At 38.8% G+C, this 72089-nt stretch overlaps 1 protein-coding gene across 1 annotated transcript; it reads right to left on the bottom strand.

Annotated features, from left to right (window-relative positions):
* Positions 1-30278: 30278 nt before the first annotated feature.
* On the bottom strand, positions 30279-31155 carry LOC139740758 (uncharacterized). Its single transcript, XM_071651332.1, has one exon. The coding sequence runs from the start codon at positions 31120-31122 to the stop codon at positions 30346-30348; it is 777 nt and encodes a 258-aa protein (XP_071507433.1). The 5' UTR covers positions 31123-31155; the 3' UTR covers positions 30279-30345.
* Between the last annotated feature and the right edge of the window lie 40934 nt (positions 31156-72089).

The raw sequence follows: 72089 nt of genomic DNA, 5'->3' as shown, positions 1-72089 counted from the left end.
GATTGGCTCCTCAGAATTTTCCACAAGGATTTGGGTTGGAACTAATTGAGAGGTGTTAGTAGACACCTTTATGAACACACTGGTGAAGAAAGCTATTGGTAAGCATTTTTTTTTTTCACAGATGGTCCTGAGATTTTCTAAAATGCCCTAACTATAAGGCATAACTGGCAACAATTCCAGAAATCCTGCGTCCATAACCTCTACAGGATTCCTACAAAGATTATGTTTAAAAGTTTAGGAAAATAGCGTGCGAAATTGCCAGGTCAATATCATACATTCAAGAAGGACAAGGAGGACATACTTCGCTTTTCACGAGATCCATATGTTTCTCAAGTGGTGATGGGTAAGCGGGAGGGGGGGAAGATGGGGTCAATGAACAAACAATAGGCCTAATGTAGAAGCATCAGATGTTATTTTGGACACTGACAGCTCTAGAATTCTACCGCACTTTGCGCATAGGCGAGTAAATAAGTGATACACGTATCAACCGCTGTAAAAAAAAAAGAGTAGGAAAATTACCAGTGAAAAGAAGATAACGTTCATAATAAAGACTATGGGAAAATGGATGTCAGTGCCGTTGCACTTAGTAGACGAAGTGAAATATTTGTCTGACATGTTGTTTGACAAGGTATGATTAGAAAGACGACATTCTGTAAGGTATAACTAAATAGTGGAAAAAATAATATGAATATTTCCGGGAAATTTTTATGGTAGGGAATTTATAAACCAGAATCTTCAATTTCTCTGCTTGCTTGCATTATAAGTATGTGCGCTTCCGAATGAGAAATGTTAACTTGCAAAAAATTGTTTCCAGGGAACATTAAATGATAAAGCACAACGTAGATCTTAAAGTCAATAGCCACTCCTGAACAAGTCTCCAACAGACATGTCCATTTCAAAATTAGACACGCCCACATCATACGGTAGCAGCTGCTGCTCAATTATGTGTCACTGAGATTCAGCTTGATGGGCAGAAATTTCATAGCATTATTTGTAAAATGATTTTATGAAAAAAATATTTAATAATTCTCTCTTTCTCTATCGCAAATGTGTTTTTTTTTTCAAATTGTTAATTCTACTCCATATACCATATCGACACTGTTCGTAAAACATCACTTAAGTGAAAAACCAAGGAAAAGTTAAGGAAGAAAAGTGTAAGAGATACTAAAAATGGCCATCTTTGAAGGTACACGACACGAGATTCAGCGCTATTACATGGCTTGATGAGGATTTGGGCGTGTCAGAGCATGTGTCTTACTTGCTGGATGCGTTCTGCTTAAATTCTACTTGCGGGTGTACTGTGTGACCTGTGTACCAGTCGCGTGGGTGCTGACAACTCAGTGAAGGAATTCCTCTGAAGGAATGGCAGAAGTCCCACAGAATGTCATTATCTTGGCTGCATACGGGGACTGCGAGGTACCTGCATGGGAGTTGCCTGCGAGGTGCTGCCGCTAAGGGACTCCTACTGACGTTCTGCGATGACCTCTCCGGGCGTCCCCGCGACTCACCCGGAAAAAGTTTTGGTCATGCTCAAAACTTGGCTGCGGTTAAATGGGACTCTCGTGAGCACCTCCGGGCAACTACAGGCGAGATACGCGCTAGGTACTGTCAGGTGCGGACTAACTGTGGAGAGCTCCGGGCAGCAAATTTGTTTCCCCGCGAGTCAAGTTGCAAAACTTCCCCAGATACGGTATGACAAGGCCTTGAGCATGCTCAAAACTTGTTCCGAGTGAGTCGTGGGGATTCGCTCGCAGAGGTACACGCAGAACACCAGTAGGAGACCCTTACCGGCAGCACCTCTCAGGTAACTCCAACGCAGGTACTTCGCAGTACCTGTAAGTCGCTCGTAACAGAAAACAGATCGGTTTCAAAGCCCTCAGGCAGGTCACACGGAATACACGCAAGTAGAGGATAATAAAATAGCACGCGTCTAGTAGGTAAGAAATAAGTGCAAAACTCGCAAACATTCTTGTCCGCCCGGGGAAATTCTCCTGCGTGCTGGAAAATCCCTCCTCTCAACAAGCCCGAGAAGCTTGCCCGGAAAGGTGTGACACGGCCTTTAAGTTTTTATTTAGGTTGCACGTAACGAGTTCGACACCCACGAATCATACAGCCTACGAGTCATACAGCCCATGAGTTATAACAGCCAACGGGACACACAGCCGATCAAATTATACTAATAGTATATTTAAAGGGAACCCAAACCCAAAAAACAATGTGGATTGAGTGAAAGCAGCAACATTAGTAGAACACATCAGTGAAAGTTTGAGGAAAAACAATCGATGCAAAAGTTATGAATTTTTAAAGCTTTTATGTTGGAACCTCTGGATGAGGAGACTACTAGAGGTTATGACGTATGAGTGGACAACAGTATAAAGAAAATGTAAAGAGAATTTCACAAAAATTCATTTTTCATGAAAATTGCACATTCCATCAACTAGATACTGACATATGTTAAGGGTAGTAATTATTCCCCCTGCTTTCTGAAAGCGGTTAGTCAAGTGCTCTTTCATTATGGTAGAAAAAATTTTTTTTTGTTGGTCCGTGTAAGCGCCGTGTAGATGCAGTGTGTTCCGGCCTTATCCGTGTAGCTGCAGTGTTGATACCGTGTGTACAGTCATCAACGCTCGTCGACGCTCCATCGAGGGCGAAGCTATCCCGGAACTCCAAGGATCATCGTGTAGATCCTTGAGGATCAGTGTTTATATGTGACTAGGGCTTTGGCAAATCGTGTCTGAATTCCTACTATATAATATATATATTTTTTTTTTCTGCTCAGTGATCAATAAAGGAGAATTTCCCTATCATACTTTTGCTGTGTTGCATTTTTGTTGTATTTCTTTTTGTTTTTAGCATTCTTACACTCCATAATGGGACAGTGGTGTCTCTCTCTTTGTTGGAATGATGAGATGGCTTTGATGCGTGTCCAATATAAAATCTTTGTCACTGAACATCCATATTCAAATATCTGTCTGTCTAGGTAGGCCTATGTGTATACTCTGCATGCGTATAAAAAAGGTAATGAAACTACATGTACTATTCCATTACTGTTAACAATAGAGCGCCCATTGATAGTCGTGACAAAAGGGAACTCTTTCTCTTTCCATTGGTACCTAATTGTGTTGTCAAATCTCATACATGACTGAACAAACTAACTTTAAAAAGCAACAAAGACATTATGTCAACACAAATAAGTACTAATGGAAGAAAAGTTCTCCTTTCCTCAGGACCATCATGGGATCTCTATAGTTAACAATTATGGACTAGGGGTGGTATTCTGAACTCTTTCCTAGGAAGAAATTTCTTCCTAATTCAGGATTTTTTCCTAAGTGGTATTCTGAAAATCTTCCAAAGTTTCTTCTTAAGTCTGTTCCTAAGTTGTTGCTTTTTTTTTTGCCTAAACCTAGGAAGAAACTTGCAAATGAAAGTGAGATATCCAAATTTCTGACTTAGGAAGAAGTTGGTATTCTAGAATGCACTTTAATAGGAAAGAATCTTAGGAAGATATTTAGGAAAGCTCCACCCCTGTCCTATATATATATATATATTGCGAACCCCTCCCCTCTAAGCCCACCCCACCCAACCCCACCACAGATCCACAGTACGCCTACAGACATCAGCTCGTCAACGCCTGGTTTCTACCAATGCAAGTAAAAAAAAATGCATCCTGGGCCAGCACATGCGAGACACACACACATTCACAAGCTCATAAAAAAAAAAAAAAAAACCTACTTCATCACAGACCATATAAACTGCAAATCATCTTGGGTAATATACCTCATCACATGCTGTCAATTTGGCCTACAGTATGTTGGTAAAACTCACACGTCTCTGAACACACGCTCTGAGATTATCAACCACTACACCTGCAGCCGCAATATCCTTCCCTACACCTTACATTTTCACCTACCAAATCATTCAGTTCAGGATGTACAAATCACAGGCATCGAACTCATCAAAAAGAAGGAAAGCCATATCATACTCAAACGAGAATCGTACTGGATATCCAAATTACACACCTTACGCCCACATGGAATCAATGCCGATCCTTAATTTTTCATTCGCTCCCCCCCCCCCCATTTCATAGGCCCTGTTTTTATCTAGCACCCAGAAAGCATGAAAAGTGATGATGATTATTGAGTATTCACTTATGTTTACAATGTCAAGAATGAAAGGGTAGAATGAAATGATAGGAATAATGTTCATGTTTCGGAGTAAGGATTGTATATATTATGTGTCTAGGATTGGATACATTATTATATATTCATGTATGGATATCTGCTTCTGTATTAAAAGCATATTTATGTATTTATCCACATGTGTGTTTTTAGTAATACATGTGTATGATTTGAAAGCGCGTGGATAATATTGATTATAATTATGTATGCAAGTACACGAGAGTGTATGCACTTGTGTGTACATACTTACGTATGTACACATCCACTCATTACATTGCTTATAAAGTTTGTGTGTATTTTACTGCATGCACACATTCACTGCATGATCATGAGCAAAATGTAAGAAAGAGGTTGAGTATAATGATTCAATCTGATTCAAGTTCTTTGCGCTATCAACGTCCCAAATACTCCAAGCCACATCCTCACACTTCACTACCCCCACATTACGTTTGCGAACCCCTCACACTCATCCCTCTGACACCACACCACACACAGCAAGCATGTGTTCTAACCTATGTTGATCTATGTATTTCCGATGATTTCATTGCAATCGTGAACGCTGCTATTGCTTATACTATACTGCTACTACTGTTCCATTATTCTCACTGTCAGTGTATGTGATAATATTGCCTTTCCGTTGTAGTATATGTGATGTTGCTGTCTACATATGTTTGATTTCTTTTATTTTCTTTTGCCTTGTTTTTGCCTTATTGTGTTCAAATGTATGCAAATTGGTGTGAATGTCATGTTGCTGTACAATTTTTATTTTGCCTTATTCTGTTCAAATGCATGCATATTGGTTGCTTTTCTGCTTTTGTGTTTACGTCCCATCAAGCCCTTGAAAAAGACTGGTAACTCAGTCGAAAGCTTGGGAGAATAAAAGGCCATATTGAACATAACTGAAACGTCTGCGAGTCATTCATCCGTCACACACACACACACACACACACACACACACACACACACACACACATATATATGTATATAAAAAATATATATATATATATATACATACGTGTTTGTGTGCGTGCATGCGTGTATGTATGTGGGTGTGGGTGTGTGTCTCGCTACATTTATGAGTAATTTATCGAATTCCTTCTTTTGTAGTCGTATCCGTATCCCGGATCAGTTTATATTATGCTCATACTCAGACGGTGGGTTTGTCAGGCTATATATTTACATCTGGGGTACGTACGTCAGAATTCATTAACTCATGCAAATGGTGTAGATTTGCTGCATTTTTTGACATCCAATTCATTTGAATGTTATCACTTCGTGTTAGTTCCCGTAAAGAACTTAATTCCTCCTCCATTTCTCTCACATATTATAATAATCTCGCACAAATTGGTCAGGTTTTTCTGCCTTGAAATAAACGAATAAACGATAGCTGAGATTTTCGTGAAGCTCCTACATCCGTTGAAATCTTCTCCTCGACAAGATCCTAAGCACAAGGAATACCTTTGCATGTTTGATTTGCCATGTTTTAAAATATGAGGAAAATCATGGACAACATACAAATGGAGAGGATAATGCGGATTATTAATTGTCCTTGAATAATGCAAGAAGCATCGTCAAATTTATTTTTTGGACTTTCGAATGAGATTTCACCTTAGCCAGACCCATGTACTTACAGTTTGGTCAATTAGCATTCCAAACATTTGAATTTTAGGTATATATGCAAACACTCTTTTTAACTGGACAAGTATCATTTCACGGGAGTCTACTGTAGATTTCCCTGCGTCGTGCACTAGGAAACAGAGACCTACTGAAAGTAAGCGCCAGTTGTTTGTTCTTTATTTAAGACAACTTGAAAATATAACGTTTTCATTAACGTTAGGACTGTTCGTCTTGGAAACAACTCTTGTCGTTATTGGAAAGGTTTGTGCATTTGTCACTTTTTCTTCTTTTCGTTTGAAATCTTGTCGAGGATTTCACCCACCTTTGGTAGGATATCAGTCCTTTATCGTTAAAAAAATCCCGTGGTGGGTTTAATTTTACTATGACTGTTACAAACGATAACTGCGACTTTTTTTTTAAAGGGGGGGGGGGAGGGGCGTGTATAAGCATATAGGAGGTCACCATTCTCTCAATCGTGCACGGTTGTCTAAACAGGTGACAGTTCGTTATTTCGAAGGTTCTTTTATCTGAAATGAAATGAGTTTCGTTAGTTCCAAAGGGCTGATTTCAAGGAGCGTGCGAAGGATTTGCGAAGGACTCGAATGTCGAATAAGAAAATCGCAAAGTCCAACATTCGGAAATGTTTTTTCTCCGAATATGTTCCGACAATGAAACAGAAATCGATTCTTGCGAAGCTTTTGCGAAGTTCTAAAAAACGTACGTGCGAATGTTGTGTGTACTATTGCTAAGTACACGCAGTTACGTTCTTGAAGAACACACGACGGAAATGCAAACAACGCAAATTTTCGATAATCATAGGAGAAATGTTTCCAAGAAGAGTTGATAGCCGTCTTGAGTTGAAGTTTTTCTCTTTCCTGTATATCTCCTTTCTTTTTCTTTCATTGAGGTCTCTGTTGTGTGTGTGTGCTGATAGCTTTTCTGAGGACCTATCCCACAAACATTTTATTTCTTGCAGGTTCCCCTACATATCATTTTTAGTTTCAATACAAATTTAAGCGTACTTTTGAGTTATTGGAAGTGTATTCTGTGATGTTTTTATATCAAACATTTTATTTCTTGCAGGTTCCCCTACATATCATTTTTAGTTTCAATACAAATTTAAGCGTACTTTAGAGTTATTGTAAGTGTATTCTGTGATGTTTTTATATCAAACATTTTGTTCTCTTTGCTGTTTCTAGTTTTTCTTGCCTCTGTACAGTACTTTGATGTGTGGATGCATGCTACCATGTTGATTTGTAGAAAACGTAGAGCTTTAAAGAGGTCATACCTCAAGGGTGCTGGTTTGCCCCAAATATACGCCAAACGTTCGTGAGAATGTCTCAAAGGGTATGCGAAAAGGTTACAGTTATGTCGTAAAATGATTGGAAGAACTACGCGGATTTCGAAAAAAACATACGCGAGACATTGTCCGAAGTTTTGGGGTCTGTTTGGGGTTTCACGAGCATTTTGCGAACATGGCGCACGTCTTGCGAAAGTCTTGCGCATGTCACGAAGCTTTAAGGCCGTGTCACACCTTTCCGGGCAAGCTACGGCGGGCTTGTTGCGAGGAGGGATTTTCCAGCACGCAGGATTTTCCGCGGGCGGACAAGAATGTTTGCGAGTTTCGCACTTGTATCTTGCCTACTAGACGTGTGCTATTTACCTTCTACTTGCGTGCATTCCTGTGTGACCGTTTTCTGTTACGAGAGACTTACGGGTGTTGAGGAGTACCTGGGTTGGAGTTGCCTGCGAGGTGCTGCCGGTAAGAGTCTCGTACTGGTGTTCTGCGTATACCTCTGCGAGCAAAACCCCACGACTCACTCGGGACAGGTATTGAGCATGCTCAAGGCATTGTCATACCGTACCTGGGGAAGTTTTGCGGCTTGACTTGCGGGGAAACAAATTGTGTCCGGAGCTCTCCGCAGTTGGTCCGCACCTGACAGTACCTAGCGCGTATCTCGCCTGTAGTTCCCCGGAGGTGCGCATGCAAGTCCGATTTAACCGCAGCAAAGTTTTGAGCATGACCAAAACTTTTTCCGGGTGAGTAGCGGGGATGCCCGGAGAGGTCCACACAGAACGCCAGTAGGAGTCCCTTAACGGCAGCACCTCGCAGGCAACTCCCACGCAAGTACTTCGCAGTCCCCATATGCAGCCAAGTAATGACATTCTGTGGGACTTCTGCCATTCCTTCAGAGGAATTCCTTCACTGAGTTGTCAGCTCCCACGCGACTGGTACACAGGTCACACAGTTTACCCGCAAGTAGAATTTAAGTAGAACGCGTCCGGCAAGTAAGACACATGCACTGACTCGCCCGAATCCTTGTCCGCCCTCAGAAATTTTCCGGTATGTTGGAAAATCCTTACACGCTACAAGCCAGCGGCGTAGCTTGCCCGGAAAGTGTGACAGGGCCTAAACATGGATACCGGTCGACTACGGGTGAGATACGTTCTAGGTACTGTCATGAGCGGTTCATCTGCGGAGACCTATGGGTAGTAAAAATTGTTCTTCCCAAGTCGCACGCAAGGCTTGCCCGGAAAGGTGTTACACTGCCTTTAAAGACATTTTCCAGAAGAAATCACGAGCAAATCACTACCCAATGTGCAGAAGAGGTTTCCCATTTCTTTTTTAATCCAGCCGAAGTATAAACGACATCCGGGGACAATTGACAACGCTTCCGAACGAATGTTGGATTTTTCCATTCGCGTTCAAATCATTCGCGTACTCCGCAAAACATTGCCAAGAACCGAGACCCATAAGCTCTAAACCGTCGTCAACTTTTCAGGGGTGTCGCTTTTCGTTCGGCAGTAATTAAAGAAAAAAGCAAGGGAAAAAAGAGAAATATCTTCCGAACGTGTCCTTCACACTGGGTCGCGATTGCCAGTGATTTGTTACTGAAAAAAAAATGTCTTGAAAGCTTCGTCATGATGTGCACAACCTATGCAAGACGTCAATGATGTTCGCAAAAGGTTCCGACAGTTTGGAGAATGTCTCGCTTATGTTTCGCGAAATCTGCGAAGTTCTTCCGATCATTTCAGACATCTCTCACGAACGTTTGGTGCATGTTTAGGGTAAATCTGCATACTGTGACGTACGTCTGACCTATTATACAAGAAGCATATATGTCCAAGGTGTCTGACTTTCATTGCATTTCATTTAATTTCCATTCGTTTCATTTCTTATTTTTTTAAACAATTTAAAATCGCAAAATACATCTACACATGTGACATAAATTAATAAAAATGTTAAAAACTCGCATACAGAATGAAAATTTTTAACAGTCACAGAATTCGTTCAAAATCATATATGAAAGTCAAGATAATGTTTAGGGAAACCTTAAAAGAAATATGACTTTTGTGGGGGAGGGGGGTAACTCCTCAGAGGAGATATTGACACTCACGCAGCAACCGTGTGTGCACAAACCAACAACCAACAGAGAGGAATGAAAGGGAAAGAATGAAAAGGAAAAAGAAAAGAGCGAGTTTGGCTTCCACTGAATGCATATTCTCGACATTCGCACAGACGTAGGAAGTACACACTGCGCAAGAAGTGTGTTTGACTTCTCTTCTAAAAAATGCAACAAAAGCTTCGTTTTACGCAGAAGACTTAATACTGAAGATCTGCGACTTATTCACGTACTTCTTGAGACATTCTCACCTATGTTTTTTTGTATGTCTGGTGGCCAAATCCGCACCATTTGACGTCTGAAATCGGTAATCGAACTCATGACCGAGGCGCCAGAGTTCATACTGACTGCATTCCATCTCACTTTATTTATCAGGTTTTCTACAAATCATCGCAGTTTGAATCAAGTACCAACAATTTCGAAAACCCGTAGAGAGAATGAGAAATACATAATTATTAAAGACAAAATACCCATAAATTAGTCTAGAGTCTGCCATATATATATTACGATGTTAAGATGTGCGTGGGAATCTACAGAAAAGCAGATACTTGTGGGGTTAGGTCCTTAGAGGAGACGTCAGCACACATAAAAAAGCGTGTCTTCGCAATCCACAAGCAACATAGAGAAATGGATGAGACAGAGAGAAAAAAAAAACCCAAACAAACGATAGAGAAAATAACAAATTTGACTTCAACTCAAGACATCAGTAACTCAGTTATTGTGCTGTTCGTATTTTTCCTAGGTCGCGTGTTCTTTGTGTGTGTCACTGGCTATAGTTCAGGAGTGGTACACACGATAATCGCAATATACATCTTGAGAAGAAAGTCACAAAGAGCGCAAAAATGGTTAAAGGTTCAATTGTCGGGATACATTCGAAGAAAGCCTTCACCGAATGTTTGGGCATATATTCGACATTCGCGTCCTTCGCAAAATGTTTGCTTCCTCAGCAAAACAAGCTCTTTAATCCGAAAGGGTAAAAGATACGTTTTTTTGAAGGTCCTTAATCACAAAATGTAACACAGTCCCTTATCTCTAACGTTCGTCAGTATGCACCTTCGTTACGCACCTTCTTTTCTTTTTTCTTTTTGGGAAAAACAAAACTTGTTTGATTTTGGGATTACCGAACCCTTGAAGTAACGGACCTACAGTAATTCTCAACATCACCTCTCAAACTTGAGGAGCTGGCGTCACAATAAGGATATGTAATTTAACGATATATTTCAAATGAATACATGTACACGCAAAACTCAGCATTCTCTTGTCAAAATCTATTTATTTGCATTCCTTTATCCTACTTTCATATTTTCTAACCTATTGTGATATCATATTTGCTTTTTGTTGACCTTTCAAGGAGTGCAAATGCTGATACACTGTGAGAAGAGAATGGAGACATGGTTCTACGCTCCAAGTTTTCTTCTGACTCTGTTGATTCTATCTGGTCTTGCGCCATCGGTACCTGCGCACCAGAGCATCTGTGACATATGCACATGTTTTTCCGGGATACGAAGTGTGTCGTGCGTAAATGTATTCAATGTTCCGAAGTGCTCTTCTTGTCTTGAAGGTAACACTTCTGGCGAATTAGTTGATATCGAGGATATACCAGAAACGCTTTCTACATGCCTATTTAAAGAATTAACAACTACAAATGTGCTCGTGCTCGACGGAAATTCTCTGAGAAATGTTCCGACAGATATGTTTATTATTATGAGAGAGCTCCAAAGCTTATCGCTTGCCAAAAACCTGTTGACAGGGATTCCTGTGTTCAGTAACCATACCTCGCTAAGAACTCTCGTATTGTTGAGTAATGCTATTTCGGATGTTGGAAAACACCTAAGAGAAGATGTCCCAAAACTTGAGAAACTTTCCCTTTCATTTAACAGGATCAAGCGCTTTACGGCAGATCAGTTTCCAATCAATATTCGATCTATAGATTTAATTGCAAATATAATTAAAAAGGTTAACGAGTTCTCTTTTGCTGGTCTGCTCCAACTGCAGAGGATTGACATGTGCGAGAACCGACTTAAAGGCATAGTCTCTGGAACGTTTTCGCTCCCGTACCTGCGCGTGGTGCGTTTAGATGATAACCGCATCTCCTGGATTTCCTCTGATGCCTTCTCCAGCAGCATTACATATCTATCTCTCTTGGGAAATAGACTGACTGAACTGTACTCTGTCGATGGATTTCCTAACTTAAAATCATTATATCTACCAAGCATTCGCTTCATCTCACCTGGCCTTGAAAGGCTCAAATTTCTTTTTGTTCACAGGGCAAACAAAGATTTCAAAATTGTGTCAACTCTGGAAAACGTTAACACTCTTGAAACGTTTATGGTTGCAGGTAGTGCAGAAAAATTCATTTCATTTACCAACCAGTCCTTTCTAACTTCACTGTTCGTGCATTCATCGCAGGTGGAAAGACTACACAATGTCACAAGGTTATCATCATTGTCAGGTCTTCTGGTACTAGATAGCAAACTTACCACTGTACCTGTTGTCGCTGGACTAAAAATGCTTAGAATTATCGATTTGGCAGGCAATGAAATTACATCAGTGCAAGCCTCGATGTTTGACACCCTCCCAAGCCTGAAATATCTAAGCCTGGAGGAAAACAGCATATCATCTCTTAGTGGGCACTTTCAGACTCCAAATTTGAAAACCATCAACTTACATCACAACATAATATCGTACAGCGACGTAGACATAATTTTCCCTGTTGGCTTGGAAATTCTGTATTTGTCCCGAAATCATTTACGGCGTTTTTTTCCTTTTACAAATACATGGCACCTCGAGACACTGCATGTTTTTGAAAATGAACTGACATTTGTCGATCGGGACACTTTTGGTGAAGTGTATAGCCTAGAAGAATTGTTTTTGGCGTATAACCGCATTGCAGCTGTGTATAGATTTCCCATCTCACTTCGACTAGCACGTTTAGACCTCAGCAACAACCCACTTATTTTTATCGATTCTTTGGCACTTTCGACTACCCCAAAAATTACTGAACTGTATCTTAAGAACACCCGTATTTCCGTATTTGAAAATAGCCTTCCTGTTTTGACGACACTGGATCTGAGCGGTAGCTGGCTCCTAGAGATCCCGCACAATTTTGCCCAACTTGTTCCAGAAGTATTTATTTTAGATTTATGCGATAACCCCTTGTTAAGAGTTGATTTAGCTGCCATAGAAGCACTACCATTAAAACGTGTGTGTTTTGGAAGCAGCGAGGGGAAGCCAATCTCTCCTAAAAGTTTTCATCTCCTCGAACAGGCAGAGTCAGTAGATCTGTTACTGACATCATCTGTTGAGATCACCTGCAGTGATTTAGTTGCCCTGGCGACAAAATTGTACCTCGGCATTACTCGAGGGACTGTAGGAGAATTCAACGAGACTCACTGTGTAATACCTCTATTCAAGCATCTTTCCTTGAGGGAAGTAAACGTCGCCGACAGCTTTTTTATCCAACTACTGGCCAGCGGAGGTGTGAAATACCTCACCTTTGAAAAACTTGGGTTGAAGTCAAAACTTCCCTTTCCAGGTGTGAGCCAATATTTACACGCACCGAACCTCAAACAACTGAAGTACACATTTAGCTATTTATTGAATATACCCCCGATTTTTGCACCGATTGCTATTTCTCTTAACCTTAGCAGAAATATGGTGAAGTTTCTTGACTGTGACCGAATCTTTTACTTATACAGTCAGCTTCGTTACCTAGACTTATCCTACAATTGCATTTCTTTTCTGTCGAAATCTTCTAGGATGGACATTATACATCCACTTGAAACTCTAATCTTAAAGGGTAATGAGATTAGTTTACTGGGAGTTAAGAATGGAAATGCACACCTCAGCATATTTCCGCGCCTCACAAATTTGGACTTAACAAGTAATAATCTACGTTATCTGAGTGAGGGTATTGTCCCTACAAGTCTTTGGAACATGCCGTTGTTTTATCTTACGCTGAATGCAGACGATAACCCACTCCTCTGTGATTGTAACCAACGATGGCTTCTCAGCCTTGATGATCATTTAACTATTCAAAATGGCGTCTGCGTTGCTCCAGCGGTAAACAAAGGTCGCCTTCTTAGAAACATAATTCAAGAATCTTTTCCTTGCCCACCATTTGTTACGACTGGGCAGGTGTGTGCTTTTATTAATGACAGTTTAATTGTGTCTGTGACGTGCCCGGTGATATCACATCCGCAACCTAACATTACGTGGTTCTCTTCAAGCCCCCTACTTGGTGATTCACTCTCCACTTATCACGGTGAATCCGTTGAGAAAGATCATAATTTTTATAGAAATCGATCTATATACTTTTGTCAACCAAAAAATTATCTTGTCATGTGGCGCAGAAAGCATCTACCATTCCATAGTAATAGACATTGCTTTATCAGTAGAATTTTCATCCGAAACCGTGGGGAGACATAATTTTCTGAACGCATCGTTAACTTGTGAAGCTTGGCAACGATTAGATGATGTTACAAAGCTCAATGGTCCTACCGCTCCCCCCTTAAGCACCCAGATAAGTGGTACAGGAAGCTCTGAATTCAACAAAATTTATTTCGTTGCTGCTGTGTCTTTGTTATTGTCAAATTTACTTACTAAGTAACAGTTGCCAACGCATACTGATGTTAATGACCGCATTAACATGTCACTTAAAGCCACTGTGCGGACCTCTAGACATACTTTACCGGAATCATTTCCCATCCTGCAAGAAATTTGCCCCGTTACAATATATGACTTGTCTGACAGTTTCCGTACTTGTAACTTGCCTTCCTTGTAGCTGCACTCACATTACCGTGTTTGGAAATCAAATAGAAGGAAATTAGAAAGATAAAGTCTTAGCTTTTTTTTTTTCAAAACTGTATAGCTTTTCCAAATTGATGAAACTTATACTACAGTGTACACGGCGTAGATGTTTATAATCTTCTTTGTTTTGATGAAAATACTAATAAACAGATATAACCTCTCTGATGAATTGTTTCGAAATTAATTATTTCATCCGTGTTTTAATATTACTTTCTGAATTGTTTTATTATTATATATGACTTTGGAGTGAAACTTTTCCATAATGGCAGCATTTTTAGGCAACGCCTTCGATGATAATATGCTGGTCAACTGTGGACATCTCTGCTGTCGTTGTTGTGCGTTCTTAAGAAATGGCTCATAATGTTTAACATCAATTATATGATTTTGATATGGTCAGTATAATTTCAAACACGATGTAACTCCATGAAAAAGCAAACATGAAGTTATAGAAACAAACTGTCCAACAATTTCAGAGAAAAAGCTAGAAGTGTTTTAAAGTTTTTTTCAATTATCCAAACTACAGAAATATGTGTAGAAGTTAGTGTGTATTGATATTTTTGAATATAAAAACATTGTCAGCACTTGAAAATTTGTCGTCTATCAACGCAAAGTTGAGCCATCGCCGAAACCCTGTACTTTGTCACCGCCGACAGGGGTATCTGCACGCGAGCTACCGCCACAACCCCGTACATGTTCCCCACCGGCAGGGATGTCTGCCTGAACAAACCCCCGACAATACATGGCAAGTACTCCGCTGGTGCCCGGGTACCCGGGGCTGGAGGAACGATTGTCAGGCACGTAACCTCTTGAACCCGACGGTTCTGTTTTTCATAGTCCACCTTCTGACGATGAAATTTTGTATACCGAATCTATCGTGTCCTACCTCTTAACGGCGGTCCTCGCTCCGCGCGGTCGCAGAACAATTGTACAGGGCGTATGGCAAGCCACTTTGCTTTTTAAAAAGATTTTCTGATATCACGAATTCCATTTCGTGATATCATAAATTCGAATTTCTGATATCACAAATTCAATTTGTGATATCACAAATACCCATTGGTTTATCACGTAGAACCAATTGTTGATATCACGAAATCGAATTAGTGATATCACAAATTCAATTCATAATATCACAAATTCAATTCGAGATATCACGAATTCACATTCTTGATATCAAGAAATACATATTGTGATATCACTAATTCCAATTTGTGATATCACTAATTTACATGGAATTTCAGCACTTATCTTGCGCAAGAAAATCATTTGATTTCGAGCATCAGTTTTGCGCAGAAAACCACTGTAAATTCGAGCGTTAGTTGAGCGCAGAAATACACAGGGAATTCGAGTATTAGTTTTGCGCTGAAATTCAACAGTGAATTCGAGCGTTAGTTGAGCGCAGAAATACTAGAGGAATTCGAGCGTTAGTTTTGTGCTGAACAGCAACTGTGATTTCGAGCGTTAGTTGAGCGCAGAAATACGCAGGGAATTCGAACGTTAGTTCAGTGCAGAAAGCCACTGTGAATTCGAGCGTTAGTTGAGCGCAGAAATACAGAGGGTATTCGAGCGTTAGTTCAGTGCTGAAAATTGCTGTGAATTCGAGCGTCAGTTGAGCGCAGAAATACACAGGGAATTCGAGCGTTAGTTCAGTGCAGAAAATCGCTGTGAATTCGAGCATTAGTTACGTGCAGAAATACACAGGGAATTCGAGCGTTAGTTCAGCGCTTAAAATCGCTGTGAATTCGAGCGTTAGTTGAGCGCAGAAATACACATATAATTCGAGCGTTAGTTCAGTGCAGAAAATCGCTGTGAATTCGAACATTAATTAAGCGCAGAAATACACAGGGAATTCGAGCATTAGTTTTGCGCTGAAATTCAACTGTGAATTCGAGCGTTAGTTGAGCGCAGAAATACTCAGGGAATTCGAGCATTAGGTTTGCGCTAAAATTTAACTGTGAATTCGAGCGTTAGTTTAGCGCAGAAATACTCAGGGAATTCGAGCATTAGTTTTGCGCTGAAATTCAACAGTGAATTCGAGCGTTAGTTGAGCGCAGAAATACAAAGGGAATTCGAGCGTTGGTTTTAATTGCGCTGAAATTCAACTGTGAATTCGAGCGTTAGTTTAGCGCAGAAATTCCGATGGAATTTCAGGTGTTATCTTTACATAGTTTATAACGATAGTTACAGGAAAAAAAAAACTTAATGAAGAGTTTTGGCAACTCGTCTTTCATTTAAAGTGATTTTTATTTTTAGAAGAATCAATAAAAATAAATCGTTTAGCAAAATTATCTAAAATACTATTATTTATATGTTGTCAATTACTTCAAAGTCACATATTATTATATTCTTATTTTTTTCTCCATTTCTCGCCACTGATTTGGCAGAGACTGGTTAACCTACAACTTTTGTTTGCGTTTCTCTTAATTTTGTGAAAGATACTCTCTCCCGACCTCCCCCTGTAACTCCTCCAAGTAAATAAGAGACATTTCTCATTGCGCAGATTAACAGAATTGAAGTCCTTTGTACCACTGCTTTCATCTTACTACCGATTCTAACTGTTTGTTTGCCATGCACACTGCTGCACCAACCTCCTCAGAGGATCTGGATATCTTTACTCTTCTCGCTCTGGTCTGAAGACTACTTGTGCATTCCAGTTTTGTTCTCCCCGGTTTTGGTTCTTGAATAAACTTGCCTATAACAGATTACACATTGAATTATTTTACAAAATCATAAACATATTGGAGCAGGCAAACTGTATACCCAACACTATTGATCTCAATGGATACACCCATTTTTGTTCTGGAGTGATTTTCCAGGAGTGACAAAATGTCTATATAAATATAAGGGAAACACGTTGCGTTATCTGACCACCAGCCGACACCAGTGGTGGACATTATAGTTTGGCAGGTCACCCTCTTCTATTTGTTGTCTCCGCACCCTGCATGAGTCAGCTGCTGACATACACAGACCAGAGGGGTGATTGCCCTCGATCGGTCCTCCGCATTACAAACACGTGGTATGCTTTATAAAACACATACACGGACATACAACCACACATTATCATCGATTTGGTGTAAGAGTCTTACTGTAAGGGGACTACCACATGCAAAATGTCGCATTATTAACAATAACGTAGTAATAGACAACAATTTGAGGACCAGAACGATGAATTAAATGTAGGCCCTAAGTGAGCATAGTATCATTGAATTCATGATAATGTTGCAAAACATTGATTTGTATCAATAATTCATCACATATCTTACCTTGATGATCATTTAGGGAATGATGGATGTGTAAGTCTCTTATGTAATACACGTATTTGTATTTTGAACATTCTTCTATAAAAGTTAGCAGTAGTAAACATTCCATCTGAATATCAGCTCAAAACTAATGTTCCAATTCCCTGTGTATTTTTGCGCTAAACAAACGCTCGAATTCACAGTTCAATTCCAGCGCAAAACTAGATAACACTCGAATTCCCTGAGTATTTCTGCGCTAAACTAATGCTTTGATTCACAGTTTAATTCTAGCGCAAAACTAACGCTCGATGTACCTTTGTATTTCTGCGCTAAACTAACGCTCGAATTCACAGTGATTTTCTGCACTGAACTGACGCTCGAATTCCCTGTGTATTTCTGCGCTAAACTAACGCTCGAATTCACAGTTAAATTCCAGCGCAAAACTAACGCTCGAATTTCCTGTGTATTTCTGCGCTAAGCTAATGCTTTAATTCACAGTTAAATTCTAGCGCAAAACTAACGCTCGAATTCCCTTTGTATTTCTGCGCTAAACTAATGCTCAAATTCACAGCGATTTTCTGCACTGAACTGACGCTCGAACTCCCTGTGTATTTCAGCGCTCAACTATAACGCTCGAATTCACAGTTGAATTTCAGCGCAAAACTAACGCTCGAATTCACTTTGTATTTCTGCGCTAGACTAATGCTCGAATTCACAGCGATTTTCTGCACTGAACTGACGCTCGAACTCCCTGTGTATTTCAGCGCTCAACTAACGCTCAAATTCACAGTTGAATTTCAGCACAAAACTAGCGCTCGAATTCACTTCGCGTTTTTGCGCTAAACTAACGCTCGAATTCACAGCGATTTTCTGCACTGAACTAAAGCTCGAAATCCCTGTGTATATCTGCGCTCAACTAACGCTCGAATTCACAGCGATTTTCCGAACTGAACTAACGCTCGAAATCCCTGTGTATATCTGCGCTCAACTAACGCTCGAATTCACAGCGATTTTCCGCACTGAACTAACGCTGGAATTCCCTGTGTATTTCTGCGCTCAACTAACGCTCGAATTCACAGTTAAATTTCAGCGCAAAACTAACGCTCGAATTCCCTGTGAATTACTGATATCACATATTCGAATTTGTGATATCAATAATTCAATTTGTGATATCACAAAATGGAATTTGTGATATTAGAATTTCGCATTTTTGATATCACAAATTCAAAATAGTGATATCACAAATTCATTTTGTGATATCACGAATTACCATTGGTTTTTCACGTGAAACCTATTTTTGATATCAAGAATTCGAATTTCTGATATCACAGATTCATTCAGTGATATCACAAATTGAATTTTTGATATCAGGAATTCGAATTTGTGATATCAAGAATGGATTTTGTGATATCACAAATTCGATTTTTTGATATCACAAATTGAATTCTTGATATCAGAAATTAGATTTTTTGATATCACAAAATGGAATTCGTGATATCAGAAATTAACTTTTATAATGTAAGAAAGGCTTGTCATAAGGGCGAATGTCGAGCTAACACTGTGGTAATTTAATGGGCTGGTCGTTTACGGAGTAAGGATCTAAGCGCTATCTACATACCTTCCGAGCTGTCTTACTCATTTCCTCTCTACATTCTTGAAGGTGTTTGATTCAATTCATTTATGTTATTATTATTCATTATTACGTAAATCCTTGCTCAGCTGCATGCAGCACCAACTCTATGAAGCACATTCTCTACCATCCTCTGTTCCATTTCCCTTGTTCAGCGTGTAGGTATTCTCTCATTCTCTCTTTTTTTCTTTCTTTCCTTCCATACTTTTCGTCTATTCTGGCAAGTTGTGTCATGTTGTTGTGTTTCTTCTGTTTTGTCCCGTCCTGTCGTATATTATATTCGTCACAAGTGTTTGTAAATAAGTAATTCATAGGTTTTATGAGTGGTTCACAATCTACAAGCTTTGCTTTTTAGTGGACCTCTCTATTCTTTCTTCCTTTTTTTTCAACTGAAGCATGACTTTGTATTATTTTTTTTTTGCCAGTATGCGCTCCTATGTTTATTGATACCATTTATTAATTAAGACAAATGTTCTTTGTTTATGATGTAAAACTTGATTTAACTTGTGTTATGTTTTTGTTGAAAAAGAAAAAAGAAGAAGAATGAAAATAAATGAATTGAATTGAATTGAATTGAATTGAATGTTGTATTGTCATCGAACAAGATTAATGCATGATACAAAGTATACATTACACAATATTAAATGGGTTAGTCAAATACCGGTTAGTGATTGGCTAAACATAGTCACGTGATGGAGGCACATTGGTTATGTTCGCCCATGGGCAGAACATTTTTTGTAATGTTCTCCCATGGGAAAACATTTTCACGTAACAAATGACAAAAGATATCAAACGATTGAACGATCATATTTTTCACGCAATCGATAGGATAAATTTGCCTATTCCATACAATGTGAAAAAGCAGATGACCGATTATTGTAATGTGTACGAAAGTTTGATTTGAAGGACCCGCGCACAGTGAATTTGGCTCTGCGCGAGCGATCGAGTGCGTTGTGCTGGTGATTTGACTAACCCATATAATGTAACAGATGATGACTTTTGTTGTCGGGAACATGTACCAAACGTTCCACCCTCAGGGTTTGAAATGCTATTTTGGGAGGCTATAAGTCCCACGACTTAGAACCGCCCTCAACACCATTTCAAACCCTTTGGGTGGAACATTCGGTATGTTCCCTTGCTCGCCAGTCATCATCTATAAATGTTGCGCAATGTTAAAAAAAGAAGGTATATTTCATAAAGTGTGTACGCATAATTGCATAACGAGAAAACAATGCACAACATGCAATGGTGACAAGAGTAAATACTATCCTATCTCTCCGATGAGTGTCTGCCTGCTCGGTAAATATCTGTGTGTAGGTAGGGTAAAAGTGCCAGCCTCCTGGAAAGGCCAAAACTTCATAAGTGTCGGCGGGAGGGTCTCGACCCTCTTGTTGACGTGAATTCTGTACTGCGGTAGAGGAACAGGCAAGTGAACTTAACTCCATTCTCCTATCCTGTTTACTCCCCTGTTAAAGATGGTGTAGGTACGGAGTGTAGGAGACTCTGGATAGAGGGAGTACGTTTATTGCTCGGCTGTTACAATCTATTTGTTAGATTGAAGTACAGGTAATCACCCATCTCCTACCATCTCTCGCGAGTTGGCTCCATGAACGAGACACCGCTTCAGTAGGCGCCCCAACCTCGTAAGGGTTGATGTTAACATCGGATCACTGGGCGAATGAGCTGCCAGACAGCCACCGGAGCCCTAGATGGATTCAACAACCGAGTGTTCAACTCCATTGCCCATAACTTTCTATCTGTGGAGAGCGGTCGTGGATCACCAGCCGTGGAGCAAGGGAGGCAGGCCTCTTTTGTCCCGTCAAGAAACTGGCATACCAGGACACTCCGATATAAGACATACGACTAAGGATATCGCTGCCATGTCCCAGCTTATACTTAGCCACTGCACACGGACCGTGGGTGTACAAGGTGTGACCAGTACTCTACCCCACGTATAAGGCCCTTCGCGCAGGCCCGAGGACTACATCCATGCAGGCGGTTCAGGTCTGCTTGATGCTGACAAAAGAAGACGGGCATCACTCGGCAGCACCTTGGATGACCAGACAGCCGTGTTTAGGAAGAATATCACTACTATCTTGCGGACGGAGAGGGGCCTAGAAATGGTGGACTATTTAAACCCAACGCTCGTCTCCTAATACCCTGTACTTTAATGGAATAGTTTGGCTTACCAACGGGCATCTTCCAACCTCTTCCAAAACAAGGTTGTCAGCTATCGACCTGAACGACGGTCCGTCCTCATTGCTCATGGCACCAAAAATCGCATCATATAAATAATCTTTCCGAATCTTTCCTAATTGCAAATGCGTTAAGAAAGGCTGCGTCCTCGTATCAACCATCTTCACTATCTTCTTTAGCGTGATGCTTAAACAAAATAAGAAGCCCTCAACGACGGAAATGCCGGTTACATCCGGTACCACACAGATGGCAGTCTATTCAAGCCAAGCATCAGCGTCGACGTAGGTAATACGAGGCCCTCATATGGAAAGTCACAGGTGATCGTGGTCATGTATTGCTTCATTGCCGTAATCGTGTGAGGCCTGTTGCATTGTGATTTGTTTTCATTGATGTTCTTGGGAATCTCACGACTAGTATCTGTGTATCGTGATTGATGTAAGTGATTTTGTCAGAAGTATTCGATGGTCATCATCAATGGGTTTTGTTGTTCTTGTTGTTGTTGTTGTTCAAGGATGAATCGCGAATCATGAATGTACGCATACGTCGTAACCATGCGGCCAATGTGCAGACGAAATACATCTGCCCTGCGCTTCTGACACTGATGAATTCGCCAAATGGGCTGTTCTGGGCACAGTTCATACTAGACATGAGACGAACAGCAGATTGTCATCAACATAACAACTCGTCATTTCCGCCAAGCTTCGCGACGACGCGTCGTCGTGAAAGTAAACCACACATCAGTAATCACATGGTGCATTCCTCCAGTTATATTATTTGTCATGTGCAACAAACATGCGTGTTTTTTTTTTGTGGATGATTCGTAGACTGGACTCTCCTTCTATCTTCTCCTTTCTTCAGTGTCTCTTATAATTGCTTCGATTCCTTGTCAACACCAGTGGAGCTTGCATATACACGGTTTCTTTTCTATACCAGCCAAGCTTGTTTAAAGTGTGCTTGAATAATTGTTTTTCATGTATGATATCACTTACGTTGTGTTCAGTGTTAAACTGTTAACAATAATTTGTTTCCGTGAGAGTCACCCTGAGTGAAGCGATTCCTTTTTCGCGAGAAGGGAATTGTGTTACGGATTTCTCATTTCCTGTACGCATTTCAGTGTGTTGCATTCGATATTTTCGCACTCTTTGTGTAGGCATGTAAGCAACCTTGCACTCTGCTCCAAACGAAAAGGACATCCCATTATTACTGCCAAGGGGACAATTGTGCTACTTCAGGTACGTAGCCAGATTTTTTATTTTTCATGAGCTGCGTAGGTCAAGAGAATAGACCTTTGATAACTGCGGCCCATTGGGGATGGGGGTGTGTCAAGGGTCAATGGTAACCACCACTTTTGATGGTATAGTTAAAAATAAATCATCGTTCAAAAAGAGGGTATGAAAATCAACATTAAGTGACAATGTGAATGGCTAAATCGTGTTAGCTGTCTCATCTTGATTTGCGTATGAGTCTTAAATGTGTACTAACGCTTATGGAGCGTCACCAAACGGGGACGTTGTTGGAAGGGGGTCCCCCTCTTATACGAGTTAGCTTTTACATTTAGAACTGAAATCTCACAGTCAGGTTCACACTTTGATGGGATTTTTGGCACAATTTTCAGTCAGAAATAGTAAAAAGTCATATAATGAGTCAATGTATGTGGCTAAGACACCGTTTACAGTGAGTGAAACTGAGGGCGGGCTCGGCCGCGGCCGAGGCCGGCCTTCATTTCACCGTAAACGCGCAAAAGGCCAAGCGGTACTAAAATTGGCTGCGCATTTTGCCAAGCTCTGAGGGTAGTCTCGGCTGCGGCTCGACCCGGCCTTGCACTGTAAACAGGGTCTATTATCCGCGTATCCAGGTATATTATGGTGTGAACTACCCTATAAAGATCTATGGAGATGGACCGAAGGGACGATGTGGGAGGGGGTCCCCTTCCCACACGAGTGAGCTGGTCCCCTTCCCACACGAGTGAGCTTTTGCTGGTTTAGAATTAAAATGAGCGATCTGGTGCTCATTTAAGGTGTAATATTTTCAAATGTTTCAGTCCCAGAAGTAAGAAAATGTCATACCCAGGAACAATTTGAATGACTTAATCGTGGTATCTGTCACCTGTTGAGCCACTGCGTGCGTCTTGTTACAATGAATTTATGGAGGCGAACCTAAGGAGGAGTGTGTAGGAAGGGTAGGTCGGTGTCCCCATTCCACATCTGGAAGCTTTTCACTGTTCTTGTAAACAAATCAGGGATCTGGTGCACTTTCTGTGGTGGAATATATGCAATCTGTTAAATGAAAAAGTAAGCAAGCTTGTATCCAGAATCAGATGAAATGTGAATGGCTAAATCATACTACAGCTGTCACTATATCCGCATCGCGTCGTCACTCTATATTTACGTTTATGGAGGTGGAGAGGAGAGGAATGCTCCCCTCCCCAACACCCGCCCACGTAAGAGAGAAAGCTTTTGTATGCTTAGAATTAAGATTCTTTACGGTATACTTGGAACACTGTTGCATGTTTGGCAAATTTTCAGTTATTTGGAGAAGGGGCTATTACCTTAGGCCATTCTCCCAGATGTAAATCCCTTTTAGAAAATGGACAAAGAAAAAGAAATCCGTGTCGCGTTTGATGCGTACACACAGGTGTTTTATTTAATTTATCTTTCAGGCTATAAATTGATCTCTTTTGGTTTGTATTATGGGTTCCTCGTTTTGCATTTATTCATATTTGCTTATATGTGTTTATTTCTATCACAAATTGACTGTCTTGTGTTGAACTTGTGTTGAAACGGCAAAAAAAAGGTAAAATTGTGTGAAATATGGAATATAGAACGATGAATGAATGAATAAAAAAACTTGCCTGCATGTGTCCTAATTGGTCTACCCTTGCTCTCAATCTTGTATGTGTCCTTGTTCTGTAATTACTCCAAACTTTGCACATGGTGTTATTGCAATTATGATAACATTCATTTGTATAAATAGACACCATTCCTCACTTGCCCATATTGGTGTTTAATCATGACTTTATTCAAGTTCATTGCAAGACGGTGTGGGTAGAACGTATACAAAAACCAGGTCTATTCAAAACAATGACAGGTTAAAACACTTTCAAGAGTAACAAAACAATTGTTTAAGGTTACAGAATACCACAACACAAAGTACATTATATATCATATCATGCACAAGCTGTCAAATATCTATGAATTCATTTAATGTAATATTGATACAGATGGCCACCGGGATTCCCATCCCTGGAGAACCCGACAACCTCCAAATTAGAGAATCTTTACAAAGTCCACTATAAAACCAGAAATATTCTGAGGAAACGCATTAGTGAGACTATAGTGTACTCTCAAGTTTGCTGGTGCACAAAGATCCATTGGTGGTGCTCTTTTCATTTATTCATTCATTCATTTATTCATTTATTCATTTACTCATTCCTTCATTTATTCGTTCATTCATTTATTTATTCATCCATTTTTTTGAAAATACATAATTTATTTTTCTATTGACCTGTTAAGAACTATTGCCAGTGTGATAAAAATTAACAAATAGACACCATGCCCCATTGATGGCCCTCAAAGCTGCCCCAAGTTTTCTACGTTTCGAAACGATGATGCCTTTATGAATGTTTGGAAGAGGAACCTGCGACAATCGGGTTACAGCGCTGCTAGAACTTAGCGTCATTTTGATTAACTTTTCATATTTTCCAATCTTATAAGGCTCAACAGGCCACATCATGTATAGGCCACACCGTTTCAACACATCTTTCTTCACATAATTTACTAACATTCTTTCCGTTATGCGATAAAAAAACAAAAATACCCTCAAGAAAAATGCTTTCTTGTTTAAGAAAGTACCCAATTGCACAAAGCTGTGCTTGCGTTTCAAGCTTCTTATTTGGCCAGTTTGCTGAGTACTCTCATAGAGTTTGCTTGAAATATGTATACCCAACCAATAAGCATAACCATAACCGGTATATTGTCGTATATAGCTAAGGCAAAATGTAAAATAACAGCTCCCACATTCCATTCCGTTTTATTTATAGACATTACAAAATTTCTGTTTATCTAAAGTCCTGACAAAACTAGGGTAGAAACATAGTCATTTACAAATTATTATCAAATTAGTATGTCAGTCGCACAGAACTCATTGGGCTAAGTTGGCTAAAATCTTCAGTTAAAAAACATAAGATTGGAATACCCTGCTTGAAACAAGGTAAGGAGAAGAATACAGCGCTAAAGTCGAGTTTTTAACAGAGTAAACGCAATGTGTTAACAGCGTGTTCACATAGTCGAATCTGTGCACGCTCTGCGTAAACAGAAGGTCCAAAGTGTGTTCACAGATTCGACTGTGTGAAAACGCTGTATAGGACGCTGTTTTCCTTCCGAAACGTCACGGCAGCACCAGTCGACTTTTTGCTCATATTTCGTGTAACCAGAAACCAGCACGAAAATATTAAAAGTACGCAAATATTTTTGGTTGCCATACGTTCTAGTAGTTGATGTCTTGATTCCATTGAATTAAAAACACGCGAAACTGAGGAAAAAAAGATTAGTCGCGCAAAAATATCCACTTTTACAGTAGTCCAACCTTACACTGCCACCTACACTATTTGTTACCAAGTATAAAGGGCATATATATATATAAAGATATATAGTCAAACCTACCGTAGCAGTCACCTGTCTGTAGCGACCGCTGAAAAAATCCCCCTGAGAAAAACCTCTTTTAAAGACCCTGTCTATAGCGACCACAGACCCCGTGGAGCCTTAGCCGAGCCGATAATTCATCGCGTTTTTCTGCTTTGTAGCCTTGCAAGTCATTTCTGTTCAACGTTCAATGATTCCTACCGCTGCATTCATCATTCATTCATTCATTCATAATAATGCACTAGTGTTAACCTTTCGTCACGAATGTACACATCTGCTACTGTTCAACAATGTCATAACCTATTGAGGACATAATATGTACAATGTATATATATATATATCTGTATCTATATCTATATCTATATATATACATATATATATATATATATATATATATATATATATATTTGTGTGTGTGTGTGTGTTTGTGTGTGTAAATGACGTATACTTCATATTGCCAAAGAAAAACAAGGGAAAGAATAATGAAAATGCAATACTCTGTAACGAATTAGGATTCCATCGACACATAATGTACCCAAAAAAAAAAAAAAATGATCGGGTATAATATTGTGGATACAACATTGCTTAGATTTTCAAATTGATTAATTTCTGCGTCGAGTTGTTTTTTCCGAGTTTTCTTTTTCAACTGATTCCGCGATTTTCCTCGATTCCTTCAACATATACATTGACGAAAATAAACACCGATTAATCATTTTCTGTAATAGCCATGATATATTCGGCATACATTTATATGTCTACCCTAGGCCGGATTCGAACAAACGATCTGTCGTGATGGTGTTGGTTCTAATCTTTAGAGCAAGGAACGCAAGAAACTGACTAATATTTTATTATGGCTTTAATACTGATTAATGAGTTAATTGACTTGACCCATTTTAATTAAATTAAATTAAATTCATTATTATTATTATTATATGTTTATATATATATATATATTCAATTCAATTCAATTTTATTTCACATCTTTCAAAAAACAAACAATGATAGACATACATGTATGTATAAAATGTACAGAACAGAACACAGAAATATACGCAAAACAAGGCATAAACAGTACAAGGACAGTTACAGTGAGGTATAAACACAGTAAAACAGTAAGAACTGCAGCAGATGTGTGGGAATGACAAAAGGCCATTGGCCTGTCAAAGGTCAAACCCTTGATGGACTGCATCTTATAAGTTTGCATTTTAAAAATTGTGTTTAAATCATAGAACATATAGGAGACAAAAAGAAAGACAGTAGAGAACAATATTGGCAAGAATAAGATAGAGAGAAGTAATGACAAGATTTACATGTACTAAACTCAAAAGACAAATACAAACAAGCTAATGAGCTCCAACAACAATAACAAACAATACATGAACAAACAACAGGCAATCAATAAAACTTAAAGATACCTCATAATATATTGCATATTGTTTTTACTGTAATAAATAAAATTTATACTTCCTTTTAAAATCACTTAAAGTGGAACATTGTTTAAACTTATCTAACATATTATTCCAAAGTACAGGACCTTTATATGAAATCACTGTTCTTGAGAATTTATATCTGTAAAAAGGAATATACATTTTATGGGAATTTCTAGTAACATACATATTCACATCAAAATTATAAATAAAATAATCATTAAAAGCATAAGGTAATAACTCTTTGGTGAAGGAATACATAAAAGAAGCAATCTGAAATTCATTAATACTATAAATATCCAATAATTGCAACTTTAGAAATAACTCTTTAGTGTGTGCCAAATAATGTGTTTTAGTTATTGTACGTATTGCACGTTTTTGGAGTTTAAAAAGTTTCTGCGTTAAATACGTTGCACAATTACCCCATACAATATTACAATATGATAAATGTGATAAAATCATACTATTGTAATTATTCACTAAAATTTTCAAAGGCAATATATGCTTCAAATTATGCAGTACTCCAATTACTCTTGATATTTTAAAAGAAATATGATTAATATGATCTTTCCAACTTAAACATTCATCAATAATAACACCCAAAAATTTAATACTTTTGACTCTCTCAATCTCAACATTATTAATCATAATATTAATTGAATTCGCATCAACATTTACATTCCGAGATTTAAAAATCATATAATTTGTCTTTGTATAATTGATCTGTAATTTGTTGGCTGAAAACCATAATTGCACTTTTTGCATTTCAGTATTGATAAGCTCATTAATCGTTACAACATCTTTTCCAGATAAAAACAGGCTGGTGTCATCAGCAAATAAAATTACAGATAAAATATCACTTACATATTGCAAATCATTGATATACATTAAAAATAATAGTGGTCCAAGATTTGATCCTTGTGGCACACCAACTGGAATATCTCTAAAATGTGAATTAACATTGGTTATACGAACATATTGCTTTCTCTCACTTAGATAACTCTGTAACCATTTCATTGCTATACCCCGTATACCATAAAAACTAAGCTTATCAAATAAAATAGAATGGTCTATACAATCAAAAGCTTTCGATAAATCTAAAAACACTCCAACTACTATTGCTTTATCTTCAAAAGCTTTGCCAAGTTTATCTACTAAGTCGATTATTGCATGTGATGTACTGCACCCTTTTCTAAAACCAAACTGTCTCCGATATAAAATGTCATGTTTTTGTATAAAACAGATCATTTTTTCATAAACTATTTTTTCTAATATTTTACTAAAAATTGATAAAATAGAGACAGGTCTGTAATTATTTACAGACATTTCATTACCATTTTTAAAAACTGGTATCACTTTGGCGATCTTTAATGCACTTGGAAAAATACCTTGTTCAATAGATGCATTAAAAATATTGCACAAAGGTGACAGAATTGCATCAATAGAAGTTTTTACTACTTTTGTATTAAATCCGTCATACCCTGCTGCTTTATTTACATCTAATTTAAAAACTACATTTAAAACATCTGAAACTGTTATAGGACTAAAAAACAAAGAATCAGTGACCTTTCCACACATATATTTTTTAAAAGAATCATTTTCAGATATGCTTAACTGTGCATTATCATGAATTTCTTTTCCAATTTTACTAAAAAAGTCATTAAATACATTGCATATATCTTTTTTATTTGTGATTACCTTACCATCAAACTCAATTTCATTTATCGACGCTTTCTCTTTTTTCTTACTCAATATCTCATTTATAACTCTCCAAGTGGTTTTTGCATTGTTCATAGCATGTTTGAATTTAAGATCATAATAATTTCGTTTTGCAGTTCTTATCATATTATTAACTTTATTTCTATATTGTTTATACAATTTCCTTCTACTATCTATTGGGTTTCTTAAATATTTCTTAAACAAAACATATTTTCGTTTACACAATTTTTTTATTTCTGCAGTTAACCATGGCTTTCTTTGCATATGTTTTCGTTGTCTAACCTCTATTTCAGGAAAACATTCATTATACAATTCAGAATAAATGTCTGTAAACCGGCTGTATTTCTCATTTACATCATGTATATCATATAAAAATGTCCAATCAACTGCGTGTAATTTTGAACAAAATGTATAAATTTTTTCATCATCTATTTCTCTTTTTTTATATTCTGCATCAAAATCATTCATAACTGCCTTAGAATTAATCAAAATAAATGGTGTCAGATGATCACTGACATCAGTTAGAATTATTCCACTCTTTTCTATTTTTTCAGAATAATTATAAAATATGTTATCCAATATAGTAGCTGAATGAGAAGTTATTCTAGTTGGTTTGAATATTTGGGGTAAATATGAATACGAAGTGAAATTATCTATAAAATCATTCACATACTGACAAACATTTATTTTCATTAAATCTACATTGAAATCTCCCATTATGATATTTTCTTTCCTCTCATTTGATATGGTATTTAAAGAAGCTTGGATATTTTCTACAAAATTTTCAACTGTCTGCTGACAAGGTTTGTACATCACTCCAACAATATAATTTTTTATCTTATCATATACCTCAATAAAAATACTTTCAACGACATCATTGCATATATCTAAATCTGTTCTTCTTTTGAATTTGATATTGTTTTGAATAAAAATTCCAGCTCCTCCTCCTCTTTTTCCCTGTCGAGCATTACCAACAAAAGTATACTGTGGGAGAGAAATAAGCTCTTCCTCACCATCTCTCAACCATGTTTCAGTTACTCCTATGATTGACATAGGCATATCTAACATTTCTACACAGTAACAAAAATTATCAAAATTGCGTTTTAAACTACGACAATTGAAATGAAACAAAGATAATATATTTGAATTCTCAGTTGATTTAACATAATCGCAAAATTCGCTGGGAGTATAATACGCATTATGAATTGCAACTTCACTATCAAAATCAGATATATGTGAGTCATATTGTTGAATGTTTCTGTTACAAAGAAAACAATTATCACAATTTATGTTAGAATTTTGCCTGTTACACAAAACACAAACACAAGAAATCGACATTTAATATTCAAACCAGGATATGCATAAACAAAAAAAAAAAAAAACTTTAGTTCAGTATAAAAAGGTAAGTTGTACACCAGGTAATGATCAAATATGAAATATAATGAGTGATTCTGAATCACATTGCAATATTTGTGATGGGGTTATGAATTTACAGTTTTTGCAAGTCAGTAATTGAATGTATCCTCTTTTTCACAGTGCCCCCATTCGTCGCTTTGAGCAGCACCAGGATCCTTCCGTCCGTCGACCAAGCTGCGATCACATTGCTGTTTGTTTTGACCAACTCATTTGCTTTTTGTAGCAGATTCCTGTTTGTTGCTGTCAGGTCCTCCTCGATGCCAATATGCTTCCCTTTCAGTCGCTTCCTGTTCCTGATGACAAGATGGCGAACACGGTAGGTAGCAAACTTGACAATGATTGGTCTAGGGGGCTTTGTCTTCTCTCCTCTCTTGACAGGACGTGGAGGACCAATGCGATGGGACCTGTCGATGTCCTCAGGCTTCAACTTCACATTCAGCTCTTTGCTGGCTAGGTCGAGCATCACTTCATCGGTGTCTTCATGATCCGACTCGGGAATGCCGTACAGCCGCAAGCAGTTCCTGCGCGAGTATTGCTCTGCATCGTTCAAGGTGCGCTGCAGATTGGTGATTTCGTCTTTGTTGCGTTCCTGTTCTTTCTGCATCGAAGATATGATGGTGGCTTTTGTCTTGATCTCATTTTCAAGGTCCATGACTCTACTCTCTGTCTGTTCAAGTTGGTCGCGGAGGGTTTGCAACTCCTTTGTCACAGCATCGACAAGAGCAGACTTGAGCAGGTCCCTGAATTGCTGGCTGCTGAAAAAGTCTCTCACTTCTTCACACATCTGTTCACCTAAATCCACTGGATCTGTTGAGTTGGAAGCTATGTTTTTCTTTCCTTTAGGGGGCATGGTTCAAGCCAACAGATGCTGATGAAAAGAACTTGTTAGGGGAATCTGCTGTTGAGCGATAAGTCCACAAAGCTGACAGGTAAGAGGATTACACTTGACGGTGGTAGTGATGGAGTTGAACAATTGGTCCCTGGTACAGAAGGTTGCACAAGCACAATACAGGCCTATGGGACTCAAATCTTGGTAGTATGCACAGTCTGTAGGTAGGTCAGTTGTCAATCTACCAACACCAAAATGTACCTTTAGGACTATGAATCAAACTCTGTGAAGTGTTGAGGCAAAGTAGTGTTTCAGAAATACAGTCAAAATTCATCAATCACGAAATTTCCTGGTGTGACATACCTCCAAAGGTGTTCTACGCCATTAAAGAGACTCTGTCATCTGGGCATATCCGTTCAGATGTCACAAAATAGCAATTCATAGAGTATATTTTAATAGTTCCCCACAGCTCACAGCTCCTCACACAGCTCCTCCTTAATATATATATATATATATAGTGCGAGAGATAATTCCCTTCCAATTTCCGCCTCAGTCCAATTTCTTTCAGTATATATATATATATATATATATATATATATATGTGTGTGTGTGTGTGTGTGTTTGTTTACATAACTAGTCATAAATGTATAATGCTACTGATTTGTAAGTTATTACCATTATTTGTTTTTTTAACACTATAATTCATATGAACAAATTAACCGAAACAATGCATACTCTGCAAAGATGGCAGAAAGCAATATCGATAGAAAAGGGATGGTCTACTGAAAACCGAAGTTGTAAAGCGTAAACCACTATAAAACAAAATTCCAAACCCATATCACTTCCATAGTTTATCTATTTACAGCTATTCAAGTTGAAGGTAATAAAAAAAGCATTCAACGTACATAATACATGTATTACCTATTCTACTAGTAGAAAACGAAAATTATGTGAAAACTACGATAGCAAGCTACAAAGTGCAGACGAAGTAAAAGAAAAGAGAGAGAAGGGGAAAGGAAAATAACTGATTGAAAATGCATATAAATACACAAGATACGAGCATATAGCTACAATCAAGTTCATAACGAGTTTATAGTATAAGTATACTCGTGTAGTGATTATTGGATCATGAACACTGAAACCAGGGGTAAAGTAAACGTACACTTCAAACTGATCCGCCATGCAGTCAAAATCATCTTGTAAAATAACAGGTAACATGATTCCATTCAAGCAAGTTATATTCATTAAGTAGAATAAAATTTAGTTTTTGTTTGAGAAAAAAGAGAACATCTAACTAAAACTCGAGATACCGATCGCGATTCAAATCTCGAGATTTGTATCCCGCTAATTGGTGTACGTGTGAACCCCCCTATTGACGCGCGAAAAACAATGGGCAAGAGAAGCGCGCGCAGGCAGTGATAGAGAAGGGCGCTGTGTGACCCAGTTTGCAGGCTTTGCTGTTACCTCGGCAATTAGCGGGATAGTTCTGTACGTGTGAACGGTTGCAAAAACTCGAGATTCCGAGCGCGATCGCTATCCCGCTAATTTGGAGCGTGTGAACGGTTGCAAAAAATCTCGAGATATGGAGCGCGATCGTCATCCTGCTATTTTGTACGTGTGAACCCGGCTTCTGCCGGGGTGAGGCGCGCCGCGCGTCTGAGGGTTTATGACTTAACAAAGGCTTCTATATTAGGAAATCGGGCGATTTTTCAGTGGGTGGAAATCACTTATCTGAAGAGTAAGATCACGGTGGAAAGAAGCTGCTTGGCGGAGGTCTGCGCTGTCAGAGTGCTTTTCTAGTTAGAAAAGTAATGTCGACAATAACAAACACAAAGCCGCCATGTTATAAGGTTTGTCGAATTCTGAGCTTCCTGCACCACTCACTTGTTTGTTCAAGGGGCGACGGGTAAGACCATCGAGCTTTGTAATATCGTCTAGCCGTTGCCAGGCCTTACAAGTTAACGACGCGTTCCGAAAATCATGTCTTCCCATGTTTTCAGATGAAAATTCTACCGATAAAGTGATGTCTATTACAATAGATTGGTAGATGCTATTTACCCCACATGACAAGATAATTTCGTGACTTTCGAAATTGTCTAGATCGATTTCTATGTGATCATTCTGAATGGGTTCACCGTGATAGGTAGAGAGAATATCACGAAGAAGGGGGCTTGAAGAGAACCACGTAATATTAGGTTGCGGATGTGATATCACCGGGCACGTCACAGAAACAATTAAACTGTCATTGATATAGGCACAAACATGCGAAGCCGTTATGAATGGTGGACAAGGGAAAGATTCTTGAATAAGGTCTGTCAAAAGGCGCCCTTCGTTTATCCCTGGAGTAGCGCACACGCCATTTTGAAAAGTTATATGATCATCAAGGCTGAGAAGCCATCGTTGGTTACAGTCACAGACGAGTGGGTTATCGTCTGCATTCAGCGTAAGATAAAACAACGGCATGTCCCACAGACTTGTAGGGACAATACCCTCACCCAAATAATGTAAATTATTACTTGCTAAGTCTAAATAGCTAAGGTGCGGAAATATGCTTAAGTGACTATTTCCATTCTTATCTCCAAGTAAATCGATTTCATTCCCGTTCAGTATCAAGGATTCAAGTGGATGTATTATGTCTATCCTCGAACATTTGGACAGAAAAGTAATGCGATTGTAGGATAAGTCAAGGTAAGTAAGCTGAGGGTATAAGTACAAGATTCGGTCGCAGTCAAAGGCCTTCACCAAATTTCCCCCAAGTCTCAGAGAAGAAGTGATCGGTGCAAAGATTGATGGGATATTCTCTAATTTGTTTGACGTGTACTGCAGTCTGTTGAGGTTCGGTGCATATAAATTTCGGTTTATATCTGGAAATGGAAGTTTTGATTTCAACGCAACTTTGTCAAAGATGAGGTTTTCCACATTTCCGCTTGCAAGTAGTTGGATAAAAAAGCTGTCGGCGACGGTTGCTTCCCTTAAGGAAAGACACCTTGACAGAGGTATTATACAGTGAGTGTCATTGAATTCTCCTACAGTCCCTCCAGTAATGTCGAGGGGTCTCCCTGCCGCTATGACAGCGAAATCACTGCAGCTGAGTTCCACAGGTGATGTTAGAAACAGATCTACTGACTTTGCTTGTTCGAGAAGATGAAAACTTTTAGGGGAAATTGGCTTCCCCTCCCTGCTTCCAACACACACGTAATGGAATGGTAGTGCTTCCAGAGCTACTAAATCAACATTTAATTCAGCGTTACCGCACAAATCAAAACGTCGAAGTTCTGGACAAAGCTGAGTAAGATTTCGCGGGATCTCTAGGAGCCTAGTACCACTCAGATCCAGTGACGTCAATACAGGAAGGCTGAATTCAAAAACTGAAATACTGGTGTTCTTTAGATTCAGTTCAGTTATTCTTGGGGATGTCAAAAACGCCGACGTATCGATAAAAATAAGAGGGTTGTTGCTCAGATCTAAACGTGCTAGTCGAGGTGAGATTGGTAATGCGTACACTGCTGTAATACAGTTGTATTCCAAAAACAGTTCTTCAAGACTATACACTGGACCAAAGGTGTTCCTATTGACAAATGTCCATTCATTTTCTGAAACGTACATTGTCTTGAGGTGTATTGTATTTGCATATGGGAACCAACGCCATAAATTATTTCGGGAAACATGAAGAACCTCCAAACTAAGAGGAAAAGATGCATCTGTATCGGTGGACGATATCATGTTGTGATGCAAGTTGATAATTTGCAAATTTGGAGTCTGAAATTGCCCACTGATAGATGATATTCTGTTTTCCGCTAGGCTTACATATTCCAGACTGGGTAGGTTTTCAAAACTCTTGGCTTGAACCGATGTGATTTCGTTGCCTACAAGATCGATAATTCTGAGCATTTTTAGTCCTGCGACAGCGGGTACAACGCTAAGTTTGCTGTCCGATACCCTAAGAAGTGACAATAATGATAGGCATGTGACATTTTGCAGTCTTTCTAGATGCGATGAGTACACAGAGAAGAAACTTAGAAAGGAATGGTTGGTAAACGAAACATTTCTTTCTCCACCACCTAAAAGATCAAATGTTTGAAGACTGTTGGCGTTTTCCAGGGTAGACACAATTTCCATATCTCTGCTTTCAACAGAAAGAAAGTTGAGCCGTCGAAGGCCAGGTGAGATGAAGCGAACGTTGGGTAGATACAATGATTGCAAGTTAGGAAATCCATCGACAGAGTATAGTTCAGTCAATCTATTTCCGATGAGAGTCAAACTTGTAATGCTGCTGGAGAAGGCATCAGAGGCAACCCAGGAGATGTGATTATCTTCTAAATGCACCACACGAAGGTACGGGAGTGAAAACGTTCCAGAAATTATGGCTTTAAGTCTGTTCTTACCAAGTTCGATCGATTGCAGTTGAAAGAGGTCATTGAAAGACAATTTGTCAACCTTTTCAATCGAATTTGAATTTAAATCTACAGAACGAAGACTAATTGGAAACTGATCTGCAGTAAAGTGCTTGATCCGGTTGAAAGAAAGGTAAAGATGCGTAAGTTTTGGGGCATCTTCTCTCAGGTGTTTTCCAACATCCGAAATGGCGTTTCTTGAAAGTGAGAGGGATCTGAGGGAGGTATTGTTGTTGTACACAGGTATTCCTGTCAACAGGTTCCCTGCTAGTGATAAGGTCTGGAGCTCCGTCATGTTGATGAACATATCCGTCGGAATATTTCTCAGAGAATTTCTGTACAGCACCAGCAAATTTGTCGTAGTCAACTCTTGAAAAATGTCAAGAGAAAGTGGTTCATAAATTTCCTCGATATCGACAAATGCGCTGGAAGCATTATGTCCAAGACAGGAAGAACACTTGGGAACATTGAATACATTCACGCAAGACACACTTTGCAAACCGGAATAACATTTACATATGTCACAGATGATCCGCTGCGCAGGCACCAATAACAAAAAACCTGATAGCACCAACAGAAGAAGAAGAAACCTGATAGTGTAGAGCCCGGTCTCCATTCTCTTCTCGAAGTGTATCGGCTTGCAGTTCCGTTCTTTGAAAAGTCAACGAAATGTAGACTCAATTTTGCTATTAGTGAAAAAGAAATGGGAGTGGGAATAATACACGTGATAAAACAACGTTCAACAAATGCGGAGTTTCACGAAGATAATTTTTTTTTTTTGCTTGTAGTACTTGTCAGTAGGTTCGTAATAGGATTATCAGGTGTTTCCCATATATGTTGCATTTAGTAGCTCCTTGTCAGTCGCTCATTGAAGAAGCAGAGAGCTATCTTACTCCATGCCCAATCGCTACGGAAGCAATTACAAACTGTCTCTCTTAAGTGGCGGTGACAGACATTCCAGCGCCTTTTGGAGCTAGCTGAATAAAGTACTCAGCAAGATTAGGAATGAACATTAAAAAGTATTTGAAATGTGTCGTAATTCATTTTATTGAAACGTATTTTCGAAGAGAAAATCAATAATTGTCATCTTCTGAATTCATTAAGAGAAAACATGCACCAGCGGTAAAGTTGCTGATAAATTCAAAGAAATCCCATCATCGCTGTGGGATTAATGTCAATACTGAATGATCCGTAATTGTCCAGGTTTGCCAATGGTGAAACCTCGTCAATAGGAATACCGACAAATTTCCGAAGATGCTTTTTTCCTTATTCGAGGACATTCAACGATCCATATTATCATTTTTTTTAATTTGTCATTTTGTCTGTGATCTGCGTGACGAACATTTGTCCTCTTCCCTCGACGCAAAACATAATATCATGAAAAATGCAAATATATTTTCTGTATTTACGTAATTTTCGAGAAGACTTAATTAAATGTAAGATCTTCACAAAAATTCTAGCTAGTAATCAATTCAAGACAGAAATAAAACTGACCTCTGTGTGTGATAAGTGGGAGAAAATGGAAGATGTAGCAAGTCCTCCACAGAAAAATAATGTAAAGAAGTTAGGAGATTAAAGAAGGAACAAAAAAAAGAAATATAAAGAAATGAAGACTGTAGAACATAAATTCCAAAGCAAAGGATTTAAGCCGGTAAAAGGCGCAGGTCTTCTAACCCATTTGCCCAACTAAGTGCAGGCGGAAAGTACAAAATACATTTCAACCCGACAAGATTACGAAAGAGCAATTCAATGATTACTTATAATGGAATAAAGACACACACACACCCACACACAAAACCACACCCAACCACGCAAGAAATTGAATAATTATTGTAAAGATTGTCTCTATATAATATGTATGTGGGTTCAGACAGCCATACAACTAAGACACGTGGACACAAGCAGATACATGTTCAGTGCTTCTTTATTCCTCAGCTTCTGGAGTGCAAGTGAAGTTAACTGCTGATGTGGCAGCGTACATGAGAGGGTTCTCTTGGTTCCTCACAGGGGTACATGTTACATAATAAGTGCCTAGCAACTGCATCTAATTTGGCACTGATAAACTGTGATTGGGCATCTCCTAGAGATGTGCATTGTTGCTGGGGCTATGCTAGTCTGGGTTGCAGACCGCGCTACACATAGATCTCCCCTTGTTTTGGAAAAGCAAACTTGTTTCTGTTCAAGTTTTATTTTTGCAAAATGATTTAAAACATTTTCTAAGTTCTTAAACTTAAACCTACTACGTATTCTACACATATTTACATTAAAATAAAACCAATATACAGTCATTTCGTTCCAGGTCAATTCCATGTTCAATCATTATTGTGACAATTTGAAGTACATTAATCTGACCCATATCTTCGACCAGATCTCGTTGCTGAGTATGAATTGTCATATGAAGCGTTGTTCCTCATACTCTGTGGTTTATCATGACTAGCAAATTACTGTGCAAACAGACCATCGTCCTCTAGAGGCGACCTTCAAAAAGCCACTCTGCACACCATCAATGCGGCTACAAAAATGCTACTGCAACTGCAGAAGTACAGCTTGAATGTTGTGTATATAAGGGCAAATACCTGTATGTAGCTGATGCTTTGAGCAGGAACTATCTTGATATCGTAACAGAACCTGTGACAAATCAAGATGTACCAGATGTGATTGGTATGCACTCTACCATGCACACTGGTACATCTTGATTTGTCACAGGTTCTGTTACATCAAGATAGTTCCTGCTCAAAGCATCAGCTGCATACAGGTGTCAGGAAAAGTTGGCAGTCATCATGCAAGCACTAAAACCACCAGGGGAATTACTAACAAGAGGAAACCATGCAGACAAATGGAAATCGTGGAAACAACAATTCAGCATCTACAAGATTGCTAGCTGGCAAAACTCTTGGAGAAGAGTGATTTGACATTGCAACAAACTATCGATGCTTGTCGAACAGCGGAGGTCACCAATGCTCAAACGGCTAATCTCAATGCCAGTGCATCAGCAGTGCAAGAGGTGCATGCAGTCAAGAAATCTCATCGAGGCAAGAACTCTAAACCAGGAAAAAAGCCTCCACAACAACAGCAGACATCGAGAAAATTTTCATGTCGGTAATGCGGTAACAAACACGGACCCCGCAGCTGCCCGGCATATGGCAAAACATACTCATATTGCAAAGGCCCAAATCATTTTGCCACTGTCTGCAGAAAGAAACAAGCTGGCGTCCACCATCTGACTACATCGCCAAAAACTGGGAATCCCGTGGATGAGGCGGAGGAGACATTCCATGATTAGGATGATGACTTTATGATGGATCACCTCTCTGATGCTAACAGCTCTAAGAAGAAGGAGTGGAACATTCATCTCAACATGGGGAGACGGCGTGTAAAATTCAAAGTCGACACAGGAGCCAAATGCAACGTCATGTCGGAAGAAGCATATAATGGACTGGATATAGTCGTGAGAAAACATCCCTCAGATCAAGTAAGGTGACTTTAACTTCTTTCAGTGGTCATAAGATTAGACCAGTAGGGCAATGTACACTCCTCTGTGAATACAAGAATCAGTACCACACCATTGACTTTCAGATAGTCAGAGGAAAGAATGTAAATGAAATCATAGGATTACAAAGTTGTGAAGACCTAAATCTTGTCAATATGGTTCAGGAAGTAGGCATAAAAAGCCAAACAAATGTAGACAATCTGACGACAGAATATCGTAATGTGTTTGAAGGAGTTGGGTGTATGCAGGCAAACAAACACTGCAAGTCAAACCAGAGGCTACACCAGTAGTGCATGCCCCCCGAAGAGTCCCTGTAGCACTAAGAGAAAAGTAAAAGATGAACTTGATCGAATGCATGGGCGTCACCAGGGGGGGTGCGTTTGGTGCGAACGCACCCCTTCAGATTCTTAAAAAAAAAAAAAAAACCTTCACTTCACGAACGACCTCAACCCTGGACGCTAAATAATTATTTTCTTTTTTTTTTTCCTTCAATTTTGCACCAGGGACAAAAAAAAAAATATATATATACATATATATATATATATATATATATATATATAATTGTGGGCAAAAACAATTCGCACCCCTAGTTCTGGCAGCGCTGATTTTATACATATCTACTAGTATTCTATACAGTGTTTACTATTCTATCGAACGTACTGTCCTACATCCGTACGGTACGGAGCACGTACACGTTTGCATGTACGTGTGCTACTTACAAGTATGTAGGGTCTATGTACGTTACTTCTGACCAATCCATATTGCCAGCCCAAGAGCGAGCCTTAGCCTCATTAAAAAAACAAGAAATGGAGGGGCAAGCATATCATTTTGCCCACCCCGCCCCCTCCATAATTCCAGAGACAAGAAGATTTTCTTACCTCTTTTTTTGACAGAAAAAAAAGTTGCCCCCATAAAAATATCGGAGGGGCAAGCATATTATGATTTTGCCCCCCCCCCCCACATAATTAGTAATTCCCGAAATGAGAAGATTTTCTTGCTTTTGAAAGAAAAAAAATTGTTGCCCCCATGCATAAAAAGATATTGGAAGGTAAGCGCACCATTTGCCCCACCCCACATAATCATAATTCCCGCGATGAAGAGATTTTCTTGCTTTTTTGTTAGAAATCTGTACAACGGAGGGGGGGGGGGGGGCACGGGGGGCGGGGGTCTGGTTAAAAAAAAAGACTTACCAAAATAGTAATTCAAGGGTTAGTAAACTGCTTTTGAATGAAAGGGTGATCAAGAAATAAGATATTTTTCTATGATTTCTTTGAACCATAATTGAATATGTATATGTATTGTGAAACATTGTCCAAAAAGCCCGGAGCCGACAAAAGATTGTGATTCAGCGTGATTCCTGGTTGGCATTCTGCATAATTATAAGCAGGATGTGCCCAGTGTGTACTCAGATCAGAACATCCGAACGGTAAAAAGAGTCGCTACAATGTTGCGCAATGTGATGTAGAATTTACACCTTTGTACCTTACGCTTCGTTATATCAAAGCTAGATCATTGATTTTGCAGTGTTTTTTTTCTTGCAAATAACATCTATTCATATTTCAAACAACAAAAATAACCTCAAAATTTTCATTTACATGCATAAATTAGAGAGAAATTCACATATAATCAAATAAATCATTTGGAAGATTGAACAAAGGTCTGCCACAACGTGTTTTGTTTACTTCAAGTCTTTTCCGTAATTCTGATAGAAACATATCGCAATCTACGTTCTCTATTATCAACACCTTTGTGATTACGCAGTACTATAAATTTATAAATACACCAAAAAGCTATATTCATAAAATCATCTACTTCCTCTTCTTCGTTGCTCTCTAACAATAATGTAATATTAATGTCAACAGAAACATGAAAAACTTGCTGAATTAACCAAGAAATGTAATTCCAAAAACTTATGTTCAGTTTGCATGTAATAAAAGCATGTGTTATATCCTCATCTAGCTGACAAACATCACACTTGAAATTATTACTTATTTTCCACTGAAACAAATTCATCTTCACTGGTAATAGATTATATAACACTTTAAAATTAAATTCTTTCAAATTATTATCTTTTACTTTGACTAAATTACGTACAAAACAATTATGCCAAATTATCTTCATCCCTAGTACGCCTTCCCAGAAAAAACAACACCTGGTGTATACTCCTTCTTGCTTGATCAAGTGATTATAAAAATATTTCGATGTTAAATCACATAATCTCTTTACATTTTTTCCAACTTCTAAATGTGGGGTACATATTAATGACATATTCTGCTCTCTGTCCTTAGATAATTGAGTCAACCATATTTTCGGTATAGCCTCCCGCAGTTTCGAATAATCAAAAATTGCCCTTCTTTTACTATTTCTAAATTTCAATAATGACATGACTTCTTCCACCGTTTTGTATCTCCCTCCCAACAAAATGTCTTCTAATCGGATAATACCACTCTGAAACCATTCTTTGTAAAACAGAGGCTTCTTTTTAAAATAATACTTTGATTGTGCCATAAAACGTTCTTTTCAACAGGGGGTTTCTTTCCCAATATCTCTTTGTCTATCAAAGACCAGGCACGCATTATTTCAATATAAAACGAAGGCATATTTTTACCAAAAATAGACGTAACATCATACTCTTGAAAATCACAGTTCAATAACAAATCTAAACCTCCAAAACGGTTAAACCAATAGTGAGCAAGGGTTTTCTACATGCCTGTCGTGTCATCAACTATCCTCCTATCCACCTTAACCTGAAACTCAACACCAGCTTTTCCACATCCACCAATTTTAATCCACCATTTGAATAATTTTTGATAACATCACGCCTTCTTACTTTTTCTACCCGACTTTGCCATAAAAATCTAAAAAAAAAACCCATCATTTTCAACCTTTTCATAATCATAACAGGAACTGAATCAAACATAAGCAAATGTACTATTTGACTAACTACCACACTTTTCAAAAACTATCACTCTCCCCATAAAGGTCAAACTTCTTTTCCTCCAATTATCTAGGAGACGTTGCATTTTTTCCAATTTATATTCCCAGTTTGCTTTACATGTGACCTTCTCATTTCGTGAAATAAAAAACCCAAGGTATCGTCTAACATCTTCTGTCCATGTTAATCCTACATCTAACAAATCTATCTATTTTCTCTCTGACCGATCCATAACAAAGCAGTTTTATCTTTATTCATTTTCGGTCCTGCCACTTTTCCAAACACATTTAATTCTTTGAAAATAACTTTTAAAGACATAGAATCTCCAACAAAAAATGTTGTATCATCTGCATACTGTAATAACTTCAACTCAAACTGACAGTTACAATCCTTGAAACCCACACCTCTTATATCATCATTTTTACGTATCTTATTAGCAAGAAACTCAACCGCAATCACAAACAAAAGGGCCGATAATGGGCAACCTTGTCGAATCCCTCTCTGAATTTCAAATTGTTCTGTTATCAAACCGTTTACAATTACAGAACTCACTGTTTGTTTATACATTACTGCTACCCAGTGTCTAAACTCTGCTCCAAAATTCAACTTTTCGAAACGTTTCATAGTACTAAGTAAACAATCTATCAATAACATCAAAAGCCTTAGAAAAGTCAGCCATCATAATTGCACCTTCTTAACCTTTCTCAGACATATAATCTATCATATCCTGTACAATTCTAACATTAAAACCCCCTAATCTTCCCTTAATATACCCAACTTGCGTTTCCATAATAATCTTTGATAACACCTTTTTTAATCTTACTGCCAAAACTGTTGCCATTATGTTATAATCACAATTCAGGAGAGTAACTGGTCGCCAGTTTTTCAATTCATCACTATTTCCCTTTTTAAAAATCAGAGTGATAAGTCCTCTGCGTTGAGAATCCGTCAACTGACCTTTTTCATATGATTCATTAAACGCGTTCATTAAAAGTTCACATACATCATTCCAAAAAACTTGATAAAACTTTACAGGCAAGCCGTCCATTCCGGGTGCTTTATTTCTCTTCAAAGAAAAAACTGCCTGTTTAATTTCTTTCAAATTCATTTTCCCTTCACAATGCTTTTGATCTTCTTCATTTAACTCTTTCATATGTTGCGATAACACATAATCATTAACACAATCCGAATCACAAAATTTCTCTTATACAATTCCTCATAGAATCTTTTAACCTCTCTCAAAATATGCTGTTGGTCCGTAACCAATTTCTGTTTACCTCCATCTTTCAATTGAGTAATCAATTTCAGGTTTCATCGTTCTTTTTTTCTAACGATAAAAAATAATTTGTGTTCTTTTCTCCATCTTCCATCCATTTCACTCTTGACCTTATTCCTGCTCCTTTACACTCATTCTTATACAATTTTTCTCATTTTTCTTTAACAATTTCATACTTTTCTCTTAATCCATTATCATCTCGATTATGTAACTCACATTCAATAACATATAATTCTTTTTCCAAAATACCTTTCCTATCTTTTGTTTTACTCATTTTCCTACTGTACTTCTGAGCAAATTCTCTGCACTTGATCTTCAAAATTTCCCATTTCATAACACTTGATCCCTCAGCACTATCTGTGCATTTCTTGATGATATTTCGGATACCACTACAAAAATGTTCGTCACAAAGCAAAGATGTATTCATTTTCCAATATCCAGGTCCTTTATTTACCCTATTAATCCTTAATTTCAATGAGATGGCATTATGATCGCCTTTTATAACAGGACGAATGTCAGTTGACACTACTTTATTCAGTATATCTTTACTAATCATCCCAAAATCTAACCGTGACGCTATTTTCAAACTTAGATTTCTCCATGTAAATTGCTTTTCATTCAAATGCAACTTCCTCCATACATCAACTAAACCGTTTTGTTTCAGTATTGATTTGAGTCTATGTGGAGTTCTATAATAACAACTATTCGACCCTTTCGTGCCCTTTGTTGGATCTAGAACACAGTTCCAGTCTCCACCTAACACAAAGTAACAATCCGCAAATTCCTTTTGAATATCTCCAACTTTTTTACTGAGCTGTTTAAAAAACGAATCTTTGTTCCTTTTTTCAGTTGGTGCATATACATTAACAAAACAATATTTAACCTCATTTTTTACAACTTTAAGTATTAACAGTCTTCCATCTTTGTCTGTAAATGTACCAACAACGCTTATATCAATATGTTCTCTTAGCAAGATTGCAATTCCTCTAGAGCGATTGTTCCCATGGGAGAAAAACACATCTCCTTTCCATTCACATTAATAATCTTCTCGAAGTCTGATGTCCAGCATGATTCCTGAATAAAAACCACATCAGCTTTTTGGTTCTTACACCACCTGAAAAAAGTATTGCGCTTGGTTTTATTGCGCAATCCTCTTACATTCACGCTCAGTAAATGGCACATCGAACCTTTGAAAAGTGAATTATATAGTATTACATTCACACTTCAGCCCCAAAGCTGATTCATTTTTTCTTTAGTTTCTTCTCCTTTAGTTCTCTCTTTTCTCTTTGCCGTGTCTGTCGATGTTTCCCTCGGCTTCTCGGCATACTCGTAGTTCGTCTTGTCCCCGTGGATGGAGGTCGTGCAGTCCCGCTGGTAGTGTCCGACTTGTTTACAGAAGCGACACACTACCTGGCTTGTGCATGCTGACCGATGATGCCCCTTTTGTAGACAGTTTGAACACACAACTGAGGTGTGGTCCTTCGGAATTTGGTTAGCATCAATGGAAAATGAAGGTGTAATAACCAAAGTAACAGACCCAGGTAGAGGTTGGGTCAGTAGCATGTGTACTGTAGTAAAGCCCTCATGCAAAGTACCAATCTGTCTTGATCCAGCTGATCTAAATCGCGCGCTAAAACGGGAACACTATCCCATGAAAACATTGGATGCGATTTGTGATGCACCTGAAATGTTCCAGAGAATTATGACAGAAACATTCTCTGACATAGAAGGAGTTGAAGTCATCATGGATGATATATTGGTATTTGCACCAAATCAAGAAGAGCATGATAGAATCCTAGAAAAGGTTCTGCAAAAGTGCACAGAAAAAAAAAGTCAAGCTAAACACAGAAAAATGCAAATTCAATAGAACCGAAGTCAAGTACATTGGTCACATCATAACCGCTGATGTTCTCAAACCAGACCCAAGCAAAACAGAGGCAATTAGGAACATACAAACACCCACAGACAAAAGTGGTATTCAACAGTTCCTTGGCATGATCACATACCTCGGTAAGTTCATACCAAATCTATCAGAAATGACAGCACCTCTCCGAGAACTTCTTGACAAAAATGCCAAATGGAATTGGACAGAAAAACAAGAAAAAAGCTTTCAAGAACTGAAATCTATGATCACTCAAGCTCCAACTCTGCAACCTTCTTTGATGTAAACAAAGATGTAACTCTAAGTGTAGACAGTTCTCAGTCAGGAACAGGAGCAGTGCTCCTTCAAGATGAGTTACCGATTGCCTATGCATCCAAAGCATTCACGCACACGCAGAAAAATTGGGCCCAAATCGAAAAGGAGTTGGCAGCAATGGTGCTTGGATGTAGAAAATTCCACAACTACATTTTTGGTAGGACTAAGTTAATGCTTTAATTCACAGTTAAATTCTAGCGCAAAACTAACGCTCGAATTCCCTTTGTATTTCTGCGCTAAACTAATGCTCAAATTCACAGCGATTTTCTGCACTGAACTGACGCTCGAACTCCCTGTGTATTTCAGCGCTCAACTATAACGCTCGAATTCACAGTTAAATTTCAGCGCAAAACTAACGCTCGAATTCACTTTGTATTTCTGCGCTAGACTAATGCTCGAATTCACAGCGATTTTCTGCACTGAACTGACGCTCGAACTCCCTGTGTATTTCAGCGCTCAACTAACGCTCAAATTCACAGTTGAATTTCAGCGCAAAACTAGCGCTCGAATTCACTTCGTGTTTTTGCGCTAAACTAACGCTCGAATTCACAGCGATTTTCTGCACTGAACTGACGCTCGAAATCCCTGTGTATTTCTGCGCTCAACTAACGCCCGAATTCACAGCGATTTTCCGCACTGAACTAACGCTCGAATTCCCTGTGTTTTCTGCGCTCAACTAACGCTCGAATTCACAGTTAAATTTCAGCGCAAAACTAACGCTCGAATTCCCTGTGAATTACTGATATCACATATTCGAATTTGTGATATCAATAATTCAATTTGTGATATCACAAAATGGAATTTGTGATATTAGAATTTCGCATTTTTGATATCACAAATTCAAAATACTGATATCACAAATTCATTTTGTGATATCACGAATTACCATTGGTTTTTCACGTGAAACCTATTTTTTATATCAAGAATTCGAATTTCTGATATCACAAATTCATTCAGTGATATCACAAAGTGAATTTTTGATATCAGGAATTCGAATTTGTGATATCAAGAATGGATTTTGTGATATCACAAATTCGATTTTTTTTATATCACAAATTGAATTCTTGATATCAGAAATTAGATTTTTTGATATCACAAAATGGAATTCGTGATATCAGAAATTAACTTTTATAATGTAAGAAAGGCTTGTCATAAGGGCGAATGTCGAGTTAACACTGTGGTAATTGAATGGGCTGGTCGTTTACGGAGTAAGGATCTAAGCGCCCTCTACATGCCTACCGAGCTGTCTTACTCATTTCCTCTCTACATTCTTGAAGGTGTTTGATTCAGTTCGTTTATGTTGTATTGTCATCAAACAAGATTAATGCATGATACAAAGTATACATTACACAATATTACATGGGTTAGTCAAATACCGGTTAGTGATTGGCTAAACATAGTCACGTGATGGAGGCACATTGGTTATGTTCGCCCATGGGCAGAACATTTTTGTAATGTTCTCCCATGGGAAAACATTTTCACGTAACAAATGACAAAAGATATCAAACGATTGAACGATCATATTTTTCACGCAATCGATAGGATAAATTTGCCTATTCCATACAATGTGAAAAAGCAGATGACCGATTATTGTAATGTGTACGAAAGTTTGATTTGAAGGACCCGCGCACAGTGAATTTGGCTCTGCGCGAGCGATCGAGTGCGTTGTGCTGGTGATTTGACTAACCCATATAATGTAACAGATGATGACTTTTGTTGTCGGGAACATGTACCAAACGTTCCACCCTCAGGGTTTGAAATGCTATTTTGGGAGGCTATAAGTCCCTCGACTTCGTCTCGGGACTTAGAACCTCCCTCAACACCATTTCAAACCCTTCGGGTGGAACATTCGGTATGTTCCCTTGCTCGCCAGTCATCATCTATATAATGTTGCGCAATTTAAAAAAAAGATGGTATATTTCATAAAGTGTGTACGCATAATTGCATAACGAGAAAACAATGCACAACATGCAATGGTGACAAGAGTAAATACTATTCTATCTCTCCGATGAGTGTCTGCCTGCTCGGTAAAATATCTGTGTGTAGGTAGGGTAAAAGTGCCAGCCTCCTGGAAAGGCCAAAACTTCATAGGCCTAGTGTCGGCGGAAAGGTCTCGACCCTCTTGTTGACGTGAATTCTGTACTGCGGTACGGGAACAGGCAAGTGAACTTAACTCCATTCTCCTATCCTGTTTACTCCCCTGTTAAAGATGGTGTAGGTACGGAGTGTAGGAGACTCTGGATAGAGGGAGTACGTTTATTGCTCGGCTGTTACAATCTATTTGTTAGATTGAAGTACAGGTAATCACCCATCTCCTACCATCTCTCGCGAGTTGGCTCCATGAACGAGACACCGCTTCAGTAGGCGCCCCAACCTCGTAAGGGTTGATGTTAACATCGGATCACTGGGCGAATGAGCTGCCAGACAGCCACCGGAGCCCTAGATGGATTCAACAACCGAGTGTTCAACTCCATTGCCCATAACTTTCTATCTGTGGAGAGCGGTCGTGGATCACCAGCCGTGGAGCAAGGGAGGCAGGCCTCTTTTGTCCCGTCAAGAAACTGGCATACCAGGACACTCCGATATAAGACATACGACTAAGGATATCGCTGCCATGTCCCAGCTTATACTTAGCCACTGCACACGGACCGTGGGTGTACAAGGTGTGACCAGTACTCTACCCCACGTATAAGGCCCTTCGCGCAGGCCCGAGGACTACATCCATGCAGGCGGTTCAGGTCTGCTTGATGCTGACAAAAGAAGACGGGCATCACTCGGCAGCACCTTGGATGACCAGACAGCCGTGTTTAGGAAGAATATCACTACTATCTTGCGGACGGAGAGAGGCCTAGAAATGGTGGACTATTTAAACCCAACGCTCGTCTCCTAATACCCTGTACTTTAATGGAATAGTTTGGCTTACCAACGGGCATCTTCCAACCTCTTCCAAAACAAGGTTGTCAGCTATCGACCTGAACGACGGTCCGTCCTCATTGCTCATGGCATATATATGGCACCTAAAATCGCATCATATAAATAATCTTTCCGAATCTTTCCTAATTGCAAATGCGTTAAGAAAGGCTGCGTCCTCGTATCAACCATCTTCACTATCTTCTTTAGCGTGATGCTTAAACAAAATAAGAAGCCCTCAACGACGGAAATGCCGGTTACATCCGGTACCACACAGATGGCAGTCTATTCAAGCCAAGCATCAGCGTCGACGTAGGTAATACGAGGCCCTCATATGGAAAGTCACAGGTGATCGTGGTCATGTATTGCTTCATTGCCGTAATCGTGTGAGGCCTGTTGCATTGTGATTTGTTTTCATTGATGTTCTTGGGAATCTCACGACTAGTATCTGTGTATCGTGATTGATGTAAGTGATTTTCTCAGAAGTATTCGATGGTCATCATCAATGGGTTTTGTTGTTCTTGTTGTTGTTGTTGTTCAAGGATGAATCGCGAATCATGAATGTACGCATACGTCGTAACCATGCGGCCAATGTGCAGACGAAATACATCTGCCCTGCGCTTCTGACACTGATGAATTCGCCGAATGGGCTGTTCTGGGCACAGTTCATACTAGACATGAGACGAACAGCAGATTGTCATCAACATAACAACTCGTCATTTCCGCCAAGCTTCGCGACGACGCGTCGTCGTGAAAGCAAACCACACATCAGTAATCACATGGTGCATTCCTCCAGTTATATTATTTGTCATGTGCAACAAACATGCGTGTTTTTTTTTTTTTTGTGGATGATTCGTAGACTGGACTCTCCTTCTATCTTCTCCTTTCTTCAGTGTCTCTTATAATTGCTTCGATTCCTTGTCAACACCAGTGGAGCTTGCATATACACGGTTTCTTTTCTATACCAGCCAAGCTTGTTTAAAGTGTGCTTGAATAATTGTTTTTCATGTATGATATCACTTACGTTGTGTTCAGTGTTAAACTGTTAACAATAATTCGTTTCCGTGAGAGTCACCCTGAGTGAAGCGATTCCTTTTTCGCGAGAAGGGAATTGTGTTACGGATTTCTCATTTCCTGTACGCATTTCAGTATGTTGCATTCGATATTTTCGCACTCTTTGTGTAGGCATGTAAGCAACCTTGCACTCTGCTCCAAACGAAAAGGACATCCCATTATTACTGTCAAGGGGACAATTGTGCTACTTCAGGTACGTAGCCAGATTTTTTTATGCCTCCGCAACGAAGTGGCCGGAGGCATTATGTTTTCGGGTCGTCCGTCCGTACGTCCGTCCGTCCGTACGTCCGTCCGTCCGTACGTCCGTCCGTCCGTACGTCCGTCCGTCCGTACGTCCGTCCGTCCGTACGTCCGTCCGTCCGTACGTCCGTCCGTACGTCCGTACGTCCGTCCGTCCCGTTTTGTTTTTGTCGATATCTCAAGAACCGTGTGGTGGTTTTACATCAAACTTGGTATGAGGGTATATCCTTGGGGGATAATACTTTGTGTGGATTTTAGGGTCACAGGGTCAAAGGTCAAAGGTCACAGGTTATTTTGTGAAAAAAAATTGAAATTTCATGTTTTTTTCCATATCTCGCAAATGGTTCAAGGTATCTTCATGAAACTTAGTATATATGCTTGTACCGATGGGCAGTGATTATCTAGGGAAGTTGGGGGTCATGGGTCAAAGGTCAGGGGGTCAAAGGTCAAGGTCAACTCCTCAAAATATCACTACTTTCCTTAAAATGCAGTATGCCTGAAGGTTTTTTTTTTTAAAAACTTGATGTATGGCATGTATTACCCAATATATATTTTTGGGGAAGTTTCTTGCCAAAAGGTCAAAGGTCAAAAGGTCAAAGGTCAAGTGAAAGTGCTAAATTGTACTTTTTCCTCCATATCTCGAAAGTAACTCAAGGTATCATCATGAAACTTACATATTTATGCATGTTCAACCTAACAGTGATTCTCCTTGGAACTGTGAGGTCAAAGGTCAAAGGCCAGGTTTAGATAATGTCATTTAATATTTTGCCAATTGTGTGAAACTGTCATCACACATTGTCAAGACATTGTACTATAGACCTATTAGGAGAACCATGCATTATGGCGGAGACATATCAGTAGCCGTAGCGATATATCTAGTTTTTTCATGAGCTGCGTAGGTCAAGAGAATAGACCTTTGATAACTGCGGCCCATTGGGGATGGGGGTGTGTCAAGGGTCAATGGTAACCACCACTTTTGATGGTATAGTTAAAAATAAATCATCGTTCAAAAAGAGGGTATGAAAATCAACATTAAGTTACAACGTGAATGGCTAAATCGTGTTAGCTGTCTCATCTTGATTTGCGTATGAGTCTTAAATGTGTACTAAAGCTTATGGAGCGTCACCAAACGGGGACGTTGTTGGAAGGGGGTCCCCCTCTTATACGAGTTAGCTTTTACATTTAGAACTGAAATCTCACAGTCAGGTTCACACTTTGATGGGATTTTTGGCACAATTTTCAGTCAGAAATAGTAAAAAGTCATATAATGAGACAATGTATGTGGCTAAGACACCGTTTACAGTGAGTGAAACTGAGGGCGGGCTCGGCCGCGGCCGAGGCCGGCCTTCATTTCACTGTATACGCGCAAAAGGCCAAGCGGTACTAAAATTGGCTGCGCATTTTGCCAAGCTCTGAGGGTAGTCTCGGCTGCGGCTCGGCCCGGCCCTGCACTGTAAACAGGGTCTATAATTATCCGCGTATCCAGGTATATATGGTGTGAACTACCCTATAAAGATCTATGGAGATGGACCGAAGGGACGATGTGGGAGGGGGTCCCTTTCCCCACACGAGTTAGCTTTTGCTGGTTTAGAATTAAAATGAGCGATCTGGTGCTCACTTAAGGTGTAATATTTTCAAATATTTCAGTCCCAGAAGTAAGAAAATGTCATACCCAGGAACAATTTGAATGACTTAATCGTGGTATCTGTCACCTGTTGAGCCACTGCGTGCGTCTTGTTACAATGAATTTATGGAGGCGAACCTAAGGAGGAGTGTGTAGGAAGGGTAGGTCGGTGTCCCCATTCCACATCTGGAAGCTTTTCACTGTTCTTGTAAACAAATCAGGGATCTGGTGCACTTTCTGTGGTGGAATATATGCAATCTGTTAAATGAAAAAGTAAGCAAGCTTGTATCCAGAATCAGATGAAATGTGAATGGCTAAATCATACTACAGCTGTCACTATATCCGCATCGCGTCGTCACTGTATATTTACGTTTATGGAGGTGGAGAGGAGAGGAATGCTCCCCTCCCCAACACCCGCCCACGTAAGAGAGAAAGCTTTTGTATGCTTAGAATTAAGATTCTTTACGGTATACTTGGAACACTGTTGCATGTTCGGCAAATTTTCAGTTATTTGGAGAAGGGGCTTTTACCTTAGGCCATTCTCCCAGATGTAAATCCCTTTTAGAAAATGGACAAAGAAAAAGAAATCCGTGTCGCGTTTGATGCGTACACACAGGTGTTTTATTTAATTTATCTTTCAGGCTATAAATTGATCTCTTTTGGTTTGTATTATGGGTTCCTCGTTTTGCATTTATTCATATTTGCTTATATTTGTTTATTTCTATCACAAATTGACTGTCTTGTGTTGAACTTGTGTTGAAACGGCAAAAAAAGTAAAATTGTGTGAAATATGGAATATAGAACAATGAATGAATGAATAAAAAAAAAACTTGCCTGCATGTGTCCTAATTGGTCTACCCTTGCTCTCAATCTTGTACGTGTCCTCGTTCTCTAATTACTCCAAACTTTGCACATGGTGTTATTGCAATTATGATAACATTCATTTGTATAAATAGACACCATTCCTCACTTGCCCATATTGGTGTTTAATCATGACTTTATTCAAGTTCATTGCAAGACGTTGTGGGTAGAACGTATACAAAAACCAGGTCTATTCAAAACAATGACAGGTTAAAACACTTTCAAGAGTAACAAAACAATTGTTTAAGGTTACAGAATACCACAACACAAAGTACATTATATATCATATCATGCACAAACTGTCAAATATCTATGAATTCATTTAATGTAATATTGATACAGATGGCCACCGGGATTCCCATCCCTGGAGAACCCGACAACCTCCAATTAGAGAATCTTTACAAAGTCCACTATAAAACCAGAAATATTCTGAGGAAACGCATTAGTGAGACTATAGTGTACTCTCAAGTTTGCTGATGCACAAAGATCCATTGGTGGTGCTCTTTTCATTTATTCATTTATTCATTCATTCATTTATTCATTTACTCATTCCTTCATTTATTCGCTCATTCATTTATTTATTCATCCATTCTTTTTTTGAAAATACATAATTTATTTTTCTATTGCCAGTGTGATAAAAATTAACAAATGGACACCATGCCCCATTGATTGCCCTCAAAGCTGCCCCAAGTTTTCTACGTTTCGAAACGATGATGCCTTTATGAATGTTTGGAAGATGAACCTGCGACAATCGGGTTACAGCGCTGCTAGAACTTAGCGTCATTTTGATTAACTTTTCATATTTTCCCATCTTATAAGGCTCAGCAGGCCACATCATGTATAGGCCACACCGTTTCAACACATCTTTCTTCACATAATTTTCTAACATTCTTTCCGTTATGCGATAAAAAAACAAAAATACCCTCAAGAAAAATGCTTTCTTGTTTAAGAAAGTACCCAATTGCACAAAGCTGTGCTTGCGTTTCAAGCTTCTTATTTGGCCAGTTTGCTGAGTACTCTCATAGAGTTTGCTTGAAATATGTATACCCAACCAATAAGCATAACCATAACCGGTATATTGTCGTATATAGCTAAGGCAAAATGTAAAATAACAGCTCCTACATTCCATTCCGTGTTATTGATAGACATTACAAAATTTCTGTTTATCTAAAGTCCTGACAAAATTAAGGTAGAAACATAGTCGTTTACAAATTATTATCAAAGGTGTATGTCAGTCGCACAGAACTCATTGGGCTAAGTTGGCTAAAATCTGCAGTTAAAAAAAAACCATAGGATTGGAATACCCTGCTTGAAACAAAGTAAGGAGAAGAAATACAGCGCTAAAGTCGAGTTTTTAACAGAGTAAACGCAATGTGTTAACAGCGTGTTCACATAGTCGAATCTGTGAACGCTCTGCGTAAACAGAAGGTCCAAAGTGTGTTCACAAATTCGACTGTGTGAAAACGCTGTATAGGACGCTGTTTTCCTTCCGAAACGTCACGGCAGTACCAGTCGACTTTTTGCTCATATTTCGTGTAACCAGAAACCAGCACGAAAATATTAAAAGTACGCAAATATTTTTGGTTGTCATACGTTCTAGTAGTTGATGTCTTGATTCCATTGAATTAAAAACACGCGAAACTGAGGAAAAAAAAAAAGATTAGTCGCGCAAAAATATCCACTTTTACAGTAGTCCAACCTTACACTGCCACCTACACTATTTGTTACCAAGTATAAAGGGCATATATATATATATATATATATATAGTCAAACTTAACGTAGCAGTCACCTGTCTGTAGCGACCGCTGAAAAAATCCCCTGAGAAAAACCCCTGTCTATAGCGACCACAGACCCCGTGGAGCCTTAGCCGAGCCGATAATTCATCGCGTTTTTCTGCTTTGTAGCCTTGCAAGTCATTTCTGTTCAACGTTCAATGATTCCTACCGCTGCATTCATCATTCATTCACTCATAATAATGCACTAGTGTTAACCTTTCGTCACGAATGTACACATCTGCTACTGTTCAACAATGTCATAACCTATTGAGGACATAATATGTACAATATATCTATATCTACATCTATACCTATAACTATATTATATATATAGTGCATGAGGCTGAATGCACTATAACAATATAAGCACCGACAAATTCTGAATTTGCCCCGAAGGCCAGTTATATTCAATGAGGCCGCAGGCCGAATTGAATATAATTGCCTGAGGGCAAATTCAGAATTTGGAGGTGCTTGGTACTTGTTATAGTGCAATAAGATGTCATGCACTATGTGATATATAAAATAGCATACATACCCAGGCAAGATAAGCCTAGATCATTTCTAACAGTTACACGTGTCTACACAAGCAATAATACCAGTTTCTTTGAACCTGTGTAGACAAAATCCTGAAGATCCAAATTCAACTATAGAGTCTAGGGTCTACGTGGTTATATCTAACGTTTTCTAGGCCCTACGATAGGTTAGGTCTAGGGCCCTAGGGGCCCTGGCCTAACGTTTTTATACTAGATCTACACGTACACTGTACTGTACGTCACTTTATATACGAGCGACAGAGCTAGTTAACACTTGACCCTACAATAGGTCTACCATGGATCTAACAGTAACACGTTAGACGCCCTACTTACTGCACTGTGGGTCCAGGACCAGGACTAGATGATGTTTTGTAGGATTAGGGATCTACTGGATTTAAACACAAGGCTCGTGCCAGGCCCCATTGCTGCACATGCGGATTCCGAGAGTGTGTTGTGAATGTCGTAGTAAAGTTCATAGCGTAGCGTGATCAAAGAGCGCTTAGCGTATACTGTACACACCACACGCTGCCCATATCCACGGCGCACTTCCGCGTAGAATGTACGGAGAAAGCGGCACAAATCTTGGGTTGACTTGCTCAGTAATATCCGTCGGATTGATTCCTTTTTCAGAACAGTAGGAGTCCAAAATTCGTAGGGCGTATTTGATGGCATCCTTTGTGTCCTTATTGTCTAAGATACTGTTTATATAGATCAGTCTCCATAAAAGTAGCGAACCTGTTCATTTCAGCTTCCATGTTTAAATCTACCGCTGAAAGTCTAGTCCCACACAGATAAGTTGCTGGCATAGCCAGCCTGCGAGAATTGAGAATAACGATAATATCGAGCAAAGCATATCGCGGTTGTGGCGCAATCGCGTTGATAAGGTGCGGGATTCAAGTACTCGATGATTGAAATGAGGGAGCAAAAACCGATATCAAATCGATAGTGGGTTATCGTCTGCAATCGTTATATTTTACGTGCACTATAACTTTTGTCATGCACTGCCGGCCTGTATCATAAGTATGTATGCTATTTTATATAATAGGATATATACATATATATATATGTGTGTGTGTGTGTGTGTGTGTGTAAATGACGTATACTTCATATTGCCAAAGAAAAAAAAAAGGAAAGAATAATAGAAATTCAATACTCTGTGACGAATTAGGATTCCATCGACACATAATGTACAAAAAAAAAATGATCGGGTATAATATTGTGGATACAACATTGCTTAGATTTTCATATACATATACATTGACGAAAATAAACACCGATTAATCATTTTCTGTAATAGCCATGATATATTCGGCATACATTTATATGTCTACCCTAGGCCGGATTCGAACAAACGATCTCTTGTGTTGGTGTTGGTTCTAATCTTTAGAGCAAGGAACGCAAGCAACTGACTAATATTTTATTATGGCTTTAATACTGATTAATGAGTTAATTGACTTGACCCATTTTAATTAAATTAAATTCAATTCATTATTATTATTATTATTATATGTATATATATATATACATATATGTATGTATATATATACTAGTATAGTATATGAATATAGTGCGAGAGATAATTCCCTTCCAATTTCCGCCTCAGTCGAATTTCTTTCAGTATATATGTATATATATATATATATATATATATATATATATATGTGTGTGTGTGTGTGTGTGTGTGTGTGTGTGTGTCCGTGTGTTTGTTTACATAACTAGTCATAAATGTATAATGCTACTGATTTGTAAGTTATTACCATTATTTGGGTTTTTTTAACACTATAATTTATATGAACAAATTAACCGAAACAATGCATACTCTGCAAAGATGGCAGAAAGCAATATCGATAGAAAAGGGGTGGTCTACTGAAAACCGAAGTTGTAAAGCGTAAACCACTATAAAACAAAATTCCAAACCCATATTACTTCCACAATTTATCTATTTACAGCTATTCAAGTCGAAGGTAATAAAAAAAGCATTCAACGTACATAATACATGTACTACCTATTCTACTAGTAGAAAACGAAAATTATATGAAAACTAAGATAGCAAGCCACAAAGTGCAGACGAAGTAAAAGAAAAGAGAGAGAAAAGGAAAGGAAAATAACAACTGATTGAAAATGCATATAAATACACAAGATACGAGCATATACCTACAATCAAGTTCATAACGAGTTTATAGTATAAGTATACTCGTGTAGTGATTATTGGATCATGAACACTGAAACAGGGGTAAAGTAAACGTACACTTCAAACTGATCCGCCATGCAGTCAAAATTATCTTGTAAAATAACAGGTAACATGATTCCACTCAAGCAAGTTATATTCATTAAGTAGAATAAAAGTTAGTTTTTGTTTGAAAAAAAAAAAGAGAACATCTAACTAAATCTGCGGGAAGATCATTCCACAATAGTATTTGAGTCCGGTGAAAGCAATTGTCTGTTTTTTTTTTTGTTTTGTTTTTGTTTTTGTTTTTATTTTTTAGCAAAGGGTGTACGAGTACGTGGAAGGTGAAATGGATCTCTTTTTCTTATGGGGTGTGCATGAACAGCGTTGTTTTCCTGAAACATATGCGTAAATATGTCAGGAAAGTCGAGGCTAAATGTGCCTAGGTTAAATAAAACAAATCAGCAAGCTTAAGGAGTCTGTTTTCAAGGAAGAACTAATTCGTGCGAGAATAAAAACCAGCTAGTTTCACCGAACGAATAGCCCGTTTTTGTATTTTGATTATTTTCTAAATGTGTGATTTTGCACCCATTAATAACTTTGATCAATTCTTCGTCTTGTCTATTCCAGTACTCACGCAAGATTGGGTCCTGCGAATTTTTGTCGGTTTAGTCATGCACAGTCAAAAGTTTCGTGGGAAGTTTGCGGTCACACTGGCAAAACTTCGAGATCTTAAAGATCGCGATCTTAAACTTCTCGATCTTTTTCCAGTCTGACAAAGTCGATAAAAAATGTCCAGAGCTCGACGAAGTCATGTTTGCAAAGGCGCTGTGTGTAGGCTGTGTGGCGGCTATGCGGAGGACTCAAATTAGTTCTTTTAACATGTTTACGACGTTTATGACTGAGGGAGTTACCTGAATCCACAATATTTTTGTATGCTTTTAGTGAGAAATGTTGCAACCATGGCAACGCATTACTGACGAATGATTAAGTTTGCACATGTACGTACCATAGTGGTCATGTGTGCCAAGTTTCAAGCCATATGCTAAGACTGAGCGAGTTAACTGAATTCACAATATTTTTGTTTGATTTTCATTCAAAATATGTTGTTACCATAGCAAAGCATTGAACAACAATGACAAAAATTTATGCAAATGCACAAGTATGCAAATCTACATAGTGGTGACATGTGCTTTTAATTTCAAGCTAAATGCATGAAAACTAAAGGAGTTAGGTCAATCCACACATTTAATTGTATAATTGATTAAAAAAAAAAAAGGTTTTGCCATATTTGCTGTTGTGATGTGCGCATTGCATGATGGGATATAAAAACTCGAGATTCTAATTCCGACCGTTCACACGTACCGGTGCGTAATTGAGGAACTATTGCGCAAGATTTCTTGGGATTAGTATCGCGATGCTTATCGCGCTAATTTTCGGGTTTTTTTCTGTCCACACGTGCAAAAAACTCGCGATACCGATCGCGATTCAAATCTCGAGATTTGTATCCCGCTAATTGGTGTACGTGTGAACCCCCCTACTGACGCGCGAAAAACAATGGGCAAGAGAAGCGCGCGCAGGCAGTGATAGAGAAGGGCGCTGTTTGACCCAGTTTGCAGGCTTTGCTGTTACCTCGGCAATTAGCGGGATAGTTCTGTACGTGTGAACGGTTGCAAAAACTCGAGAGTCCGAGCGCGATCGCTATCCCGCTAATTTGGAGCGTGTGAACGGTTGCAAAAAATCTCGAGATATGGAGCGCGATCGTCATCCTGCTATTTTGTACGTGTGAACCCGGCTTCTGCCGGGGTGATGCGCGCCGCGCGTTTGAGGGTTTATGACACAACAAAGGCTTCTATATTAGGAAATCGGGCGATTTTTCAGTGGGTGGAAATCACTTATCTGAAGACTCTGAGTAAGATCACGGTGGAAAGAAGCTGCTTGGCGGAGGTCTGCGCTGTCAGAGTGCTCTTCTAGTTAGAAAAGTAATGTCGACAATAACAAACACAAAGCCGCCATGTTATAAGGTTTGTCGAATTCTGAGCTTCCTGCACCACTCACTTGTTCGTTCAAGGGGCGACGGGTAAGACCATCGAGCTTTGTAATATCGTCTAGCCGTTGCCAGGCCTTACAAGTTAACGACGCGTTCCGAAAATCATGTCTTCCCATGTTTTCAGATGAAAATTCTACCGATAAAGTGATGTCTATTACAATAGATTGGTAGATGCTATTAACCCCACATGACAAGATAATTTCGTGATTTTTGAAATTGTCTAGATCGATTTCTATGTGATCATTCTGAATGGGTTCACCGTGATAGGTAGAGAGTGTATCACGAAGAAGGGGGCTTGAAGAGAACCACGTAATATTAGGTTGCGGATGTGATATCACCGGGCACGTCACAGAAACAATTAAACTGTCATTGATATAGGCACAAACCTGCGAAGCCAATATGAATGGTGGACAAGGGAAAGATTCTTGAATAAGGTCTGTCAAAAGGCGCCCTTCGTTTATCCCTGGAGTAGCGCACACGCCATTTTGAAAAGTTATATGATCATCAAGGCTGAGAAGCCATCGTTGGTTACAGTCACAGACGAGTGGGTTATCGTCTGCATTCAGCGTAAGATAAAACAACGGCATGTCCCACAGACTTGTAGGGACAATACCCTCACCCAAATAATGTAAATTATTACTTGCTAAGTCTAAATAGCTAAGGTGCGGAAATATGCTTAAGTGACTATTTCCATTCTTATCTCCAAGTAAATCGATTTCATTCCCGTTCAGTATCAAGGATTCAAGTGGATGTATTATGTCTATCCTCGAACATTTGGACAGAAAAGTAATGCGATTGTAGGATAAGTCAAGGTAAGTAAGCTGAGGGTATAAGTACAAGATTCGGTCGCAGTCAAAGGCCTTCACCAAATTTCCCCCAAGTCTCAGAGAAGAAGTGATCGGTGCAAAGATTGATGGGATATTCTCTAATTTGTTTGACGTGTACTGCAGTCTGTTGAGGTTCGGTGCATATAAATTTCGGTTTATATCTGGAAATGGAAGTTTTGATTTCAACGCAACTTTGTCAAAGATGAGGTTTTCCACATTTCCGCTTGCAAGTAGTTGGATAAAAAAGCTGTCGGCGACGGTTGCTTCCCTTAAGGAAAGACGCCTTGACAGAGGTATTATACAGTGAGTGTCATTGAATTCTCCTACAGTCCCTCCAGTAATGTCGAGGGGTCTCCCTGCCGCTATGACAGCGAAATCACTGCAGCTGAGTTCCACAGGTGATGTTAGAAACAGATCTACTGACTCTGCTTGTTCGAGAAGATGAAAACTTTTAGGGGAAATTGGCTTCCCCTCCCTGCTTCCAACACACACGTAATGGAATGGTAGTGCTTCCAGAGCTACTAAATCAACATTTAATTCAGCGTTACCGCACAAATCAAAACGTCGAAGTTCTGGACAAAGCTGAGTAAGATTTCGCGGGATCTCTAGGAGCCTAGTACCACTCAGATCCAGTGACGTCAATACAGGAAGGCTGAATTCAAAAACTGAAATACTGGTGTTCTTTAGATTCAGTTCAGTTATTCTTGGGGATGTCAAAAACGCCGACGTATCGATAAAAATAAGAGGGTTGTTGCTCAGATCTAAACGTGCTAGTCGAGGTGAGATTGGTAATGCGTACACTGCTGTAATACAGTTGTATTCCAAAAACAGTTCTTCAAGACTATACACTGGACCAAAGGTGTTCCTATTGACAAATGTCCATTCATTTTCTGAAACGTACATTGTCTTGAGGTGTATTGTATTTGCATATGGGAACCAACGCCATAAATTATTTCGGGAAACATGAAGAACCTCCAAACTAAGAGGAAAAGATGCATCTGTATCGGTGGACGATATCATGTTGTGATGCAAGTTGATAATTTGCAAATTTGGAGTCTGAAATTGCCCACTGATAGATGATATTCTGTTTTCCGCTAGGCTTACATATTCCAGACTGGGTAGGTTTTCAAAACTCTTGGCTTGAACCGATGTGATTTCGTTGCCTACAAGATCGATAATTCTGAGCATTTTTAGTCCTGCGACAGCGGGTACAACGCTAAGTTTGCTGTCCGATACCCTAAGAAGTGACAATAATGATAGGCATGTGACATTTTGCAGTCTTTCTAGATGCGATGAGTACACAGAGAAGAAACTTAGAAAGGAATGGTTGGTAAACGAAATATTTCTTTCTCCACCACCTAAAAGATCAAATGTTTGAAGACTGTTGGCGTTTTCCAGGGTCGACACAATTTCCATATCTCTGCTCACTGGCGTAGCCAGGGGGGGGCGATGGGGGCACCCTTTCCTCCCTCAGCCCCCCCCCCCCCCAATCAGGTGTTTTCTTTCTTTTTTTTTGGTGATTTCCCAAATGTTGATTCCATCAAATATGCGTATACGAGATATCTCAATTTCAACCTTAAAAAGATAAAAGCTCCATGGGAAGGGAAGGGTGGAGTTAACACTCGCCCACGCCTTCTCCTGTGGCTATACCCAGATCGCTTTATTTCAATTCTAAAAACGCAAAAGCTCCGCGAGCGGGAAGAGGAATCCCCCTTCCCCTAAGCTCTACCTCACTAGACTTTATACATACGCACAGATGGTGCACATTCGGAATAAGAGCTAAATTCCGTGATTTTAACACTTCGATGAAAAAGTATCGCACCAAAAATTTGCACCAGATCGCTGAATTTCAGGTCTGAAAACGCAAAATCACCTTCGTGTGGGAGGGGATATGCCCCTATCTACACCCTCGTGTGCATGCTTTTTCTGTTTGATTGCTGGACAGACAGCGTTCATGATATTCAGTGTAAGAATTAGTACAAGAAGACTAGTGTATTCCTATTATACCATTTTATAGGCAAATTGTTCAATAATAATCTACACTAAAATATACTGCAACCTTAAACAAGCAGGACTGTTTCAACTCGTTAAAACACGCAAAAACATGCATCAAATTGCACCATTTGCAACATCAAAATGCAAAAAGTTCTCACCGTGGGAGGGGGGACACCCCCCTCCCACACCCTCCCCTATCCCCTCGCTCGGGTTCAGTCGTGTTCATGATATTCAATGAAAAGAATTGATACAAGAAGTGTATTTGAATTATACCATTTTATAGGCAAATTGTTCAATAATAATCTACACTAAAATATACTGCAACTTTAAACAAGTGGGACTGTTTCAACTCGTTAAAACACGCAAAAACATGCATCAAATTGCACCATTTGCAACATCAAAATGCAAAAAGTTCTCACCGTGGGAGGGGGGACACCCCCCTCCCACACCCTCCCCTATCCCCTCGCTCGGGTTCAGTCGTGTTCATGATATTCAATGAAAAGAATTGATACAAGAAGTGTATTTGAATTATACCATTTTATAGGCAAATTGTTCAATAATAATCTACACTAAAATATACTGCTACCTTAAACAAGTGGGACTGTTTCACGTCGATAAAACGCGCAAAAACATGCATCAAATTGCACCATTTGCAACATCAAAATGCAAAAAGTTCTCACCGTGGGAGGGGGGACACCCCCCTCCCACACCCTCCCCTACCCCCTCGCTCGCTCCGCTCGCTCGGGTTTAGTCGCGTTCATGATATTCAGTGAAAAGAATTGATACAAGAAGTGTATCTAAATTATACCATTTTATAGGCAAATTGTTCAATAATAATCTACGCTAAAATATACTGCAACCTTAAACAAGTGGGACTGTTTCAACTCGTTAAAACACGCAAAAACATGCATCAAATTGCACCATTTGCAACATCAAAATGCAAAAAGTTCTCACCGTGGGAGGGGGGACACCCCCTCCCACACCCTCCCCTACCCCCTCGCTCGGGTTCAGTCGTGTTCATGATATTCAATGAAAAGAATTGATACAAGAAGTGTATTTGAATTATACCATTTTATAGGCAAATTGTTCAATAATAATCTACACTAAAATATACTGCTACCTTAAACAAGTGGGACTGTTTCACGTCGATAAAACGCGCAAAAACATGCATCAAATTGCACCATTTGCAACATCAAAATGCAAAAAGTTCCTACCGTGGGAGGGGGGACACGCCCCTCCCACACCCTCCCCTACCCCCTCGCTCGGGTTCAGTCGTGTTCATGATATTCAATGAAAAGAATTGATACAAGAAGTGTATTTGAATTATACCATTTTATAGGCAAATTGTTCAATAATAATCTACATCAAAATAAACTGCTACCATAAACAAGTGGGACTGTTTCACGTCGATAAAACGCGCAAAATCATGCATCAAACTGCACCATTTGCAACATCAAAATGCAAAAAGTTCTTACTGTGGGAGGGGGGACACTCCCCTACTCCCTCGCTCGCTCCGCTCGCTCGGGTTCAGTCGCGTTCATGATATTCAGTAAAAAGAATTAATATAAGAAGTGAATCTAAAATATATACCATTTTATAGGCAAATTGTTCAATAATAATCTACATCAAAATGAACTGCCACCATAAACAAGTGGGACTGTTTCACGTCGATAAAACGCGCAAAAACATACATCAAATTGCACCATTTACAACATCCAAATGCAAAAAGTTCTTACCGTGGGAGGGGGGACACCCCCCTCCCACACCCTCCCCCCCTCGCTCGCTCCGCTCGCTCGGGCTCGGTCGCTTCGCTCCCTCGCAGACTAACCGTCCCCCCTAAGATGAAATCCTGGCTACGCCGTTGTCTCTGCTTTCAACAGAAAGAAAGTTGAGCCGTCGAAGGCCAGGTGAGATGAAGCGAACGTTGGGTAGATACAATGATTGCAAGTTAGGAAATCCATCGACAGAGTATAGTTCAGTCAATCTATTTCCGATGAGAGTCAAACTTGTAATGCTGCTGGAGAAGGCATCAGAGGCAACCCAGGAGATGTGATTATCTTCTAAATGCACCACACGAAGGTACGGGAGTGAAAACGTTCCAGAAATTATGGCTTTAAGTCTGTTCTTACCAAGTTCGATCGATTGCAGTTGAAAGAGGTCATTGAAAGACAATTTGTCAACCTTTTCAATCGAATTTGAATTTAAATCTACAGAACGAAGACTAATTGGAAACTGATCTGCAGTAAAGTGCTTGATCCGGTTGAAAGAAAGGTAAAGATGCGTAAGTTTTGGGGCATCTTCTCTCAGGTGTTTTCCAACATCCGAAATGGCGTTTCTTGAAAGTGAGAGGGATCTGAGGGAGGTATTGTTGTTGTACACAGGTATTCCTGTCAACAGGTTCCCTGCTAGTGATAAGGTCTGGAGCTCCGTCATGTTGATGAACATATCCGTCGGAATATTTCTCAGAGAATTTCTGTACAGCACCAGCAAATTTGTCGTAGTCAACTCTTGAAAAATGTCAAGAGAAAGTGGTTCATAAATTTCCTCGATATCGACAAATGCACTGGAAGCATTATGTCCAAGACAAGAAGAACACTTGGGAACATTGAATACATTCACGCAAGACACACTTTGCAAACCGGAATAACATTTACATATGTCACAGATGCTCCGCTGCGCAGGCACCAATAACAAAAAACCTGATAGCACCAACAGAAGCAGAAGAAACCTGATAGTGTAGAGCCCGGTCTCCATTCTCTTCTCGAAGTGTATCGGCTTGCAGTTCCGTTCTTTGAAAAGTCAACGAAATGTAGACTCAATTTTGCTATTAGTGAAAAAGAAATGGGAGTGGGAATAATACACGTGATAAAACAACGTTCAACAAATGCGGAGTTTCACGAAGATAATTTTTTTTTTTGCTTGTAGTACTTGTCAGTAGGTTCGTAATAGGATTATCAGGTGTTTCCCATCTATGTTGCATTTAGTAGCTCCTTGTCAGTCGCTCAGTGAAGAAGCAGAGAGCTATCTTACTCCATGCCCAATCGCTACGGAAGCAATTACAAACTGTCTCTCTTAAGTCTCGGTGACAGACATTCCAGCGCCTTTTGGAGCTAGCTGAATAAAGTACTCAGCAAGATTAGGAATGAACATTAAAAAGTATTTGAAATATGTCGTAATTCATTTTATTGAAACGTATTTTCGAAGAGGAAATCAATAATTGTCATCTTCTGAATTCATTAAGAGAAAACATGCACCAGCGGTAAAGTTGCTGATAAATTCAAAGAAATCCCATCATCACTGTGGGATTAATGTCAATACTGAATGATCCGTAATTGCCCAGGTTTGCCAATGGTGAAACCTCGTCAATAGGAATACCGACAAATTTCCGAAGATGCTTTTTTCCTTATTCGAGGACATTCAACGATCCATATTATCATTTTTTTTTATTTGTCATTTTGTCTGTGATCTGCGTGACGAACATTTGTCCTCTTCCCTCGACAAAAAACATGATATCATGAAAAATGCAAATATATTTTCTGTATTTACGTAATTTTCGAGAAGACTTAATTGAATGTAAGATCTTCACGAAAATTCTAGCTAGTAATCAATTCAAGACAGAAATAAAACTGACCTCTGTGTGTGATAAGTGGGAGAAAATGGAAGATGTAGCAAGTCCTCCACAGAAAAATAATATAAAGAAGTTAGGACATTAAAGAAGGAACAAAAAAAGAAATATAAAGAAATATATATATTAATCAACGAAGACTGTAGAACATAAATTCCAAAGCAAAGGATTTAAGCCGGTAAAAGGCGCAGGTCTTCTAACCCATTTGCCCAACTAAGTGCAGGCGGAAAGTACAAAATACATTTCAACCCGACAAGATTACGAAAGAGCAATTCAATGATTACTTATAATGGAATGAAGACACACACACACCCACACACAAAACCACACCCAACCACGCAAGAAATTGAATAATTATTGTAAAGATTGTCTCTATATAATATGTATGTGGGTTCAGACAGCCATACAACTAAGACACGTGGACACAAGCAGATACATGTTCAGTGCTTCTTTATTCCTCAGCTTCTGGAGTGCAAGTGAAGTTAACTGCTGATGTGGCAGCGTACATGAGAGGGTTCTCTTGGTTCCTCACAGGGGTACATGTTACATAATAAGTGCCTAGCAACTGCATCTAATTTGGCACTGATAAACTGTGATTGGGCATCTCCTAGACAGATGTGCATTGTTGCTGGGGCTATGCTAGTCTGGGTTGCAGACCGCGCTACACATAGATCTCCCCTTTTTTTGGAAAAGCAAACTTGTTTCTGTTCAAGTTTTATTTTTGCAAAATGATTTACAACATTTTCTAAGTTCTTAAACTTAAACCTACTACGTATTCTACACATATTAACATTAAAATAAAACCAATATACAGTCATTTCGTTCCAGGTCAATTCCATGTTCAATCATTATTGTGACAATTTGAAGTACATTAATCTGACCCATATCTTCGACCAGATCTCGTTGCTGAGTATGAATTGTCATATGAAGCGTTGTTCCTCATACTCTGTGGTTTATCATGACTAGCAAATTACTGTGCAAACAGACCATCGTCCTCTAGAGGCGACCTTCAAAAAGCCACTCTGCACAGCATCAATGCGGCTACAAAAATGCTACTGCAACTGCAGAAGTACAGCTTGAATGTTGTGTATGTCAAGGGCAAATACCTGTATGTAGCTGATGCTTTGAGCAGGAACTATCTTGATATCGTAACAGAACCTGTGACAAATCAAGATGTACCAGATGTGATTGGTATGCAGTCTACCATGCACACTGGTACATCTTGAGTTGTCACAGGTTCTGTTACATCAAGATAGTTCCTGCTCAAAGCATCAGCTGCATACAGGTGTCAGGAAAAGTTGGCAGTCATCATGCAAGCACTTAAACCACCAGGGGAATTACTAACAAGAGGAAACCATGCAGACAACTGGAAATCGTGGAAACAACAATTCAGCATCTACAAGATTGCTAGTGGCTTGGGAAACAAAGGAAGAAATGTGCAAGTCAACACATTATTGCATGTGGCAGGTCCAGAAGCTCTTCGAATCTACAATACTTTCGATTATGCTGAGGATGAGGACCGCGAGGATGTGAATCTCCTGATCAAAAAATTTGATGGACACTTCCTCCCACAAAAAAAAAACATAACGTATGAACGACACATATTCCATACAAGGATTCAACAACCCAGAGAAACATTTGATGATTTCTTGACGGATTTGAAGCAGAAAGCCAAGACGTGTGAGCTTGGGGACTTGAATGATAGTCTCGTTAAAGATAGAATTATGGAATAAGAGACGCATCGCTTCGCACAAAACTCTTGGAGAAGAGTGATTTGACATTGCAACAAACTATCGATGCTTGTCGAACAGCGGAGGTCACCAATGCTCAAACGGCTAATCTCAATGCCAGTGCATCAGCAGTGCAAGAGGTGCATGCAGTCAAGAAATCTCAACGAGGCAAGAACTCTAAACCAGGAAAAAAGCCTCCACAACAACAGCAGACATCGAGAAAATTTTCATGTCGGTAATGCGGTAACAAACACGGACCCCGCAGCTGCCCGGCATATGGCAAAACATACTCATATTGCAAAGGCCCAAATCATTTTGCCACTGTCTGCAGAAAGAAACAAGCTGGCGTCCACCATCTGACTACATCGCCAAAAACTGGGAATCCCGTGGATGAGGCGGAGGAGACATTCCATGATGAGGATGATGACTTTATGATGGATCACCTCTCTGATGCTAACAGCTCTAAGAAGAAGGAGTGGAACATTCATCTCAACATGGGGAGACGGCGTGTAAAATTCAAAGTCGACACAGGAGCCAAATGCAACGTCATGTCGGAAGAAGCATATAATGGACTGGATATAGTCGTGAGAAAACATCCCTCAGATCAAGTAAGGTGACTTTAACTTCTTTCAGTGGTCATAAGATTAGACCAGTAGGGCAATGTACACTCCTCTGTGAATACAAGAATCAGTACCACACCATTGACTTTCAGATAGTCAGAGGAAAGAATGTAAATGAAATCATAGGATTACAAAGTTGTGAAGACCTAAATCTTGTCAATATGGTTCAGGAAGTAGGCATAAAAAGCCAAACAAATGTAGACAATCTGACGACAGAATATCGTAATGTGTTTGAAGGAGTTGGGTGTATGCCAGGCAAACAAACACTGCAAGTCAAACCAGAGGCTACACCAGTAGTGCATGCCCCCCGAAGAGTCCCTGTAGCACTAAGAGAAAAAGTAAAAGATGAACTTGATCGAATGCATGGGCGTCACCAGGGGGGGTGCGTTTGGTGCGAACGCACCCCCTTCAGATTCTTAAAAAAAAAAAAAAAAACCTTCACTTCACGAACGACCTCAACCCTGGACGCTAAATAATTATTTTCTTTTTTTTTCCTTCAATTTTGCACCAGGGACAAAAAAAAAAATATATATATACATATATATATATATATATATATATATATATAATTGTGGGCAAAAACAATTCGCACCCCTAGTTCTGGCAGCGCTGATTTTATACATATCTACTAGTATTCTATACAGTGTTTACTATTCTATCGAACGTACTGTCCTACATCCGTACGGTACGGAGCACGTACACGTTTGCATGTACGTGTGCTACTTACAAGTATGTAGGGTCTATGTACGTTACTTCTGACCAATCCATATTGCCAGCCCAAGAGCGAGCCTTAGCCTCATTAAAAAAACAAGAAATGGAGGGGCAAGCATATCATTTTGCCCACCCCGCCCCCTCCATAATTCCAGAGACAAGAAGATTTTCTTACCTCTTTTTTTGACAGAAAAAAAAAGTTGCCCCCATAAAAATATCGGAGGGGCAAGCATATTATGATTTTGCCCCCCCCCCCCCACATAATTAGTAATTCCCGAAATGAGAAGATTTTCTTGCTTTTGAAAGAAAAAAAATTGTTGCCCCCATGCATAAAAAGATATTGGAAGGTAAGCGCACCATTTGCCCCACCCCACATAATCATAATTCCCGCGATGAAGAGATTTTCTTGCTTTTTTGTTAGAAATCTGTACAACGGAGGGGGGGGGGGGGGGCACGGGGGGCGGGGGTCTGGTTAAAAAAAAAGACTTACCAAAATAGTAATTCAAGGGTTAGTAAACTGCTTTTGAATGAAAGGGTGATCAAGAAATAAGATATTTTTCTATGATTTCTTTGAACCATAATTGAATATGTATATGTATTGTGAAACATTGTCCAAAAAGCCCGGAGCCGACAAAAGATTGTGATTCAGCGTGATTCCTGGTTGGCATTCTGCATAATTATAAGCAGGATGTGCCCAGTGTGTACTCAGATCAGAACATCCGAACGGTAAAAAGAGTCGCTACAATGTTGCGCAATGTGATGTAGAATTTACACCTTTGTACCTTACGCTTCGTTATATCAAAGCTAGATCATTGATTTTGCAGTGTTTTTTTTCTTTCAAATAACATCTATTCATATTTCAAACAACAAAAATAACCTCAAAATTTTCATTTACATGCATAAATTAGAGAGAAATTCACATATAATCAAATAAATCATTTGGAAGATTGAACAAAGGTCTGCCACAACGTGTTTTGTTTACTTCAAGTCTTTTCCGTAATTCTGATAGAAACATATCGCAATCTACGTTCTCTATTATCAACACCTTTGTGATTACGCAGTACTATAAATTTATAAATACACCAAAAAGCTATATTCATAAAATCATCTACTTCCTCTTCTTCGTTGCTCTCTAACAATAATGTAATATTAATGTCAACAGAAACATGAAAAACTTGCTGAATTAACCAAGAAATGTAATTCCAAAAACTTATGTTCAGTTTGCATGTAATAAAAGCATGTGTTATATCCTCATCTAGCTGACAAACATCACACTTGAAATTATTACTTATTTTCCACTGAAACAAATTCATCTTCACTGGTAATAGATTATATAACACTTTAAAATTAAATTCTTTCAAATTATTATCTTTTACTTTGACTAAATTACGTACAAAACAATTATGCCAAATTATCTTCATCCCTAGTACGCCTTCCCAGAAAAAACAACACCTGGTGTATACTCCTTCTTGCTTGATCAAGTGATTATAAAAATATTTCGATGTTAAATCACATAATCTCTTTACATTTTTTCCAACTTCTAAATGTGGGGTACATATTAATGACATATTCTGCTCTCTGTCCTTAGATAATTGAGTCAACCATATTTTCGGTATAGCCTCCCGCAGTTTCGAATAATCAAAAATTGCCCTTCTTTTACTATTTCTAAATTTCAATAATGACATGACTTCTTCCACCGTTTTGTATCTCCCTCCCAACAAAATGTCTTCTAATCGGATAATACCACTCTGAAACCATTCTTTGTAAAACAGAGGCTTCTTTTTAAAAATAATACTTTGATTGTGCCATAAAACGTTCTTTTCAACAGGGGGTTTCTTTCCCAATATCTCTTTGTCTATCAAAGACCAGGCACGCATTATTTCAATATAAAACGAAGGCATATTTTTACCAAAAATAGACGTAACATCATACTCTTGAAAATCACAGTTCAATAACAAATCTAAACCTCCAAAACGGTTAAACCAATAGTGAGCAAGGGTTTTCTACATGCCTGTCGTGTCATCAACTATCCTCCCTATCCACCTTAACCTGAAACTCAACACCAGCTTTTCCACATCCACCAATTTTAATCCACCATTTGAATAATTTTTGATAACATCACGCCTTCTTACTTTTTCTACCCGACTTTGCCATAAAAATCTAAAAAAAAAACCCATCATTTTCAACCTTTTCATAATCATAACAGGAACTGAATCAAACATAAGCAAATGTACTATTTGACTAACTACCACACTTTTCAAAAACTATCACTCTCCCCATAAAGGTCAAACTTCTTTTCCTCCAATTATCTAGGAGACGTTGCATTTTTTCCAATTTATATTCCCAGTTTGCTTTACATGTGACCTTCTCATTTCGTGAAATAAAAAACCCAAGGTATCGTCTAACATCTTCTGTCCATGTTAATCCTACATCTAACAAATCTATCTATTTTCTCTCTGACCGATCCATAACAAAGCAGTTTTATCTTTATTCATTTTCGGTCCTGCCACTTTTCCAAACACATTTAATTCTTTGAAAATAACTTTTAAAGACATAGAATCTCCAACAAAAAATGTTGTATCATCTGCATACTGTAATAACTTCAACTCAAACTGACAGTTACAATCCTTGAAACCCACACCTCTTATATCATCATTTTTACGTATCTTATTAGCAAGAAACTCAACCGCAATCACAAACAAAAGGGCCGATAATGGGCAACCTTGTCGAATCCCTCTCTGAATTTCAAATTGTTCTGTTATCAAACCGTTTACAATTACAGAACTCACTGTTTGTTTATACATTACTGCTACCCAGTGTCTAAACTCTGCTCCAAAATTCAACTTTTCGAAACGTTTCATAGTACTAAGTAAACAATCTATCAATAACATCAAAAGCCTTAGAAAAGTCAGCCATCATAATTGCACCTTCTTAACCTTTCTCAGACATATAATCTATCATATCCTGTACAATTCTAACATTAAAACCCCCTAATCTTCCCTTAATATACCCAACTTGCGTTTCCATAATAATCTTTGATAACACCTTTTTTAATCTTACTGCCAAAACTGTTGCCATTATGTTATAATCACAATTCAGGAGAGTAACTGGTCGCCAGTTTTTCAATTCATCACTATTTCCCTTTTTAAAAATCAGAGTGATAAGTCCTCTGCGTTGAGAATCCGTCAACTGACCTTTTTCATATGATTCATTAAACGCGTTCATTAAAAGTTCACATACATCATTCCAAAAAACTTGATAAAACTTTACAGGCAAGCCGTCCATTCCGGGTGCTTTATTTCTCTTCAAAGAAAAAACTGCCTGTTTAATTTCTTTCAAATTCATTTTCCCTTCACAATGCTTTTGATCTTCTTCATTTAACTCTTTCATATGTTGCGATAACACATAATCATTAACACAATCCGAATCAACAAAATTTCTCTTATACAATTCCTCATAGAATCTTTTAACCTCTCTCAAAATATGCTGTTGGTCCGTAACCAATTTCTGTTTACCTCCATCTTTCAATTGAGTAATCAATTTCAGGTTTCATCGTTCTTTTTTTCTAACGATAAAAAATAATTTGTGTTCTTTTCTCCATCTTCCATCCATTTCACTCTTGACCTTATTCCTGCTCCTTTACACTCATTCTTATACAATTTTTCTCATTTTTCTTTAACAATTTCATACTTTTCTCTTAATCCATTATCATCTCGATTATGTAACTCACATTCAATAACATATAATTCTTTTTCCAAAATACCTTTCCTATCTTTTGTTTTACTCATTTTCCTACTGTACTTCTGAGCAAATTCTCTGCACTTGATCTTCAAAATTTCCCATTTCATAACACTTGATCCCTCAGCACTATCTGTGCATTTCTTGATGATATTTCGGATACCACTACAAAAATGTTCGTCACAAAGCAAAGATGTATTCATTTTCCAATATCC

Source organism: Diadema antillarum, unplaced genomic scaffold, assembly GCF_040938485.1.
Source record: "Diadema antillarum isolate AM-2024a unplaced genomic scaffold, OU_Dant_1.0 seq00000877_RagTag, whole genome shotgun sequence".
NCBI classification, from domain to species: domain Eukaryota; kingdom Metazoa; phylum Echinodermata; class Echinoidea; order Diadematoida; family Diadematidae; genus Diadema; species Diadema antillarum.
Note: the sequence above shows the minus strand (reverse complement) of the source record. Positions and strands in the feature narration are given on the sequence as shown.

Coding starts and splice junctions, on each gene's coding strand:
- LOC139740758 (XM_071651332.1), bottom strand. CDS start 31,122: ATGCCCCCTAAAGGAAAGAAAAACATAGCTTCCAACTCAACAGATCCA.